This window comes from Humulus lupulus, chromosome 8 (genome assembly GCF_963169125.1).
Source record: "Humulus lupulus chromosome 8, drHumLupu1.1, whole genome shotgun sequence".
Taxonomy (NCBI): Eukaryota; Viridiplantae; Streptophyta; class Magnoliopsida; order Rosales; family Cannabaceae; genus Humulus; species Humulus lupulus.
The window spans coordinates 41,496,832-41,568,920 of NC_084800.1; the positions used below are offsets into that span (position 1 = coordinate 41,496,832).

A 72,089-nucleotide genomic window follows, 5' to 3' on the forward strand; every position below is an offset into this window, starting at 1 on the left:
CAGAATGTGTACCAATCCCTGATCAGTTTACAGGGTACATAATTATATGTATATATATAGGTCATGCAGCCGGAGCATAATCATAACCACCATCATCGTCGTCATCGTCATCTCCATCCATGGAGCCTTCTGGAATGTAGTCATAGTTGACGTTATCGGCAGTAGTAGTGTCAGTAAAGTCACCTATAACATGCTTCTTGCTCCACGATGAGTCAACAACAAGCATCATCATTCTTCGAGAGGAGAATTATAAGAGAAAATTATAGAATAGAGAAGAAGAAGAAGAATAGGATATGTTTTGGTATGGAGTAGTAGTGATATAAGATGATTATAATTGCTTAAATTGTTGAGCAATATATAGGGAAAAGACGGTACAGTTGGCGCGCGCCATTATTATGCGGTGCCTCGTAGTCGTAGAGAGAGTGTGGCTGGCTGTATGTGTTAGTCACTAAAAACATGCTCATAGCAGTACTACTAGAATATTGCTTTACACATGGCATGATCATATCCAATCCAACGGTGGCTCCTTTTGTGTGGTCGATTCTGATGGAGTTATAGTATAGTAAATATTTTGGTCCAAAAAAAGAAGAAACAATATGCGTACGTACACATTAATAACTCTTCAGTGAATGGAATTAGGAGCGTGAAGAGGTGTTGCGCATGCCAGCATGCATAAGGTAAGGGAATGCGTGTGTAGAACATGTGATGAGAAATGAAGACGTGCGTGGACACTTGATAAGCTTATAGTTGGCCACATTTCATCAAACAGTTGGGGACATTATGACTCCATTCTGGCTCTCTCTTGATTTGGCCTTAAAACTTTTTTTGATTGATTGGGTTGTATCACTAGTGGAAAAGCGACTTCTTGTGATATCTTATATTCTGTGGCTGCGATATTATACTGATAAAAAGTTAGCTAGTATTCTCGGAATATATAAGGGTATTATACCATTGTGTTTGTTTCAATATAATACTAAATTCTGTTTTTAGTTTTATAAAATAATACAAAATGAAATTCCCTATTTTAATGTTTACCAAGTGATTAAATTACTTAATAGATTGTGTAATAGTGATTAAATTGTTTTAACAAAATCTAAATCTGATCTAATAATTACAGAAATAAAAAAACGAGTATAAAAAAAAATCAACACCAGAGATTTTTTACGTGATTCAGAAAACTTAGTCCACGGGGTCACGCCCAGAGATGAAACTGATTAGTAAGGTATCACAAAGTACAAAATCACAATTGACTTATACATAGACAAACTGTCTTCATACTTATGCCACAAGTTTTTGTACAACATTCAACAAATCCAATTTCTTGATGAGACGTCAATGCTCTTGAACTCCCTTTAAAGGTTGATGAATGTTTTTTTCCTTCCGAAGAAAGTCTTAGCAAAATCTTCTCCCAAAGTTTGTTGAACTCGTTATCAATGGATGACACATGCTTCTACACGAAATTTATGAATACAAATGGAAGTTACATAGCTCCTAAATATCAGATTAAAGTTTTCACTCTTAATCTCACAAAAAATAACTCTCTCAAATAAACAAATAATATTAAAAAATGAGAAGTGAAAAAGTTAAGGATTTGTATCTGTTTGGTCTTTTATTTATAGCTGAAATGGTCTTTCAAAGTAGTCCACGAAATAAAGAGAGAATTGCACAAATTCTTTATTTAGAAAATTATGCCAATTTGTCTGATTCTGCTATTAAGATTGGGAAACTGATTCAACATATAGTGAATCTGGACAGACTGAAAGTCCAGATTCATTCCAATAAATTTTTGATCAATTAAATTTCTAATCATTTCCTAGTTTAGCCTATTATCTGTAGTAAAATATTAGAATATCATAGAATATTATTTAAATGAAGAAAGTTGAAAAATCTTTTCTTCATTACACAAAGTTTCATTTTCCAAAAAAAGGAAACTACATTTTTCAAATCTTTCTTTTCACTACCACGAATTTTGTCAATAAAAAATATCACAAAATATTCTTTAATCAAATTGAAAAAAAGTCTGAAAGCCTAAAAAATGAAAAGTATATTTTATTTAAAGAAGAATTTTCTTATAAATAAAATAATCTTTTCTCATGAATATCAACATATATGGACGAAATTTCAAGTAAAAAATTGTCATAAACAGATATGATGATTTCTAGATAATTAAGACTTAAGAAAACAAATCTGGTAAAAAAATAAGTTGTCGCGACAAATCATAAACTTGTTGGGACAACTGCTTCTGTAACGCTCTGGATAGCCAAGACTATTACACTATGTATTTTAAATAGTGTTAGACTCTCTAAACGAGTCTCATGTCCATAAACGACTAACTAAACGTGATTAACGGTTTAGGGTTAAAAAAATTCAAAAGGAAAAACAATTTCATTAAAATGTTTACGTTCATAAACGGGATCCCAAAATAACGTTTAAAAGGCTAATTACAATTCAAAAGTTACAACCAGCCGACTTAAGCGGAAAAATAGGGTTTAACCCTAGTTCCTCTGTAATGCCTTGAATTTCCTAATAAGGGTTAGGACCTTGATTAGGAGGCCGGGAGGGCCATAATTAAATTATGATGCTATTTAATGATCATATGCACGTTTATGTGAATTATATTATTATATGATGGTAAATGCATGCATATGGGTGTATTCATGATTATAAGGATATTTTGGTAATTTGGCCGCTATGGGCATAATTGTGTATTTTGGGTGCATGTTTGTGATTAATTAATATATCCACATGGAAAGGTGGATTGGTTCGAGCTAGTCGGCATGAGACGATCATGGAATGCAAGTGCTCGGTCTAGTCATAACGGGTTTAAGTCCGAGGCTCGGGGTGAGTCTCGGGGTGAATTTAATGAGTAGAGTATTACCGGGAATTAAAGGGTAATAGGATATGGATTATTGGTGTTTGAGAATATTGAGAATAGCGGGAATTGGAGAGCGTTAATTATAATTAACGATATAGGTTGAAAAGGACAATTTTTCCCTTGGGAAGGCTTTAGAAACTTTTAATGATCTAGGGGCATTTAGGTCATTTGGTTTGGATTTATATTGACTTTGAAGGCTGTAGAAAATACATAACAAAAACAGAGCCTCACCATCCTTATCTTTCTCCCTCACCCGTGCACCATTTTCCCTCTTTCACTCTTTGGAATTTTGAAGCCAAATTTAAGGGGCAAGCTAGGAGATCAAAGGTGGGAGCTTAGAGACTTAGTTCAGCCATTGGGAAGGATTCAAACCAGCTTAAGGTAAGGAATTGAACCTGAATTTTGAGCCATACCCTGTTTTTCTTTTAATTTTCAGCTTATGATTGTGTTGAGGATAGTTGGGATTAATGGAAGTTTTGATTGATGTTTAGCTTGGGTTTTGATGAGGGTGAGTTGTAGATGAATTTTAGTGGTTAAATTGGGTGTTAGGTTGATGTTTGGGACTGGTTTGAAGGGTTGGTTTCAAGGAAAAACGCAGGGAAGAAAGCTGGTTTTTTCTGGTTTGTGTAAAGGGCCGCGGCATGGCTATGGTGAGTCGCGGCCTATGTTTGTTTCTGGGGAGGAAATGCCTCTGTCAGAGAGGTGAGCCGCGGCATGGCTGTGGTGAGCCGTGGCCCATAGAGGCATTTTTGGCCAGAAATGGGTTTTTGACTTGGGGATGCTAGCCTTAGGCCTCGGGGTCGATCCTACTACTCAGTTTAGTTTGGATTGATGTCCTGAAGGTTAGATATTGGTTTGGGAACCTATGTTAATTATTTTTTATTAATGGTGTCCCATATTTGGTTATGACTAGGTGACCGCTAAAGGACTAAAAGTTGATCGTTCTCAAGGGTCGTTCTTTTAATCATTCTAGCTCGAATCTGAGGTAAGAAAACTACACCCTGTGTATAGGTGACATGCATGGCTATTCTTGATGCATGTTGGTTGACTATTAAATGTGACATGCATGGCTATTATTGGTGCATGTTGGATTGTTAAATATAATGCATATGATGCACGAGAAACATGTGATTAGGACATGTTTTATATACTGAGTATGATATCGTTCGGAGCTTGAGCCTCTGTGTTCGTGCATGGTCCTAATTGTACTAGTATTTGTTAAGTAAGCATGTTGAATACCTTGTATATGGATATTGGACATGTGATATATGTTTGGTGGCATGGCTTACTTGTGTATGGCACTGGCTTATTAGTCAGAATCGTCAATGGTGTTAGATCCATCTGGGAAGCTGTGATTTATTAGTCAAGTTCACAATGAGTTGAACACTCGTCGTGTTTTACTGACCTAAGAGTCAGAAATGGCATAGCGTTATGAACGCCGAGCCAAATGAAGATTAGATCTAATCGATATCAGCGTTGAATGACTCATATGGGGTAATAATGCTGGACCGACCAGAAGGTCGATGAAAATTATAAGCGCTTGGCTAGTCTGAGACTAGTTATTCAGAGCCAGGGCATACAGCCCCGGTGACTGTTTGTCACATGGCTAGGGAACGTTGTTCCACAGTTATGACTCTAGAGTCAGGAGGAAGGTTATGTTGGTGACTAATCACCATGCACCTATCCTGTTAAAGCTAGTGAGATGCTCACTTATTTGTTAAGCCCTGGTGATCCTATCGTCACATGGCTAAAGGGTGTTGTTCCCATATTAGTGACTTTTGATATCTGTTAAGCCCTGGTGATCCTATCATCACATGGCTAAAGGGTGTTGTCCCCATATTTGTGACTTTTTGTGATAGTCACCTATTTGTTTGGACTGTTGGTCTTGGATAATTAATACAATCATTGTTGATATTATATCATGTTATATTGTGTTTTCTTGCTGGGCTTCGGCTCACGGGTGCTATGTGGTGCAGGTAAAGGCAAAAGAAAGTTGGACCATCCTTGAGTTGGAGAGCTTAGGTGATGACGTGTACATATGTAGCTGCTCGTCTGCCACGACCGAGGTTTAAAGGGGAACTAGGGTTAAACCCTGTTTTGCCGCATAGAACGGCCAGTTGTAAATATTTTCTTTTAATAGACTCTGAAATTATAATTTTGGGATCCCAGTATATATATTAAACGTTCTAGTGAAACGTTACATCTTATCCAAAAAATTTAATCCTTAAACCGCTAATCATACTTAGTTACACAATTTTGGCCAAATGACTCGATTAGCGAGTTTAGCACTGTTTACAAGGCACACCGTAACGGTCCCTGGAATTGGGGCGTTACATCCTCTGAGAACCCCGACCATGGGGGTCGATGTAATGCCCAAATTTCCTAATAAGGTTTAGGACCTTGATTAGGAGGCCGGGAGGGCCATAATTGATTTATTATGATATTTAATTATTATATGCATGTTTATGTGAATTATATTATTATATGATGGTAAATGCATGCATATGGGCTTAATTTTAATTATAAAGGCATTTTGGTAATTTGGCTTGTTGAGGGCGTGATTGTGTATTTTCATGCATGTGGGTGAATTATAAGTAATACCACATTATATGTGGATTGGTTCGAGCCATTCGGCATGAGACGATCATGGAATGCAAGTTTTCGGTCTAGTCATAACGGGATTAAGTTCGGGGATCGGAGTGAGTCTCGGGGTAATTTGGTGATTAGAACGTTGCCGGGAATTAAAGGGTAACGGGATATGAATTATTGGTGTATGAGAATATTGAGATTAGCAGAAATTGGAAAGCATTAATTATGATTAACGAGATGGGTGGAAAGTACCGATTTTACCCTTAGGATGACTTTAGAAACCTTAAGTGGCCTAGGGGCATTTAGGTCATTTGGATTGGATTTATATGAGGCTTTAGTTGGCTGTAGAAACCTCCAGACCAAAATAGAGCATCATCATCCTCATCTCTTTCTCTCCCGTACCTCTCATTCTCTTCTTTTCCTTTTTTGATTTTTGACCTCAAATTGAAGAACCAAGCTAGGAGATCAAAGGTGGGAGCTTAGAAACTTAGTTTGTCCATTGAAGAGGACCCAAAACCAGCTTGAGGTAAGATTTCATCCTTGAATAAAGGGTGATGTTCCCATATTAGTGACTTTTGATATCTGTTAAGCCCTGTTGATCCTATCATCACATGGCTAAAGGGTGTTGTCCCCATATTTGTGACTTTTTGTGATAGTCACCTATTTGTTTGGACTGTTGGTCCTGGATAATTAATACAATCATTATTGATATTATATCATGTTATATTGTGTTTTCTTGCTGGGTTTCGGCTCACGGGTGCTATGTGGTGCAGGTAAAGGCAAAAGAAAGTTGGACCATCCTTGAGTTGGAGAGCTTAGGTGATGACGTGTACATATGCAGCTGCTCGTCCGCCACGGCCGAGGTTTAAAAAGGAACTAGGGTTAAACCCTGTTTTGCCGCTTAGAACGGCCTGTTGTAAATATTTTCTTGTAATAGACTCTAAAATTATAATTTTGAGATCCCAGCATATATATTAAACGTTCTAATGAAACATTACATCTTATCCAAAAAAATTAATCCCTAAACCACTAATCATACTTAGTTACACAATTTTGGCCAAATGACTCGATTAGCGAGTTTAACACTGTTTACAAGGCACACCGTAACGGTCCCTGGAGTTGGGGCGTTACAGTCGAGCACTCGCATATGTACACGTCGCTACCGAAACTCTCCAACTCATGGTTGGTCCAGCTTCTCTTTCCCCATACCTGCACCACAAAGCGCCCTTGAGCCAAGGCTTAGCAAGAAAACTTAAACATGCTCATAAGCAGTTAATAACATATTACAAAATCATAATAAGCATGTCTAGCAGTAATAACCCTACTCATGCATTCATTCTATTCAGATAAGTGACTATAGTGTCACACCGGGGCCCGTTGCCCTAAATACGTGACCATAGAGTCCCACGGGGCCGTTGCTCTAAATAAATTACTAATAAGTCATATCAGGGCCTATTGCCCTAGGATATGGGACTATACAGTCACCCCGAGGCCCACTGCCTTATTCTCTATATTACCAGCCTTAGATCTGGCCCAGCGTACCTATCACTTTAATTTTCCAACGACCATAGGGTCGGTCAAGCGTATGTCACACTCCCGATTGGGCTTAACCATATCGACAAGCGCTCAGCACACTATTGCCACCCTTGAAATTCAATGCTTTCAACCAGCGTTTAGCGCGCTATTGTCATCACTACTACAAAAAAGGCTTTTTAGGACTCGCGGTGCATGAGTCCTACATTTGAGAGCCTTAGAAAGTGAGGTATTTTAGGACTCGCAAAGTTTTATTTTTAATTTTTTTAAAATGAATTGGTAGCCAAAGCTCCCGCCGAAGCTCCGGCAACAGCGGCGGCGCCACCACCCTACAACGGTGGTTCGAGAAAACAGTGGTTGGCTTTCGAAGCCTAAGGCTCGGGGAACGTCGTAGTGGTGGTGGTTCTTCGTGGAACAGAATGTGGTGGTCGGATTTGAGGTAAAAAGTTTCGGACTCCATAGATTCCAACAAACACCAAAAATGAAATCCAGCAACTTCTAACCCGATCCTTGGTTGGGTTTTGCTCGCATGAAAGTGTTGAGTACGATGGTGGTGGTGGCTCGACTCACAACGACCCAAGGGGGTCGGAAACTTTGGGAAAACCCAAAACCGAAGGCTCCGTTGTCTGTCTTAGGTGGCGCGTGAAGGCTCGAACTCCCGAGAGTCGAAGCTTCACTGGCCTCCGAAGCTCCCTGGCCAGCGGGTGTTGCTGGTGGCGGCGGTCGGGCTCGGAAAAGTTTCAAGCGAGAGAGGGGAGAGAGAAAGAAAAGGGGGCTGAGTGTGGGTTTTTTTTTTTAATTTAGTTATTTATAAAACTTTAATTTATTTTTAGGACATGCATCAGTTTTTAGTGAGTCCTAAAAGAAATTCTTTAAGGACTCTTAACGCGAGTCCTAAAATGTCCAGGAGATTTGAGGGAATTTGTGATTTTTTTAAATTCAAACTTTTAGGACACACATAAGTTTTTAGTACTCTCAAGGAGTGTCCTAAAAAGATTCTTTGCAAGTCCTAAAAAGTCCAAGAGGTGTTTGTTAAAAAAAAATTCAAACTTTTTTAGGACACACTTAGTTTTTAGGACTCACTCTGTGAGCCCTAAAAGAAATTCTTTAAGGGCTCACAACGCGAGTCCTAAAAAGTTCAAGAGCTGTTTTTAGGACTCGCGTCTAGGTGAGTGTCATAAAAAAGTGTCCTAAAATGGTGTATTTGTAGTAATGCGTCCTTGACTTATAAGTCAAGCCTTTTTCAGTCAGATAATGCAAACAAGCATACATCATTCAATAATTATCCAGATACAGAGCATTCAAGCATACTTAATCAAGCAATCATAAGCATAATCATAATCATGCTCATTCACAGGGGCCCGAGCCCTAATAATATCTACATTTAACAATCAGGCCAAGCCTAATCACATATATAACGTATTGGGTGTAGTTTTATTATCTCTGGTCCAAGCATAAGTTAATTAACAACAACCCCCGAGCACGATCCCATCCTGAGCCCTAGCAGTACCCTAGCCACAACCATAATAAGCGATATCCATCAATATCAAATAAATAAAGACTTCCAGACCGATTCCAATTCTCTGAGACTTAGAATTCTTCTAAACCGGGTAGTAGAATCATTCGCGAGCCCTGAGGTTTGAGTTCCCGCCACCCAAAACCAAGTTTGGCCAATACCATCAATTTGAGCCACGACACCCCTCACTAAGCGCCGCAACTCTCAACAAGTAGAGAGCCCGTGCCCAAAATCACTAGACACACGTCGTGGCGCCAAGGTGGTTTGAGGCACCTCCCCTGCTCTCTGAGATCATTAGGGCCACAACGCCCCAAGAACAAGGCTGCGACACCCCCAAGAACTCAGAAAACTACGATTTTCAGAAATCACAAGTCTCCCAAATCCACCCTAAACACACATATTTAACCTAATTCAACCCCAAAAGTGGACACAGCAGCTCAAACAAACAGTAAACAACCTTAAAAACACATCAAAACTCAATTAAAAACCCATAATTCAACCCTTGAGTTTAAGAACTCAAGCACACCCTAAAGCTCCACAAACTCATAATTTAAAAGGTGAAGAACATTACCTCAATTGATAAGAATGACCCTACGCTGTTGTTAACCAATTCCTAGCACCAAACTTCAAGCTTCCAAGCCTTAAATTCCACTAGCTTCCTCAAAACCACCCAAGGTTCAAGAGAGAATGAGAGAGAACGTGAGGGAGAGAGTGTGAGATGAGTGTTGATTTCTCCTTTGTTTCCTACCTCTGAAGGAACTCAGTGACTAAGTCACTGCTAGAAAGGAAAGGACTAAAATGCCCATTGCCCACTAATGTACTATTCAATGCCCTCAAGGGCAAATTGGTCTTTTTCCACATTTCCCGCAATCTCAATTAACGCCTCATAATTTCCTCGTTAATTCCAATTTCCTCAATAATAAATTATCCTACTAGAAACAAAAGAGTGTGCAGCACCATAATCAATCAAAACAGAATAAGAGGTTCCAACACTAGAAAGCTGACATGTCACTACTGAGGGACTAGCCTCAGCCTCTGCCTGTGTCAATGCGAACACTCGAGCTGGAGTCGAGTTGTCTGCCTTCCTTGGTTCTTCCTTTCTTGCTCTCAGGAAATCTTTCTTCAAATGACCCACTATCACGCACATGAAGCCGACATACGCCCAACACTCTCCTTCATGGCGCCTCCTACATCTGGCGCACTCTGGGTAAGTCCTCCAGCCCTCATTGCTGCCCTAGCAGCCTATCTATATTCCATATGGCCTCTTGTTGGGGCCTAGAGCTGAAAAGGCATCCGGAGCCTTCCTTTTCTGGTCACTAGGGCCTCCGCCCCTACCATCACCCATAAATGGAGGTCTTGTCCTCCTAGTGTCTCTCCTGGTCGCGTTCTCGCACCAGATTTTGTTCTCTGCGCCCTCTGCAGTAAGGGCTTTCTCCACCACCTGTGCATAAGTTGCCACCTTAGGCACGGTGGTAATGCGATCATCCCGAGCTATTATAGGTTGTAGCCCCTAAAGAAACCTTTCCTTTCTTTTCCCATCAGTGGGCACCAAGTCTACAACAAACTTGGCTACTCTGTCAAATCTCAATGCATACTCTGTCACTGACATGTCTCCCTATAGCAGCTTACTAAATTCCTCTACCTTGGCAGCCCTAACTGCATCATTATAGTACTTTTCATTGAATACCGTTCTAAACTCCTCCCAATCCATGGTATTCACGTTCCTGGTCTGGGATATCACTTCCCACCAAATTCGGGCATCCTCCCGAAACATGTATGTGGCACAGGCACCCCTCTCATTAATAACTACCCTCATGAAATCCAGGATAGTAGTAACCATACTCATCTACTGTTTGGCCTTGGCCGGATCTGCACTGCCCTAAAAAACTGGAGGGTGCTGCTTTCTCAACCTTTCATAGAGAGGTTCCCATCTGTTCCCAGTCGCTAACGGTTGTACTACTACCGGCACCAACACAGGTGGCACCTCTGGCTGAATGTTCCTTGTAGGAACTTATTGCTGTCTCAGGAGGCGGATCTCTTCTTCCTGCTTTGTAACTTGGCTGGCATATCAGCAAGCACTTGCTACCAATTCTTAGGAGCTAACGGAGGGGCCTAACCCTGATTATCATTCTTGGCCTATATTCCTTGGCCGACTTGCAGATTTGATTGCCCTGGAAGCATACTTCCAAGCTTATACATTGCTCCAATAATCAATTCGGCCAGTTAGGTAGTAATAACAATACCTCTTGCCGCCCAAAGGTCAAAGACCTAATAAACAAGCATTCACACTCAACAATCATGCTAATAAGCATGTCGATTCATATTCATACCCAAACATGGTGCTAATAAGCACTTCCTAATATGTATAAGCAAATAACGATGCTAATAAGCATTTTTTGGCATTTATAGACAAATAGCGATGCTAATAAGCATTTCTTTAACACTTACCAGTATTAACAGTGTTAATAAGCATTTTCCTGGCCTACATATACATATAACAGCGCTAATAAGCATTTCTTTAACATTCACAAGCAATATTAGTGCTAATAAGCATGTCTTTATCAATCATTAAACAATCAAGGGTCAGGCCCTATCAAAATATCTCATGCTCCCTAATAAGGCAGGAAAATAAGGAATTTATATCCTATTTAAGCAGTTAAACACACAACCACATATATAGTTACAAAACCCTGAGTCACGCTCGTCTTTAGTAGCGAGTGTACATGCCCAGTCAGTCTTCAAGAACTCTTAAACTTGGCATGCTCTAATACTAAGTTATAACGCCCTGGATAGCTAAGAGCGTTACACTAAGTGTTTTAAATAGTGTTAGACTCTCTAAACAACTCTCTTGGCCATAAATGTGTATCTAAACGTGATTAATGGTTTAGGGTTAAAAAATTTGGTCAAAAGGAATAAAAATTTCATCAAAAATTTTACGTTCATACATGGGATCCCAAAATAATGTTTAAGAGGCTAATTACAATTCAAAAGTTACAACCAGCCGACCTAAGCGGAAAAATAGGGTTTGACCCTAGTTCCTTTGAGAAACCCCAGTCGTGGTGGTCGAGCAATTGTATATGTACACGTCGTCACTGAAGCTCTCCAACTCATGGCTGATCCAGCTTCCCTTTCCCCTTACCTGCACCACAAAGCACCCATGAGTCGAGGCTCAACAAGAAAACTTAAACATACTCATAAGCAGTTAATAACAATTACAGAATCATAATAAGCATGCCTAGCAATAATAACCCTACTCATGCATGCATTCTATTCAGATAAGTTACTACAGTGTCACACCAGGGCCCGTTGCCCTAAATACGTGACCATAGAGTCACCTCGGAGCCGCTGCCCTAAATAAATGACTAATAAGTCTTACCGGGGCATGTTTCCCTAGAATATGGGACTATAGAGTCACCCCAAGGCCCACTGCCCCATTCTTTGCATAACCAGCCTTAGAACTGGCCTATAACGCCCGACTAAGTGAGTTTAAAACGTGCATTTAACTCGCTAACTGAGGTTTTAAGACAAAGGTGTAATTAAACCATAAACAGAGTCATAAACTTTGAAAGTAATTCCATTTATTGAACATCATAAAGCGTTCAACATTTGGGATCCCAAAATATTGTTTAGAAATATTTACAACTCAAAAATATAACTAAAGTCGGCTAAATGACAAAATTGGGGTTTAATACAACCATCTCCCATAATACCCCTGGTCATGGCAGCCAGGTAGGCCAAACATGTACGCGCCGCTTCACGCTCCCCGTACTCATGGCTGGTCGACTTTCCCCTTGCCCTTACCTGCACCATAGAGCACCCGTGAGCCGAAGCCCAGCAAGAAAACTCTCACAAGCACATAACATATGCATATTTAACGTTCAACATATAATCAAGCCACCATCAGGCTAAGCACATACGGCCATGCTGTCCCAGGCGCTTTATCAGGCCCTTGGTTCGCGGTCCACACTGTGAGGATATCCCAGGTATCCTTTAGGGTCTCGCCCTGGCAACTCGCACTTTGCGTGCTAAACGCTGCTCCCAGCCCCTTGCTGTTCTCGGCCTTGCCGCTCTCAGCCTTCGCCACTCTCGACCTTCGTCGTTCCCAGCCCTCGCCATTCTCGGCTCTTGCCGTTCATTCACATATAAGCACACATAGCATAATTAAGCAGATACTTAAACATGTATAAACTCAATCAAAGGGATACGCCCTGCAGCACAATCATATAGGGTCGAGCCCTACAACACAATCATATGGGGTCGTGCCCTGCAACACAAGCTCTACGAGAACAGCAGTTTTCTTACCTGTGTCCGAAGCTAACCGAGCACCGCGATCACGAGCACAATCCTCTAACCCGAGCCTTGAAGAGAGATCCTACTCACAACGTAAGAATAATAATCAACCAACACTTTCTAATCCATTAAATAGATTCAAGACATAATTCTAACCTCCGGGACCTTGGTTTCTACTAAACTGGGCAGTAGAAACCTTCCCAAGCCTTAGCGTTCAAGTTCCCGAGCTAAAAACCCTCATTTTGCCAAAAACCCACTTTTGGGCTGCGACCCAACCTCCCTTAAGCGCCACGCCGCACCCCAAAACAGAGGCAAAATTGCCTCACATCTGACAGCCTAGGGCCGCGACGCCCAAACCTTGCACCGCGGCACCTGGGAAATTTCTCGAAGCCCCACTAGCCTATAAACTCAAGCGGGATGCGGCGCTGATGAACAGGGCCGCGGCTCAACCCCGATACCCAGAAATTCCATGCAATTTTACATGCTAACTCCCTTGGAAATCTTCCCAAACGCACCCCAACAACAGATTTGAGTCCCATAGTCATCCTAATACACTTTAAGCAGCACATAAGCCCAGAGAAACCAACCAAAATCCTACTATAACTCAAGTTCAATTATCTAAGCTTTAACCCCTCAAACTTCAGCAAAATAGAGGAAAATTAGATAGAATTCAAGCTTAGATCCTTACCTCAAGAATGGTTTCGACCCTCAGCTATTTATAATCTACTCCAAGCTTTGATTTCCCCAACTCTCATCTTAAATTCAAAGCTTTCTCCTCCAAAAATCCCAAAAACCTTCCAAGCCTCAAGAGAGTGAGAGAGAGAGAGAGTTACACGTGGGAGAGAAGGAGAGTTCCTTCTGATTTTTACTTCTTTCTTTCCCTTCCAGAATATGCCTAGAAACTAAGGATAACCCCAACTGCCTAACATAAGCCTCTCCTTTAACGAAAATGACCAAAATAACCATTTAACTTGTCCTTAATCCTTTAGTGACCCAAGGGTACTTCAGTCATTTTCCATACCCCGCTAAGTCCCCAAGTAGTCTTATAAATCCTTATTAATCCCGACATATCCAAATCATTACTAATTTACTACCCGCTACTCAATAATTCCCGAACACATTTTACATTCCCAAAATACCCATAGGCTCCTCCCGAGCCGGGTATTTGATCCCGTCGTGACTTTCTAGCTAATCGGCTCCCTAGGACCGTCTCGGATCATGCATCTCAAATACATCACCACTTACACGTGGTATAAATCACAATAATCACAAATATTGCATTTATGACCTCAACGGGCTAAAATTCAAACATGCCCCTAATAACCAAATGGGGCCCACATGCATATTTAATTCACCTAAACATGCATTTCTATTCACATATTTATCAAATTCACACTTAAATACAATAAATCACTTATTGCCTTCCAGGCACACTAATCAAAGCCCCAAGCCTTATTAGCGAATTTGGGACGCTACAACTATCCCCTCCTTACAGAAATTTTGTCCTCGAAATTACCTGAACAACTCAGGATACCGCTCCCGCATCTCCGATTCAAGTTCCCATGTCGTCTCCTCAACTTTGTTGTTCCTCCACAACACTTTCACTAAGGAGATGGTCTTGTTCTGCAAGACCTTATCCTTTCGGTCGAGTATCTGAACCGACTTCTCCTCATATGATAAACCCTGGTCCAGCTCCAGATTCCCATAACTCAAAACATGCGTCGAATCTGATATATACTTCCATAGCATAGACACGTGACTCTTGCATCTCAAGTCCGAGTAACTCTTCTGGAGGCGAGCATTCGAGCTCTAATCTTGTCAATCGCCTCATTGGTCCTCTAAACCATCTCAAGGCCCAGATATCTCATCTCACCCGCCTTATCCCAATGGATAGGTGATATGCACTTCCTCCCATAAAGCATCCCAAACGGAGCCACTCTGATAGTCGCCTGATAACTGTTGTTGTACAAGAACTCAATCAAGGGGAGATACTTGCTCCAAGATCCCCTGAAATCTAGCACACAGGCTCATAGCATGTTCTCTAGTATCTGAATCGTCCTCTCAAATTGTCCATCTGTCTGAGGATGATTAGCAGTACTAAACCGTAACTGCATTCCCATAGCCTTTTGCAGACTCTCCCAAAACTTGGAGGTGAAGGTGGGGTCCCTGTAGGATACTATCGACCTCGAAGCCCCATGAAGTCGAACAATTTCTTTCACATATAACTCAGCATACTGCTCCACGGTATAAGTCATCCTAACAGGTAAAAAGTGGGCGGACTTGGTATATCTATCCACAATCACCCACACCGAGTCATGCTGTCCCACGGTCTTCGGCAAGCCAACCACAAAGTCCATGGTGATATCTTCCAACTTCCACTCTGGAATCCCTAAAGGCTACAGCAACCCTGCTGGCCTTTGATGTTCAGTCTTGACCTACTGGCAAGTTAAGCACTTGGCCACATAATCCATCACATCCCTCTTCATGCCCGACCACCAATACAAAGCTCTCAGATCTTGGTACATGTTCGTCGTACCTGGATGCAAGGAATAGGGAGTGGTATGCGATTCATCTAGGATCTCCCGCCAGATATCAAAATCCATCGGAACACAGATCCGACCCTTATACTTCAGTAACCCCATCTCTGAGAAAGAAAAGTCCTTAGCCGCTCTGACTAAGACGTTCTCCATGTGACCTCTCAACTGGGAATCTTTCCCCTGCGCCTTCTTGATTCTCTCAAGGAGTGTAGACTGAAGAGTGATGTTGGCTAGCCGACCAACCACCAACTCTATACCCGCTCTAGTCATCTCCTCCACTAGCTTATCGAATATCTGTCTCGAACTGAACAACTGTCCTGGGCCCTTCTGACTCAATGCATCAGCTAGAGCAGTAAATGTGGGTCGGCCCGGCCCACATTTTCGTGCCTCCGGTAAATTCGTGCCGGGCCGGCCCATTTTTGAAAGAGCAGGCCCAGCACGGCCCATGGGCCCGGCCCATGTCGTGCCGACCCACATTCCTTATTCGGGCCAGCCCACTTTCTATATTTGGGCCCACTTTTAGGCCCACTTTATTTTTGCCAAAAAATATGAGGATGGAGAATTGAACCCTCCACCTCCTCTTTAACCGTCAATAGACTTACCACCAAACCAAATACATTTCTTTGTTTAAATTATAATTTTAGATATTTTTATATACTTTTTAACAATATTTTACACAAAATTATATCAAATATAATTATTAGAATTTTAATACCTACTAATAAATGCTAAAAAATTTAACTCACAAATCTTAAAATAAATTAATATAATTATAAAAATATAAACATTGAGAAAAATAAGACTTCTATTATCATTTTAATTTATTAATAATTGACAAATAAAAATTTATTATGATTATTAATGTCAAAATATCCGGTTTTTTATCGTGCCGTGCTTTCGGGCTAGTTTGTTCGTGCTTTCATGTCGTGCCTTCGGGCTTGTCGTGCCGTGCCGTGCTCAAGCCCATGTCGTGTTGTGCCATGCCGTGCCAATTTTCAATTCGTGTCGTGCCTGGCTCAGGCCCATATTTTTTCGTGTCGTGTCGTGCTCGTGTCTCCCGGGCTCGTGCCGGTTTCGTGTCGTGCTCAAAAGCCCGGCCCGTATTTACAGCTCTATCAGCCACTACATTAACCTTCCCAGGATGGTATAGGATATCACAATCATAATCCTTAACCAACTTCAGCCACCGTCTCCAGCGCATATTCAGATCCTTCTGAGTAAAGAAGTACTTCAAACGCTTATGGTCGGTGTATATCTCGCACTTTTCACCATATAGATAATGTCTCCAAATCTTAAGTGTGAATACCACCGCTGCCAACTCTAGATCATGTGTGGGATATCTCTGCTCATACTCCTTTAACTGTCTCGATGCGTAGGCTATCACCTTACCAGCTTGCATCAGCACACATCCTAAACCATGTCTGGAAGCATCACAATAAACCACAAACTTCTCATTATCTGTCGGCTAACTCAACACTGGCGCGGTGATCAGTCGCCGCTTCAACTCCTTAAAACTGTTCTCACATCTATCTGTCCAAACATACTTTGTCTTCTTCCTTGTCAATTCTGATATCCTGCCAATCCCAGAAAACTCCTCACTTCAGGAACATTGCTCGGTCTAGGCCAATCTCTCACTGCCTCAATCTTACTTGGCTCAACCAAAATCCCCTCCTTACTAACGATATGGCCCAGAAATGTGACTTGCGGTAGCCAGAACTCGCACTTGCTGAACTTAGCATATAACCTATGCTCCCTTAACCGCTGCAAAACCAAACGCAGATGCTGCTCATGCTCTGTCTCTGACTGAGAGTACACCAAAATGTCATCGATGAACACAATCACAAACTTATCCAAATAATCCTTGAAAACCCTATTCATCATATCCTCAAACCCTTTCAATCGCACAGTATTCGCAATAATAGCTTGGATATAGAAAGTGGCTACTACCTCCTCAAATTTCCTAATATGCACATAAGGATTTTCATTTTCTAAACCATGGCAATGTTTAATTTTTTAAAAACTAAATTTAAAATTATTTTTTATTTTTTATTTAAAATAAAAATAATAATTCTAAATTGATTTTTTATTTTGAATTACACAGTTGGCAATGACGTAACAATATCACTTCAGCATTTAAAGTGCTATGTCAGCATTCTGTTGGCCATATTAGACAAAATCTAACATAATACCCATATTGCAGTAACATGCATAGTTCGATGAAAATTTTTAACATCGCGAATCATTTAGGAAGCACGAAATGATAGTAGTTATAATTCGGGGATAAAAATGATATTTATTCAAGATTATATTGAAATAAAACATAAGTATTTTAAAAATTATTTTTTTACTTTTTGAAATAAAATTTTATTTTAAAACTATTTTGAGTCCATACATAATTTAATTAATGAGTTTTTCAACTTTTTTTTTTTCATTTTTCTTTTGTAGCTATTGGAACACGTATTACCCAAAAAAAAAAGACTTCGATATATATTGTAAGTATAAAGCTAAATTTAAGATTTAAGCTAAATCATTCTTAGTATGTCCATACATATAATGACAGTCCATAATAACTTTAGGCATGAAGAATACAAGTGAACAGAATACTGATGTAAATTTAACATAATTTGGTATAACCGGTGAGAATCTGAAATTTTTAGTTTTGTTATCATTACTCACAAGGCCAAATTTTAGTGGTGGAATGTATTTGGGACACGAACATACTTGGCAAATGCTGATTAATTTTAGCGGCATATCCAATTGCAAGTAGTTGAGATGTAACAATGTCGAGCATGATCTTTTGAAGATGGATTATAGTTTACAACAATACATAGATGGTGTCTTAGAAAAGTTATTTTTGCCTAAATTGTCTATTTTGTGTGAAATATTGGAGCATCTTTTATTTTATAATCACCGAATAAGTTATATATAATTTTTTTTTTAAAGAAAAAAAAGTATAATGAAAAGTAACACAACAAAAATAGTATCATCATCTACACATTTCATTTTCATTTGAAGGATATCTAATTCATGTATACGATGATAATCTTATTTTTCATGGCTTTAGTGAGAAGTTCACTATTTCAACTTTGTTACATATAGTTTGACTAATTTAGTTGTGAATCTGTTGAGCTTGTGGGGCCCAACCTTGACCAGACCCAAGATAGGCTTTGTCAGCGGGCATTTTATGGACCAAAGATGGCTGTGGAACTTTGTTATTGGGCTTGTTATCGACCTCTCCAGGATTTGTACCAGGATTAGTAGTGGGCCGATGACCGTCGTCACCAATATCAATCCCCACCTGGGGAGGGATGGGATAGCTGCCACCATTGTAAGGTGGACAATTGTTGTAAGGACATGGAGGCCCATTAAAAGGAACTGTACATGAAGGCCCATTATACACAGGTCGGCAAGGCCCATTACCACAGTTCCAAAACCCACAACCTTCTCCATTAACAGGGTTGCAGTTATAAGGCCCATTACATCCCCCATATCCACAGTTACCACCACCACTGCCTCCCTGGCCCACTCCGATTCCAATTCCAGTTCCTGATCCACCATTGCCTCCTCCGTAACCGTATCCTGTTCCGGTACCAGACCCATACCCGGACCCAGAACCATACCCACTTCCGGTACCTGACCCATCGCCGGACCCAGAACCATACCCACTTCCGGTACCTGACCCATCCCCAGACCCAGAACCATACCCTTTTCCGGTACCTGACCCAGTACCAGAGCCGTATCCGACGCCGGTACCGGAGTTGGCGACCAAACCCGAGTGTGGAACAAGGCCCATCTTCCCCCAGTGAGCAGCGTCGTACACTCCTTCAGTACTGCCCGAGGGAGAAGCCGGTTGTTGTTGTTGTGGAGTGTTAAAGACTGCAGTTGGTGAGACCCTGGCAGCGTGGCTGAAAGTGCTTATGCAGAGGAACGCCATAAGAGCTAACTTGAAAGCGGCCATGTTTGAGTTTGAAGGTTTGTTTTTGTTTATATGGTTAAGGACTTCGGGGGCTTCGTATATATAATAATAAGATGTTGGGAGTGTTTGGGTTTTCTCGTCGAGTACTCGGGATAGTCATGCAGTTTGTGTTGTAACGAAATTTGGGAAGAGAGCTGAACGAAACCATTGGCATAGTTTTCTCGGTTTCTTTGCATTTTCAAGGGATCGTTGCCAACTTTTCTTGCCTGCTCTTTATATGCATGCATATGTTTTTTTTTAAAATAAAAAATAAAGAATATATTTTATTGCACATAACATTTCGGGTTATCGTTAACTATTGTGTTGGAGACTACAGTGCCTGTTCAAATTATTCAATTTTTCGTGAAAGTAATAACTAAACCAGATTTGTTTCAGCGTTAGTTCGGCTCCTCATGGTTAATCACTTTTACTACTTTTAGTATTGCTGTAGGACGCCAATAGTTTATCTCTAAACTAAATATACTCATCTACTTAATGGTTGATTGAGTGATCACTAAGAAGAAATAATATTAACACTTCCTTTCCTGGCAGGCAAGTGATCACTTAAATCTAATATGTTTTATTCAAATAAACATGAGCAATAAGAGTATATATGTTTAAAATATGCCGTAGTTATGCACAACACACCCATTTTTTGTTCAAGGAACCTAACCTAAAAACCACAATTTATTATTCATGATGTTGCATGTTAAAACCAAAATTGTTGAATATTTTATTCAAAATTCATTTACTTTGTGTTGTACCGGAATCATGCAAAAATATATTACTCCTGTTTCATACAAACTAGAAAATTTTGATTTATTTACATCCTTCTAATTTCTCATACTAAACACAATAAACAAAGGAAAAATATATCCTCATTTCCTTCTCTGGTATTCTCCAAATATTTTCAGCACTTTCCTCCTAAACATAGCCAATGTTTGGATCCTGCATATTTGTATATTCTTCCGAGGCTAGTGGATTATTAAGAGTTATATATGCATTATTACTGGTCACCAAAACCTGTCTTTTAAGAGTTTTCAGTCAAAAATGTAATCTCTTTAAAGTTTAAAGTTTATTCTCATACAGAGAAACACTCCACGATGTGGGCTCAAAAACTAATGACAAATACTAGACAAGAACTCTTCTTCTCTCTCGTTATGGTTTTGTAATTTCATCAGAGTCAAACGTCATCGCCATCCCTGGACTCTAATTCCATGGCTTCCAAACTTTCAGCCAGCATTCGCTGTCTGTTCTGCAATTGCCTTTCAGCAGCGACAAAGTACAAGCCTATAATAATCAACCATCACTGTCAGCCAAGTTTGTAAAGGCAAGAAAAGGAGCAAATAGCGTAGACTATGTGATCAAGAAAAAGCATCAATTACAAATACATAAAATTACTGTAATGCAAATTATAACGAAAATAAGTGAAGATGTAATCAAGTACATACTAAATGCACTTCCAATTGCACATGCCCAGAGAACCCTCATGGACCATTTGTCTCCGATTACTCCTCTTCCTCCCATTTTTGCCTGCTGATACAATACAAAGTGTTTACACACACACCTTTCTTCATAGCAATCATAGAAGTTATTCAGCGTAATTTTATTTTATTTTAGCAACAGTCATTCATTGTATTGGCTATGTTATAGGTTGAAGTTTCTCGAGCATAGCAACGTTATACATAGATGCAGCTCTTTTAAATTATCACTAGGCCAACTCAAGTTAAAAATTGGGTTATTTCATTGACCATGGTCCATCAAAGTTTAACAAATTCAACATAACATGATTAAACACCCCATATTACAAGTCATCTAGTGAAAGAGAACATTCAATCACCCAAATTAAAACCCCAAAAATCATGAGCACATGCCTATATATTACTCTATTAAGAAAAATCAAACAAAACTGAACAATAAAGAAGTAAACCTGGTAGACGATGTAAGAAGACGACAAAAATTGGTCCGAAGGAAAAAGGGGAAGAGCAGAGCAGAGATCGTATCTTGTGAGGGTTGCATTTTAAGAGGTATAATTAACAAAAACAGAATAAAATTAAAACCCGAAATTCGAAAAGTACCAACAATTGAAGTTCGAGCTCTGAATATACATATATATCAACTAAAAAAGCCCAAGCTATTATGCCTTTCAAATCAAAATGACAACTTTTGGCCCCCAAGAAGAAAATCCAGAAAATATGATAACAATTAACAAAAAATATGAAAAATAACCCAACAACTAATTTCAAATCATTTAAATAATAAAATTACAGAGACTTACCTATTACATATGCTGAATGAGATTTATTTTTCCTGAGAAGATTGATCTGCTTAAGGAATGAGGTCTCTCCCGGTGCGTGGTACCAATACAACTCTGGAACGAGTATGAATGAACTATAGAAGAAGGAGACGAGAGAGGGAAAGTGGTGGATCTGGACTCTGGAGCCCACTGTACTGCCTGAGAAGGCCCATCTACATCACTAGTAACTGATCATAGGTCTACCAGCCCATGACACAAGTCTCTTCTTTACAAATTTAAACTAATTTTATAAGTTTACTTTTTTTTTGGATGGAATATAATTTTAATTCTAAAAAAAAAGATAAATATGATGCATAGCAGTCAGAACATTTAATTTTAAAAAAATGCGTTCTTAGTGAAATGTTTAATTGACATAGTGTAATATTTTGATGATTATGTAATTTATCATTTTATTTGTATTTTCATTTTATTTTTTAAATAAGTAGGTTTAATAGGGATTCTTCGCCCTCACCCTGTTGGAGAATATGCAAGGACAGATTGGAGCGACGACGAGGACAGGGAAGCACTCCTCACTAATTTTCTATCCCAATTTCAGTCTTACTTGTTAGCCTGCTAATTTTCTATCTCAATTTCAGTCTTACTTGTTAGGCAACTTAGCCAGTATAAATGTATTAAAATGATAAATAGATATTTTATAAAAAAAAAAAGTAAATAAATACATATTTTAAGAACTAAAATATGATTTTTTATTTGTCACGAAAATATGATTAAATTTTAATTAATGCTATAAAGCATTTTAGCAACACACAATAACATTTTGCTTGTGATTGAATTTAAAACACACATAAATTAACAATGGCATTGGCACTTTAAAGTGCCTTGCAACAACACTCTTAAATTTTCATTTTTTTTCCAAAGTAATCTAAAATTGATTACTGATTGCATTCAAGATAAAATTGAATATTTTGAAATTTCATATTGTAGGAATAACTGTGTCATATATTATGTTACCTAGTAACAATTTATGCATGTTCCCACACATATTATATAAAGTTTTTTCAATTCTCCAAATATCTCCAACAGATTAATTCTATGCATATTTAAAAAAAAAAAAAAAAATTCTATGCATATTTTTAGTAACTATTTATATGCATTCTCGGTTACATGACTTCTTCCTCTATTGTCTTGTATTCTCAGTTGAATAGTATAAAATTGTCTCTCAAAGGCTTCCTTTTCCCTCTGGCTTTTACGAAAAGCTTTAAACATTTACAACACATGTTAAATGACACAAAAATTTCAAAGGGTGAAAAGGTAGGAGAGAAAGACCTAATAAAATATAAGGATTCTTGAGTTTAATCAAGCAAATATACGATCAAATTAATTATACATATATGAGCTATTTTCACTGAGGTCCTTGAATAAGTCTCTGCATCTCATTTTGGTCATTGAGAGTTTCAATGAGAAGAGGGGGAGCATATTGTGCGGTCCCTTGATGCTCTTCAGAGTCTTGGCAGAAGGAAAGAATGATGGTGTCGATAGACATCTCCACCACTGCAAAGAAAAGTGTCGCGACAACATAGCCAAGGCCCCAGCAAACCTGCATGAAGTACAACACAAAACAATAATGGTGAATTAGACAAAAGGAAGTTTTCAACATATATCAGATTTTAGTGAACAAGTGGTGTTATATAGTCAATTTAGCTTTTGATCATAACATACCAATACAGGAAATAGCGGAGAAGAGATCTTGTTGTGCGACGATCTGTATTTGTGAGTATCCAGCATGAGGAATGAGAAAAGGGCGCTTGAGAGGCTGACGCATAGTTTTCCAAGGAATAAGATGACATCTCCAATCACATTGACTCTCCCTATTCTAAGTATGTTGTTGATAATCAAATCTGTGGCAATGGAAGATGACTTGCAGAAGCTTTTACCTGTTATTGCAATCTGCAAAGACATTAAAAAGCATAAAGGAATCAGACCAAACATGTATATAACAATTGAGTATTTATGGTTCAGCCTGCACAAGCACATATGATAAGGCTATGAACTTGGACTGGTGGGCATGAAAGTACAATTCTTGTAGAACATATGGGACTCTAGTATATGATGCTACTTGGTTGTAATGTGAGAAAAGTTACTTCTAGCATTCCGATCAAAGGGCAATATTGATAAATCTAAACATCAATGCATGCACTCGACTCCACATGTCACTATGATTACAAGTAAAATTTCAATAATTACCATTATGTAGGCATTGCGGTTCACAGATCTGATGGTCCAATCGATACATCTCAGGCAAAACCTAGAAACGTGGAATGCCACTCTTCCAAACCAATTGTCAGGTGAGGTGCCAGGACCTTTCAGTTTCCGACGAATTGATTCAAGCATAAATCGGATTGATTCCACGAATGACAGAATCAGGGAGCCAAGAGCAACTGACCCAAGGCTGTACCTTATAAGCCGCTTCATGGAGGAAAAGACGGGAAGAAATGGAATTTCTGGCTGCATATAGAATAATTACGTCAAGCAATGATGAGGAAATATTATTTAATATCTCAAGTAACCCATTTAATGGTTGCCAAAAAACAAGCTTCATCTTGCAGAGGCTACAATATCCAAATAATGAGAAGATATAATATCCAAAGAAGCAATTATATTATTTATCATAAAGACATTATATCCACAGAAGGTTTTTCTTACACAAAGCCAATCACATACAACTTTTGAGACCTTAGATGGATCAAGTGAACAAAAATCTAGGACTAACACATATTACAAAGAAGAGGTTAACACATTTAATCTGAACTTATTCCATTACAATTTTACTTGGACTAATTTCCTAATCCAGGTAACTCATTCCAGTTGATTTTAATGTCACCCATAGCACTTGATGAATTCTATAACAAACTACTGGTTGAAAAACAATTGGAAGAATTACATGTCCCCATGCTCTGTTATACTCTTTTTAAATCGGTAAATATGTCATGCAATGAACCAAGTTTTAATTATTCTAACACATGACACCACATTACAGTGACCATCTCTGATCTAAAAAGTTGCATTTTTTTTCAGTTCTTACCATCCAAATAAAAATTAAATAATTATAAACAGACCCACAACACAAGTCATTAAGTTAAATGCAAACGCTTATTTCTGAGAAACTTACTGATGTTTCACCACGAGCCCAATAGTAGGAAGCTACCGAACCCGCAATCACTGTCGAAGAGCATGCTATAAAATACTGTGTAGCCCAATATCCCCCAAATAAGTGGAAGAGAATGGCAACTCCAATATGAGGAGTGTAATGAATGCTGTAACCACAGCAACGATCACAGTTGACTTTTCTTGACACAAGATCATAAGCACAGCAGTTGGAGTTACAGTTATTCTGGAGGACCTCACCCGAACTGAACAGATGGAAAGCAGCCGAAAACCAAAACATGTAAAAAATTGCAAGGATGGCATATGGTATGACTGGAAAAATAATGAGCGCTTGAACTTCTCCAATGACCTTTGCAGCAACCTGTAAGATGAATAATTATGTTATATAAGAATCTAACATAGTGATTACTAAATGAAATGAAAAAAAGCCGGGCCAGTGATCCAGTTTGTTGACATCGATGGAATGTAAAGAACATTCTAGTATCGAGTAAAATTAATTGGAAAAAATGTAAAGAACATGCAGGCATGCCAAGAACCCGATATGCATAATGAAAAGGATTTTTTTTTCTCTTGATAGTGGTATTAGGAGGAAGTTCACGATTTCCTGTGAATGTTAACAATTCAATCAAATTCTTAGTGAGATTTTGCCATCAGTGAAAAGAAAATGCCTCATTATGGGTAAACATCACTTGGTAGTTGACCCTGGCAGATTAGATAGTCCCAATCCTACGCCACACAGGCTTCTAATTGCAATAACAATTTCTCTTTAATTCACAGCTATAAAGAATAAGATATCATTTTATAAATCTAGATATTAGTAGCCTTCTGATAAAAGGCTCTTAAGTATGCATTTTGTGACAAAGCATTAATTTATGGAAAGAAAGGAAGAAAACTACTAACTAATCAAAGTTAACTAGCTACCAAACCTTGATCAAGATTATAACATTACAAAGGGCCATATTTCGACAAGCTAAATCCCATACGAGCAACACATACTGATCCCATACAATTCACATGTATTTAAAGTATATAATACTTGCCTTAAGAACGGATGTTGCCATAAGGATGCGGCGGACTACAGCAATTGATGTAAGAACAGCAACAACCATAATAAAAGTCATAAGAACAGCAACACCACGAAGATGATTAAGCTCCTGAAAGCAGGAAAATGTAAGAAGCAATCAAATGATGTAAAGACAGTTTTCAGGGTTAAGCTAATGATGGTACCTACCCTTGCGGACACATGGACATAAGGATCACGGGGACCGATAATGGGAGTGATGGCATCATTTCCTATCCATCCAGCTAAAAAAAAGCAAGGGAGACCAAATATTCAGCATATATGTTTAAATAAAAACATTCCCACAATAAGCATACATGTAGAGAATAATTATTATTCAAAGCACAATGCTTGACTCTCATGCAAGCATCAGAAAGTACAACAAGACCTGGAAAAGTGCCAGTCACCACATTAACAAGGCCTGAAAAAGCTCCTCACCTTTTAAATAATAAAACATAGTGACTGATATTATGAGAATATTAAAGAGGGCAACTGTTATCCAAGGCATTGCAGCAACAAAATGCCGAATCATCAGTAGCCAAATCACCGACAAAAACAGAGGCAAGATTGCTCCACAAACAATTAGCACTGGCCATGATTTTCCAATATCAGCCATGTACCTCTGCAAATAACACATGAATATATATTTGAATACTAGATACATAACAGGCAAACAAGCTTAAAACATAAGGTGGGCATTGAACAAAAAGTAATACTAACAAATAAAACAAAGTTGCAAGTGGTTTATCAAACGAATAATTGTGTGTCCATCATGCACTTATTCATCAAATTTCCTTTTTCGGGAAAACGGAGAGAAAAGATAAATTTTCTTCTCAATAATATTGTGATGAATATCATTTATGTCTAATTCGTTTAATTGACTTAAAAGTAGGTAGGTGCCACCGACAGGGTCCGTCTTCTAGAGAAAACCCAAAGTATGTTTTTATCAACGATGGTAGTTCATACTCAGAGATAAGTATATGAATTTAATACACTACCATTAACCTAATTGGTCTCAGATCTTGAATCAGTTAGGTTGGTCGACAACATCTATACAAAAGCATAACAATATCAATTGTATTTGGAAAAAGTCCTTGCATGTCAAGTTTTATTCTTATATTTTCCTCTTAATAATAAGTTAGTAACAAGCTAAGCAGAGACCATACTAAAAATTTCATTTATAGAAAGACTAAGACATTTTCCTTAAGAAATGAAAGCATTATAATTCTTTTAACAAAAGAAAGATACTAAATAACCAAAAGGTACTTCACCTTTAGAACAGATGACTGAGAATTGATGGATCTGTGAATGGATTTATCTATAACAATGTCCTCATTGATGCGCACTCCACCCATTTGCTGCCAATGCCTCATAGACATGTTTGATGAACGTGCAATGAATTGGCAGCTCCAGTAAACTGGAAAAGGGGAAGATTTGCTTAGTAATATTTTATAATGCAGACATAAAATATGAATTTACAAACTGAACAGAAAACAGAAGATAACATTTTCTTGCATAAACTTCAAAAGTAATGTCTGTGTAACACACATGTTATACAATGCAAAAATCATCAAATCCACAAACAGGGAACTTCTTACGCATAAAGCAAAATCACAGACTGATGATCCCTTGGCAACAAAACAGTAGTCATAGTCACAATGCCAAACGAAGCACTAGTGAGTCCACTTACCATTGACACTTGGAAATATGATAGGGTAACAAGGACCCTGAAGTTGAAGAGAGCTGTTTCTCATTTCAGGTGTAAGAAACTCAAAATAATCATAGTTTCTATCGATCCAATCATTCATTGAGAGGCGGATATCTCCTTCTGGATAATCGCACACCCAATTTAGTGCATCATCAGAAGGGATAGGACAATCCAATAAGCATATAGTTCGTGCATTGGTTAACTTAAAGTCACTGTCTTTCACACCACTTTGATAGACCTGGTTAGGATTTAACCAATACTTAAGTTCAAGCTGATGAAGACCAGGGTTCGCATGCTTGTCCCCGCAAACATTTCCTCTGTAGTCCAGCCCATAGGTGAGCCTGGTTATTCACAGTACCATAGGTCACAATGTTGATGAAGAAAAAAAATCTTTAACAATCAAGCGGTAAGAGCAATCAGAAAGTGAACATTTAAGATTTCCAAACATTAACAGTCACAGAACAAAGTAGATGTCTTTCCAGAAAATTGTACTGATAGTTGAACAAAATCACACAAACAGCATGCTCTTCGCAACATAAACTAAGTTAAGAACTTAAGGTGAGTTTATCGTCTCTTTTTCCCTTGCGTTACTCCTCACAAGAAAAAAAAAACCGTCTTAAGAAAAAGTAAGGATGCATAATAGAATCCCTTAAGACTTAACGGTGGTGAAACAATAGCCTTTGGCAAGAATATAAACAAGGGCATCGGGCTACAAAATGAAGAAAAAAGTAAAATGAAGCTATTAACCAAGTGCAGGTTAAAGAATCTTAAAACTTTGTAGGTTTTCATGAAGTAAATGAATAAAGCTTCTCATTCTCACTTTCTCAGTACCAGAATTGCATAACACAAAACCCAAATTTTCGTTTCCATTTCTCCAGTGGATCTCTACAGAAACCAAATTATTATAATGTTCAACAGAAATAGGAAAATGAAAGACTCGAAATTGGAGGAGACCACCAACATGGTAAAAATATTAGGATCTTATTGATTAAAAAAAAGGAGGGGAAATCAGGCAAGAGCACTCTTTGTTCTATTTTCCAACAGTTAAGCTAAAGTGATAGATATAAAGAAGTAGGAAAAACAATGATAGACCCAGAACAAGTACTACAGATATATGAGCTAACAAAGAAACTTATTTAGTGATTATTACCATAAAAATCACATAAAAACTAGAGCATAAGAAAAATAAAAGTCGGCATTTGCAGCAAGAAGAAGTTAGATGAAATGGGCTAGTTTCAAGATTCTTACCTTAAAGGGTTTCCTTTGTTGAACCCAAAGCTGGAGTTAACAATCATAGCAACCCAGAAAGCTATAAAGATCACAAGAAAAACAATATCCCTACATTTCCTGTTATGACTAATGATTCCACCCATTTGAGTACCATCACTTGATGGGTATCTTCCAATGACTGCACCCAAAGGACCCCTCATTTTTCTTACACACTGCTAAACTATCAATCGTCTTCTTCAGTAGACTAGAGAGAGAAAAAGATAAATTCCTTAAAGAAACAGAGTGCCTTTTGGGAATGGGAAGAGAAGAAGAGAGAGAGAAAAAAATAAAAAGCAGTAGTAGAGTAGAAGGTATAACAGTGAAAAGTTTGAGTCTTTGAGAGGAGGGTTTTAAGATTTGGAATATTTTCAAGACTTTGGTTTTAGGCTTTCGGTTCTTTTTTATTATTTTTTCTTCAAACAAAGATAGTATTTACTAGTTGCTTGTCTTACAGAATCCATGTCTGGTGGCTTCAGATTTAGATATTTCATTGGCTTGGCTTAGAGGCTCATCACCCCAATTGGCCAAACAATGTAATATCTTATGGGTTTTGCCTTTTTTTTTTTTTAAAAAAAAACTTTACTTTTCATTCACAAGAAAATTGTGATAGATTATACGATATGCCCAATTGCCAATGCATGAAAATTTCAGGCTAAAGTAAAGATTATGCTTTTTTATAATTTCCTTTGGAAAAAAAAATGAACAGTATAAATTTGTTATTATTGAAGTGAAATGTAGCAAATTGAAAAGTGAGCTGTTTTCACTTATAGCCGACAAACAATAAAGCAAGCCGTTATGGTATGGAGGTATCTATTTAATATTTTCTTAAGATATATATTATTAAATGAAACCAAGTCATTAACTCTTAACACGAGTTAGTGTCTCTGTTAGCACAGTAAAACATTCCCATTAGACCAACCGTTTGATGTTTTTTTATGATACGATTTGAGGAATCTCGAGGCCAATCGGACGGTGGAAAAGTTACACAGACTTTTTAAGCCTTGACTAAGCGTAAGCGACCACTTACTACAGCAATGCCCTCCAAGAGCGAATTTTTATCTGGTCTAAGGTCAGAGTAGAGTTCAGACTTAAGAGTACCCCACACCCAAAAAAAATAAAAATAAAAAGAGAGAGAGAGCCAAAAATTATGGCGGCCTTTTGCCTTTTTCTGGGTATTGTATTCTTCTATGTTATCAGTATAGTCTTGCTGAAAAAGATTGGACCAACCAAACAAAGGTCTCTCTTTTGTTTTTGTTCAGATTTTATATCATTTTTATGCCTAAACTCAGCTAAATTAAGATTTCTGTGGGGGAGAGACAATGGTGGTGATGACAATGAATTGAAATTTGAAAAATTGTACCTAAATAATAATAAATAAACAATGCTTTATTAAGGCTGTCTCTTGTTGGTCCCAATTATGGATTTTTGAGGTCAAATTGTGAATGATATGGGCAATGAGAAATGAGTTTACCTTTTTTGATGATAATTACAAAATACAAATACAATAGAAATAAACCAATAAGAGAAGTTCCCTTAATTCTTTAAAAATATCTTTTCGAAGTTAGTTTAGTTCTTGGGTGGTTTTAGATTTTCCTATCACGTTCTAATGTGCTCACCTACTTCTTTCTGCAACAAATTCTTTAGAGTTTTGGCACTATCTACACTAATAATGTATGATTTGAAACCTAATACAACATTGAATATGGAGGCCAAAGAGATTAGATTGGTAACTCGATTTAGTTAAGGCTTCTAGAATATAATTTTCAACTATTGTTTACACCTAATAACACATCAATGTATTTATATGTTTACTGGTAAGACAACTTAATGCTATTTATTCCATCAGTGGCCTCATAGTCTCCATTGAACTTGTGGGCCAAGCGATGGAGTTCAAAGATAGTCTCATTCCCTTCGCAATTGTCTTTAGAGTGATAAGCAAGTTAATGCTATGTTTAAAAAAATGAAGAAAAAAATAAATAGGTATATCATATACCTAAGGATATTATGTTGCGTATGATTTAAATACTATCAGAAAATGTCAAAATCTCTATTATTTAATACGAATATTTTTTATTTTATTTTTGTAAGCTAATACGAGTACATTTTTGTTATAGAATGGCAAAGTAATTTAAATATTTAAAATAAATTATATCTCTTCGATAGACAACTCTCTCTACAAAAGTTTCGTGGGAATAATTAAGAGAAATTTACAAGATACATTATATTAGCTGAAAAAAATTATTTATACGAACTGAATTTTTTTCTTTTATACCATTTTGATTATATTTTTACTTTTTTACGATGTCTTCAGTCTGCTATGTACAGCATGAATGTACATAGTCTCTATCCAGCATGAATGTACAACTACTTAACATATAAACTTAGTCAAATAAATATTGCAATATTTATATATATATACACATTAATTATATTTATACACACACGTGTAAGCTTTAATGGTCCTACTACTTTGATGGTAAGCTTTAATCCTATTTATATATAGAGAAAGAGAGATACAAGCTAAACTCATTAATTACTATGTTTTTTAAAAGTGAAACAGAGTACCCTGATGGTGGTTAATGGCCCTACTACTCAGATGTTAATGGTCAAGATGGTCCTACTACTCAGATGGTAATGGTCAAAAACCTACTCCTAGTATCATGTCAGACATTTTTGACGTTTTTTTCAACAAAGAAATACAGACATAATATATTTTCTTCTTTAACCATTGTGGTCAAGATGGTGGTTAATGATCCTACTACTCAGATGATAAGCTTTAATCTTATTTATTTATATGTATATATATAGAGAGAGAGACAAGCTAAACCCATTAATTACTCTGTTTTTTAAAAGTGAAACTGAGTACCCTAATAGTTGATGCAGGATACCCAAGTTAGGATAAGAAGCTAATTATTCTTTTGTTTGTCTATAATAATTGTGACAACACATTTATAGTTTCTCCATATTCCTCTCGTTTATTTAAATTAGCTTGTTATCGTTTCTTAGCTTTATGTGTTTGTTTAGCTGGGTGAAAACTATATCATTGTGGGTATCATTTATATACATAATTTATCAATGCAAAACCTAGCTAATGTTATATTTATTCTAAACTAGAAATTTAATTTGTGCCACTGGTTTGCTCTTACGTGAGCTTAATCCAAAGACCCACTCCATCAATAACTCATTCACCTTGTACTAGCAATATATAGTATTTTTACTAGCCTATAATTTGGTTTTACACATATCTTTACTGGGACCCACTTTTCACAAGGCAAAATCTCATTTTTCTTCTAGTTCACATTTTATATTGATTATTTAATTTCTTAAGTTAGAAAATTTAAGTTTCATAAGTTTACTTATAATTTTAATTTATATTTAAAATATGTTGAGTTGTTTTGTGTTGTTTAGATTTATGTAGAGTTGTTATCACGTTGTTTTTTAGTTGTTTAGATTTATGTATAGTTATTTTTACTTTGTTTTTCAGTTGGTTATATTTATATATAGTTGTTTTCACATTGATTTTTAGTTATTTTAAGTTTATATATAGTTGTTCAGTTGTTGTGTTAATGCCTAATTGTTGTTTATTTGTTTCAGATATATTTTGATTTTTTTTATATAAAAAAATGTTAATATGCAATGGGTTGACTTCTAGTTGTTCTTCATTTGTTGTTTTTAAACGTGTGTAGTATGCAGTGAATTAATGTTTAGTTGTTGTCTTATTGTTATTTTTGTGCTATTTAGATTTTATGTATAGTTGTTTTCATGTTGGTGTTTAGTTGATTAAGTTTATTTATAGTTGTTCTGTTGTGTTGTTGTCTATTTGTTATTTAATTGTTTGCATATATATTTTTATTTTTAAAAAATAGGGTTAATGTTTCGTTGTTGTCTTATTGTTGTTTTTTAATTGTTTCTTAGTTGTTTCGTTGACACCGTATTTTTGTAAATATAAAACTTTAAAATCGTATTTTCTAAAAATTTAAGGTAATATTTAAAAAAAAAATCAGGGACAAAAAAATATCAATTATTAATTAGAATGAATGTAAATAGACGATTTAAAACAATAGAAGTTTACATAAATATAAATATGGGAAAAAGTAGATGCGTTTATATATTTATGGGCAAAAAATATGCTACAAAATATGATGAATTTTTAAAAAAATAAAATAAATCATGGGAATCTTATCAAATATAAAAAATAAATTACCATATTTTTATACAAAAATGTATCACACTTTCTCATCCTCTCTTTTTTCTCTCATGTTTATCTCTCTTCATTTTCTTCTTTCTCAATCTCTCCTTCCCTACTTGGTTCTTTATTCTCAGCCCCCACCCCCCAACGATGATGCAGTTCCGTCGCCCTTTACTTCTTCTTCTTCTTCTTCTTCTTTTGTTGTTGGTTTTGATGTTATTCTTTTGGTTATTCTTGTTGCTCTTCTTCTTTTTCACATTTGATTTTGCATTTTAAATATGATTTTGCACTTTAGATATGATATTTTTTATTCCAACCCTAACTTTAAGCGGTTACCATCACGAGTTGTTTAGATTTTTTTGTTCAAATCAGATTTTTTTCAGACCTATTTAAGTAGTTAGGTACTATGGCGACTAATTCTTTTTATTCACATTTGATTTTTTTTTCAGACTTAGCTGTAACTAGTTACAATAACGATCAATTTAGATTTTTTGTTGTTAAGATCTGATTTTCTTTCCAGGTCTAGATAAGTAACCAGTTACCACTGTAACTGTTTTTTTTTTTTCAGATCTGATTTTTTTTCAAACCTAGCTGTAACCAGATACGATTATGATCATTTTAGATTTTTTTGTTTTGATCCTATTTGTTTTCAGATCTGACTAGGTAACCAGTTACCATCGCAATTAATTTTTTTTCTCCAAATCTCACTAAGTAACCAGTTACAATTCAGCTGGTATTTTGATAATAGTACATTACTAAAAAATCAAAATTGTTTTTATAGTTGTAACCAATTACTACAACACTACTTAAAAAAATAAAACTGATTTGTATAAATATAAGCAGTTACCACACATTACTAAAAAAATTGGCAGTGACAAATGACCACTACCACAAAAAAAAAATTAAAATTGTTCTGATAGTAGTAACCGATTATAGCGGAGAAATAATCGGAGAAAATGTTGATTGAAGAAGATAAAAAATAGAAAAAAGAATAAAACAAAACGTTTTTTAATGTCTGAACAAAAAAATATAAATTAATACCTACAATTAATGAAATACCCTCACAAAATTCAAAATTAGCCAAAATAATCTTATATAATTAAATATGGTAAAACTAATAAATTATTACACAAATATGGGAAAATAAATCTCATAAAAAAGTAAGAAAATATAAAATACCATATAAAAATGCACACACAAAAAAAGTCATATTTATCAAAGTTTAGAAAATTTTCTCATATCTAATGTAAATTCCTCGTTTGGATTGTATCGTGCCCTAAACGAGTCTACTTGGGTCTTGTTGAAAACTAGCCACTTATATGATTAGTTAACTAAAATTACACTCTAATTATATTTTGTTTAATTCTACCCATTTTTTCCCCCACACTTCCAAAAATGCCCTTGACCATTACCATTTTCTCTAACACCTTGCCAATCAATCCTAGCCTCCATGATCAGCACTGTACCACCACAACTCCACCACGAAACCAGCACAACTCCACCACAACGCCACCACACGTCCACCACAGCTTTGCCATTGTCATCAATAGAGTCACTGACACCATAACCTTCTACGACGTTCTACAACCACGGTTCTGCCACCACAGCTCCACCACGAAGCCACCACACCTCCACCGCGCCTCCACTGCTGGTATAGTTATAGTTTTTACTGAGATATTGACATAAGAGCTGTTTGAAGTTTGATTCGTTAATTTTTCACGTGAACTATGCTTAATATATGTTTATATTTCAGTAATATATAAATTATTATTATAGATTCATAGCCTTTGTTAATGTATGCTTTGTTGCATCTTTATTCGAAATAAATTCTTACCGTATATACTGTGATGTATGCCATGTGTTTGTGAAAATGTCTGTGATATATATCTCTCTTATACATAATGAATACAATTGTCATCATACCATCATCACCATATATTTATAAAATTCAATACAAATGAAACTCAATTATTTGTCTTTGGCCTTGAGTAAGTTTTTCATGTTCGACAGCTACTCCTTGACAAACAAACAAATTTAATTTTTTTTAAAATTTTTTTGAACTGTACAATCATACATATAAATTAGATTTTATTCTGACATTAAAGTTGAAAGTCTGTAGCTTGAACTCAAAGAAAGCTTTCGTTGATTGGCATGATTATGTTAGATATTATACTAAGGTTCTGTTAAATTAATTTAGAGTTTGTTTTTATATAACTGTTTACATAAATGAACAACTGTGTTTGGAAAAAGCTGTTAAAAAATTGTTTTGGTGTATTATTCTGAGTTTGTTCTGCTTACATTTTGCTGGGTTTGGATAAAGATATTATACAAAGCTCAAAAGCTCAATCCATTACTTGATCAGAGCTTTTATCAAACACTTTCTATTCTTTAAAATGCTATGAGCCAAAAACATTAATCCTCTTCTTCAGCTTTCCCTTGATTCTTTTACTTTCTTGATTCTTCAATGCCTTCCGACACTTCTCACAGAAATGCTCCAGTGGTAGAATCTCCCGCCCCTCCAATGAAAACTCCTTTGTCTGGCTTCTTTGCCCTCACTGCTCAGCTATTGTAGAATACAGAAGGATTTGTTTGTCTTTACTAGCTTTGGCATATGTTATTGCACATTGTAGGTGAACAAGCAATCTAACCTTATCACCCAAAGTAAAGGTTTTTGAATTGGCAAGAATTATTTTATCTTCAGTATTTCTCAATTTTTGATTTTAGTATGTTTGTCTATGCAACAAGCAAGTCATTAAATTTTGCATAGCTCCTTTCCAGCTTGCTCAAATAATTTTCTTTAGCTGTAATGACCCACTAATCTAGACTAATTGGACCATTATCGAAACTATACATAAAAACTTACATTTTACGAAAATACCATAATTTATTGAGTAACTTGAAAATAAGAGTTATTTACAAAGAAACAGAATACTAAGAAGGATTTTGGGATCCCATTGTCTTTAAAACAAAATAAGATTTAAAATAAAAGACATTACATAATAATGCGGAAAATACATGTAAAACCATAAAAAAACATAAAAGGAGACTACATCCTCGAATCGATAACGCTCGGCCCCTTGACTCCATTCATCATCGATACACATCCTCCCAAGCATCACGAATCTTACCGCCTCTAAGCTTATTTTCCTGCACATAAACAGAAAGGAGTGAGCCTAATGCCCAGCAAGGAAAAACCTAACACATAGTCATATACACAATTTCATAAGAAAACATAAAGACTTAACATAATACATATAACATACACTTATTATAATGGCCATTATTACTTGGGGTCCCATAGACTAAACAAGCATATGCCCATGGGGTTAATGGGGTCCTACTAGCTAAGTAGGTCATATGCCCATAACCCATTTGGGGTCTTGTTAGTCATATGGGTCATATGCCCAAGCCTACATACACATATACATATCATAACACTTTTAATAACATAAACATATAGATAACATAAGCACATAACATATTAATTCTAGCCTATTTTCCTTACCAAAGTTACCGGGATAAAATGGACTGAGTTAGGACTTTTGGAACACTCCTAAAACCACAATGAACAAGGGTGAGTCTAAAGAAAGGAGATGAAATGAAAGAGAATAGGAAGACTAAACCATTAAACGAAAATATGCTTACCACCACTTAAGTGCTTAAGAACTTGGATTCCCTAACCAAAAATAAGAATAAGGTTAGGGGACTGAGTAGAAGGTTTTGAGAAAAGAAATAACATAGAATACAGAAAGGACTAGAGTTTTGGGTTTACCTCAAAGATTGCAAGATCAATCTAACATCCACCGAAATACTATAGCACTCACTTACTTCCCAAGTGTTTGATAAGCTTATGATGTTTAAGCTTATAGTCTTTCCCCAAACCAAGTGTTTACACTCTCTCACTCACTTAACACTAGCAGCCTCTGAACTTAGAGCAAATGGTGAATAATGGCTGGGTACTAGGTCCTATTTATAGAGTTTGGGAATGAAAATATCTTGATTTTACTTGAATAAAAATAATGGCTTTTTAGGTGAAAATCATTTGAATAATCGTTCAGCAGAGGCTGAAGACTCGTTCAGAAGATGCTGGACTGTTGAAGGAGTTTGAATGGCTGAAGGGAAAAGAATTCAAATGTATTTGAATTCATGCTGGTGGAGGCGATATATCGCCCCCTATAGGCGATATATCGCCTGGACCTTTGTTCCCGAGGCGACCGTGCATCGATTCGTGTTTTCCGTATCTACGTGCTGCGACATATCGCCCCCTATAGCTGCGATATATCGGCATACGCTGAATATTTAAACACGAATTTACACATTTTTAGCTGAGTTTGAATGGAGTAAACAGCCTTGACTAAGCCCTCAACGTGCTCAAAGCTGCTGACTGACCCTATACATTCAAACTTTTACCCTTATTTAATTTAATCCTCAAAAATACTAAATCCTTAATTACCATTCAAAACATGTGCTTAAAATCCTATTGGTTGATGTCTAAACCTTATAATATAATAATATATTCCTTAATATCAGACACATTAATCAAACCTTAGGTTATACTTAATATTCTTAAACTATAGGTTAAACTTAGAAAATCTATAAGTACTACTATGAGTGTCCAAATAACTCCCGGTCTGAACCAAAAAAATCCAAAGTAACAATGATAACACTAAACATACTATAATACTACTAAACAATTAGCTAAGTAAAGTTCTTGGACTCTACATTAGCCTTCAATTCTTTCTTGGAACCTTCAAGCTTTGATTTTAGCCAAGTAGCTGAACTTTTCAAACTTAGCTGGGGTGTCTACAATTTACCAAACAAAATGCCATGAAACATTTGATCTAAGCCATTTAAGGCCTGCGGTTTAAATTTTAAAGCAAGTGGTTTAAATTTTAAGCATTGTGGTTTAAATTTAAAGCTTAATGGATTAAATTTCAAACTTAGGGGTTTAAAGATAGTTGGTTTATAATTTAAGCTTAAATGAATAAAAATTTATAAATTGTAGTTTAAATATGATGTCATTTAAGTCTTGTGGTTTAGATTTATAAATAGTGGTTTAAGTTTTAAGACATTTGGTTTAAAATTATAAAATTTTTATATTAGATTCATACATTACATTATCTAGATTAAAATAGAGTATGTTTATAATTTAAGCCTAAATGAATAAAACTTAAACCTTGTGGATTAAATTTTGATGCCATTTAAGTTTAGTTGTTCATATTTTAAGTTTATTTCCAGCATCCTAAAAAATATGTTTTTGTTGTTCAGCACATTGAATCCTAATTTTAAGAACAATGTTGTAAATTAAGAAAGTATTAGTTTAAATTTTTAGCCATTGAATGTTTGAGGTTTAAATTTTGTTGTAAAATAACATTATTATCTTCATCTTCACGATAAAACATCTTTTGCACTACTTTGATTCTTCTTATTGAGTCACAAATATTATTGACACTTAGTTTTGCAAAAATTGTGTTTGCCTTGAGATGAGTGAAGTTAAGGGAAAAAGTATATTGAATTGATTTTTTATTTTTTTAATTTCTATCCAAGATAAAGCAATAAGCTCTCATGGTTGTGTTATTTTTTATTGCAGGGAATGGATAAGATAATGTTATTTGTAGTTTTTAACGGAAGATGGAATGCAAACAACAAATACATTGATCATGAAGTGAAAATATTGATGGTGGAAAAGGATATCAAGTATGAGGAATTGGTAAACAAGATATACAAAGAGCTCAGATTGAATGAAAGATTGATTTCAACAAACTTGATTTTTGATGCAAATATGGATACAAGCAAAGGAATGAAGATAGAAAGTGATGAGAATTTACAAGTTTATCTAAACTTGAACAAGACTGTGGAAGAGTTGAAAAAATGTCCTCTCATCGTTGAAGTAGAACAGAGAAATCAAACCATTTCTTTGCCAAGAGAAGCTAGCATTCCATCTGCTTTAGCAAGCAATGTAACAAGTCAAAGTTTGACTCTCACAGACCCCAATACAAATACTGCAAGCACTAGCAAAATGAAGAGCGCCTCAACACAAGAATCCAACAAATTTACAGAACACGGGCAAGAAGCTCAATCACCTCTCCATGTGTTGCCGAATATGGAGATTGAAGACATAAGACTCAATTATGTTTTCAAGAATAAGACTGATCTAAAACATACACTTGCGAAAATAGCCATCAAGAAACACTTTCAGTACAGAATTCAAAAATCATGTTCAGAAGCATTTTGGGCAAAATGCATAGATGAGAATTGTGGCTGGTATGTACGTGCAAGAAGCTCAAAAGTATCAGAATACTTTCGAGTTATCAAATACCATAAACACCACACATGCTCGTTAAATCACAGAAATTTTGAAAATAGACAAGCAAGTGCAAAAGTCATCAGTAGTTACTTCAAAGAGAAGTTTCGTGACCCAGGATCAACCTATCGACCAAGGCAAATAATAAGAGACATGAGAGATGAACATGGGGTAGGTGTAACATACAATAAAGCTTGGAGAGCAAAAACACTTGCAGCTGATGATGTTAGAGGGTCAAATGAGGAAAGTTATGCATTGTTGCCTTCATATTTGTATATGCTACAGTTGGCCAACCCAGGAACTATCACACGAGTATGTAAAGATGAAGAAAACAGGTATGAATAATATTAATGATTCGCATTCCTATATTAAAGGCTTTACTGATTACAATCCATATCTTACATCTCTAGGAATTGGTTGTTTTTTTAATTAAATTTTACAGGTTTAAATACATGTTTATTGCTTTTGGGGCTTCATTAGATGGATGGAAGCAATGTAGACCAGTTATAGTGGTAGATGGAACATTTTTAAAGACGAAATGTGGAGGTACACTGTATGCAGCTTGTGTTAAAGATGGAAACAATCAAATTTTTCCTCTCGCCTTTGGAATTGGGGATTCAGAAAATGACAATTCATGGATATGGTTCTTTACAAGACTAAAAGAAGCAATAGGAGAACGAGAAAACTTATGCATAGTATCTGACAGGCATAAAAGCATAAAAAATGCAGTTGAACAAGTGTATCCTGGTGTATATCATGGAGTTTGTATTTATCATTTGAAGCAAAATCTAAGGACTAAGTTTAGGGGATTACATGTGCATGCCATATTTGAAACTGCTTCAAGAGCGTACTCAGGTCAAGAATATTATTCTGCCATGGCTGAATTACAGAAAATTAGCCCTGAAATGACTACTTATCTTTTGGAAGCAAAACCAGAAAAATGGGCTCGGCCATTCTTTCCAACGAAGAGGTATAACATTCTTACAAGTAACATTGCCGAATCTATAAATGCATCAATTGTGCATGCGAGAGAATTGCCTATAACGTCGTTAATAGAAGCTATAAGAGAGATGCTTCAAAGATGGTTTTCAACAAGAAAAGAAGCAGCAATTAACCAATTTGTTGAGGTGACAAAATGGGCAAATGATGAAATGGAAATCAAACTTGATGTGGCATTTCGAATGAAGGTATGTTATTAAAGTTACATTTATTTTCTTTTTGTTAGGATTTTAAATTCAACAGTTAATAATTGTATTGTTTCACAGGTAGATGCAATGAAATCTAGTGTCACATATGGTGATCGAGTGTTTGTTGTCGACTTGGAACAACATATGTGCACATGTAATGAATTTCAACTAGAGGGAATTCCATGTGCACATGCTATTGCAACAATTGAAAGCAAGTACTTGGACAAGTACAAATTTTGCTCAAATTGGTATAAAAATTCTGTTTTGAAAGAGACATATGCAGGATCAATTAATCCTCTTCCAGATAAAGATGATTGGAGTGTCCCAGATGAAATTATAGGAGATAGCATGAAAGCTCCAAAATTCAAAGTAAAACAAGGACGTCCCAAGAAAAAAAGATTTCCATCAACAGGAGAATTTCCCAAGCATGTTCGAACAGTCAAGTGTGGAAATTGCGGAATATTGGGGCATAATAGAAAGAATTGTAAAAGCCAACCAATTCTAAAATAAGGATAACATTGAGTTGTGAATTGCATACATATCATGATCATTGAGATTGATTATTGTCCTTGAGAACAGTGCATTATGCATGAAAGCATAAACTGTTGTTATCTGTTGCAGTCTAAAGACTATAAAGATGCAATGTTATACATATTTGTTGCGTTGTGGACTTGTGGATAAGAATGTTTATACATTTATTAAAGTACATTTGTTTTTTATTATATTATTATCTATTTAATTTATGAAAAAATAAGAATTGATATTAGTGAGAGATGAATTTGATAGAAAAAGGTTATAAAAGATGATAGATTATCATCTTTAAATTATGACAAATTTATCAGTTAATCTTATTTATTTAAGGCTTGCGGTTTAAATTTCTAGGCAAGGTGTTTAAATTTAAAACATAGGGGTTTAAAGGTTTTAAATTTAAAACATAGTTGGTTAAATAAAGTTGGATTATAAATAGAGCTTAATGGATAAAAATTTGATACCATTTAGCCTTGTGGTTCAAAATTTGATTCAATTTAGCCATGTGGTTCAAAATTTGAAGCCATTTGCATTGTGGTTTAAAGTTTTATGAAAGTGGTTTAAATTTAAAGCTTAGTGGTTTAAATTCTTAGGCAAGTAGTTTATATTTAAAGCTTAACAGTTTAAATTTAAAACTTTGTTGTTTAAAGATACTTGGATTATAAAGCGTTTAGGCAACTGCCATTTTACCCGCCGCGGCGCACAGAACTTTCAGATATTAGAGCCGCGGCGCTCAGAATGAAACAAAAAATTTATGGATAAAAATACATAAATTTTGGTTTAAAATTTGATGTCATTTAGCCTAGGGGATCAACATTTTATTCCATTTGGTTTGTGGCTTAAATTCTTAAGCAAGTGGCTTCAATTTAAAGATTAACGGTTTAAGTTTAATAATTAGGGGTTTTAAGAGACTTGGATTATAAATAGAACTTAATGGATTAAAATTTATAAATTTTGGTTTAAATTTGATGCCAATTAGCCTTGTGGATCAAAGTCCGTGATGCCATTTGGCATTAGGGATCAAAATTTGATGCCATTTATAATGTGGTTTAACATTTTAAACAAGTGGCTTAAATTGAAAATATTGTGCCTTTAAGCTTGGTGTTGCGCCGCGGCTCACAGACACTGCGAAACATTAGGGCCGCGGCGCCAAGGGAAAAAGGCAGATTGGAACATGTTTTCTCTGTGCGCCGCGGCACCATTTAAATAGGGCCGCGGCGCACAGAGCATGTAACTTCTATTAATATAATTTTTTTTTTCATTGCCAATCAGAACATGAGCACTAAATTTTGACAAATAATGAAACTTGGATTAAAATTTAAGCCTATTTACTTAAATTTAAAGGCTAAGGATTTAAACTTTGAATGAAATGGTTAATTAGATTATAATTATTATGATTTAAGCCTAAAGGATTAAAACTTAAACCATGTGGATTAAATTTTAATTGCTATTTAAGATTAATGGTTCGTAGTTTAAGTCATTTAAGCCTTGCGGTTTAAAATTTTAAGCATGTGGTTTAAATTTAAAGCTTAGGGGTTTCAATTTAAAGCTTACTGGTTTAAATTTAAGACATTGTGGTTTAAAATAAACTTGAATTATAATTAGAGCTTATTGGATTTTTTTTTTTTTTATAAATTATGGTTCAAAATTTAAAGCCATTTAGCCTTGTGCTTCAACATTTTTAGGCAAAGTGGTTTAAACTTAAAGCTTAGGGGTTTAAATGAAAAACATTGGGGTTAAAAAGATACTTGGATTACAAAAGGAGCTTAATTGATAACAAATTAGAAATCTTGGATTAAATTTGATGTCATTTAGCCTTGAATTTGATGCCATTTAGCTGTGGGGTTCAACCCTTTTTGTCAAGTGGTTTAAACTTAAAGCTTATGGGTTTAAATGTAGAACATTGAGGTTTAAGAAAGACTTGGATTATGAAAAGAGCTTATTTGATAACAATTTATAGATTGTGGTTTAAATTTGATGTCATTTAGCGTTGGGGTTCATTATTTGATTCGATTTGGATTGTAGTTTAAATTTTTAGAAAAGATGTTCAAATTTAAAGCTTAGGGTTTTAAATTAAAAACATTGTTGTTTAAAGAGAATTGGATTATAAATAGAACTTAATGGATTAAAAATTATAAATTTTGGTTTAAATTTGATGCCAATTAGCCTTGTGGATCAAAATCCGTGATGCCATTTGGAATTGTGGTTCAAAATTTTATGCCATTTATATTGTGGTTTAACATTTTAATCAAGTGGTTTAAATTTAAAGCTTAGGGGTTTAAATTTAAAGCTTAGGGGTTTAAATTTAAAATATTGTGGTTTAAAGAGACTTGGATTATAAATAGAGCTGAAGTGATAAAAATTCATAAATTTTGGTTCAAAAGTTTATGGCATTTATGTATGTGGTTGAAAATTTGATGTCATTTAGCCTAGGGGTTCAACATTTTATTCCATTTGGTTTGTGGCTTAAATTCTTAAGCAAGTGGCTTCAATTTAAAGACTAACGGTTTAAGTTTAATAATTAGGGGTTTTAAGGGACTTGGATTATAAATAGAACTTAATGGATTAAAATTTAAAAATTTTGGTTTAAATTTGATGCCAATTAGCCTTGTGGATCAAAGTCCGTGATGCCATTTGGCATTAGGGATCAAAATTTAATGCCATTTATATTGTGGTTTACAATTTTAAAAAGGTGGTTTAAATGTAAAAGTGTGGGGTTTAAATTTAAAACTTAGAGGTTTAAGATGAAAAAATTGTGGCTTAAAGCCTAGGGAATATAAGCGCCGCGGCGCACAGTCACTGCGAAACATAAGAGCCGCGGCGCCCAGGGAAAAAAAGGCAGATTGGAACATGTTTTCTCTGCGCGCCGCGGCACCATTTAAATAGGGCCGCGGCTCACAGAGCATATAACTTCTATTAATACAATTTTTTTTTTTCATTGCCAATCAGAACATGAGCTCTAAATTTTGACAAATAATGAAACTTTGATTAAAATTTAAGCCTATTTACTTAAATTTAAAGGCTAAGGATTTAAACTTTGAGTGAAATTGTTAATTAGATTATAATAATTATGATTTAAGCCTAAAGGATTAAATTTAAAACATAGGGGTTTAAATTTTAAGCTTAGAGGTTTAAATTTAAAACATAGTTTGTTAAATAGAGTTGGATTATAAATAGAGCTTAATGGATAAAAATTTTATACCATTTAGCCTTGTGGTTCAAAATTTAATTCCATTTAGCCATGTGGTTCAAATTTTGAAGACATTTGCATTGTGGTTTAAAGTTTTAGGAAAGTGGTTTACATTTAAAGCTTAGTGGTTTAAATTTAAAACTTAGGGGTTTAAATTCTTAGGTAAGGGGTTTAAATTTAAAGCTTAACGGTTTAAATTTAAAACTTAGTTGTTTAAAGACCTTTGGATTATAAAAATAGCTTAATGGATAAAACTTTTAATTTTGAGATCAAAATTAGATACCATTTACCCTAGTTGTTCAATATTTGATGCCATTTGGTTTGAGGTTTACATTCTTAGGTAAGTGGTTTAAGTTTAAAGCAAAACGGTTGAAAATTAAAGCTTAGTGGTTTAAATAGACTTGGATTATAAATAGAGCTTAATGGATAAATTTTTTAAAATCGTGATTAAAGAGGTTTAATTTTAAAGTTTAGTGTTTTAAATTTAAAGCTTAGTGGTTTAAAGAGTCTTGTAATATAGATATAGCTTAATGGATAAAAATTTATAAATTATGGTTCAAAATTTGATTCCATTTAGCCATGTGTTCAAAATTTGATGCCATATGGTCTGGGGTTTAAAGTTTTAAATAAGAGGTTTAATTTTAAAGTTTAGGGGTTTAAAGTTAAACCTTATTGGATTAAATTTAAATCATTGTGGTTTAAAGATACTTCAATTATAAATATATCTTAATGGATATAACTTTATAAATTATGAATCAAAATTTGAATCCATTTAGCATTGTGGTTCAAAATTTAAAACATTGTGGTTTGAAGAGACTTGATTTATAAGTAGAGCTTAACAGATAACAATTTATATTTTATTTTTCAAAACTTGATGCCAATTAGCATTGTGGTTCAAAATTTGATGCAATTTAGTCTTGTGGTTCAAAGTTTGATGCCATTTAGATTATTGTTTAAAATTATAGGAAAGTGGTTTAAATTTAAAGGTTAGAAGTTTACAATGTTTGTTGTTCAAGAAAAATAATTGCTATTTAAATTTTTAGACAAACGGTTTACATTTAAAGGATAGGGGTTTAAATATAAAACTTAGTAGTTTAAATTTAAAACATTGTGGTTTAAAGAGACTTTAATTATAACTCATATGTTAAAGATTAGTACCACTTGTGAAGTAATTCTCATTGCTAAACTCATATGGTAAGTTTATGATATCAAGTACAAAAACTCAGAGTTCCACAACTCTTGATTTCAAGGGTCAGTGAGCATTAAAAACATTCTTAAAACAAAAAGTATTGAGAATCATATTTTGTTATTGTGTTCATACATGACACAAGTTCTCTGCTGGAGTTTCATGACCGTGCTTCCTCTTGTACCCATGATCCCAAAATTCTAAGGCCATCTTCCTTCTCATATCAACAACATTGTTTGGACCAATTTTGAATGGAGACATCCCCATCATTAACAACTCAGCCATTTTTATCACGTAAATACTACAATCAAACCTGCAAATTGGTAAAAACAAAATTCAACAGAAAAAATTGAGGATAAAAGGAAAACTCAGCATACAAATTAATTGAATCTTAACAAACTCACGTGTTATCCTGAAAAGGAGATTCAACCCATGAGAACCTAAAATCCTCGCACATAGGAGCATAATGTTTACGTTTTTCATGGAAGCCCAAATAATCCAAAATGAATGGAAGAATTCTGCAATATTTCTTCACGTGTGTTTCAACATCTTCGTTATTGGGACTATTAAATGAGTCATATATATAGATAATCTTTTTATCTATATGTAAAACACCTAAGCTCCAATGATCTAAAAAAATCCCCCTTCCTTGTGGAATAAGAAATGGCATGAAAACAAAGTCAACTTCAAACCATGATTTTCCAAATTTCAATATCTTTCCCAGAATGAAATCAATAATAGCCTTCATTTTGGGACATGGATGCTTTATCCTTTTATGTTGATCTTTTTTTTTTACATCTGAAATCATCTTCCTTAAATGAGCTTCATCACAACTAATTAGGGTCATGTAGTGATCAAAAACACAACTTGTTGTAGTACATTTCCGAAATGAAGGATAACAAGTATGAGACAATGCCTTCTTTCGCAAATAGTAAAAAGATATATCAATATGCTGCAAAAAAAAAATATAAAAAAAATATAAAATATATAATCCAATTATAACATAACAAAATTGAAAATGAAAACAATATAAAGTATGAACAATATAATAATAAATGCTAGATAGTATAAAATCTTACATCGTTATTGATGAGACCTTCTGCATCACACAAATCAAAGAACCACTTTTTGTTGTCAATTTCTATTCCTCCCAATGATAAAGGTGATTTTAATTTGGCATGAAATGCAGCATATGGAGATGATTTACTTCTACAAAATCAACAAACATTTATAAAAAGATATATATAAAATAATAAAAAAAAATTGAAAAGAAAACACAAAGACAATTCATTTACCTTTTCTTATTCATACCATGAGTGTACCACTCCAAGAAGAACGAAATTGCTTCTGGAACAGGTATAACTTCATATTCACTCTCAAATGGAAATCTGCCTAAGAAATGACAAGTATTCTTTGCTTCTGAAGAGTTCATGGAAGAACAAAGCAATTCACTTGGTTCCACAATAGTTGTCATGGATGGTGGGGAAGCCATGATTGCACTTGAATCATCATGATCACTTTTCATTTGCTTCACTTCTTTTACTTCTTTTTGTTCTTCTGTTCCTCTAAAGTACTTTGCAATATTTTCTTCCTTTTGATAGAATTTTTCATTGACAACCTACATATCAAAAAAATCAGCTACTACAATTAAAAAAAAAAAAATTAATACATGATTACGCAAGTATCATCAAATTCAAAGTTTATACTTGTGGGGCACTTTTTACAATTGACAAAGAAGGAGGAATGCATTTTGGATTGCTAGGAACAATCTCGCCAGTTGATCTCAACAGTGTAGAAGGTTTTTTTATTTTCTCTAAAATTTTAGAAATATTTGGTGGTTGCTTGCCATGTATGCTCCTCTTATTATAATTTTCTCTTTGTTCAATAGGGGCGTTGCTTGCAAAATTCATGCATTCCTACAAATAATAAAAGATGAAAGTTAAAAACATGATAATTAAATGAAAATTAACACAAAACTTTATTGAAAAATATATAATATTTTAAATTTGTACCTTTGGTTGAGGAACACATTCAGGACTACTTAGAAGAATTTCACCACTTAACAAATCATTTATGCATGCTTGCAAATCCTCTTGAGCAGATAACTTTCTAGTTTTCTCTGAAACTTTGGAATCTTGCACATATTTCAAACGTTTTTTGCTTCTCTCTTTCACTTGTTCTCCTTCGTCATGTATGCATTTCTTTAAATCATTGTGTTTCACAAATTTTTTAATTAGTTGTTCATAATCTTCTATTTGTTTCTTTATGGCATCTGTATCTTTCGTTCTCTCATCAATTTGTGCCATGCATATATTAATCTGACCAATCCCACTTTTAATTTCAACAACATCTTTTTTTATTTCAATGATCTCCTCTTTGAGTTCCTAGGAAAAAAATCATAGGTGATAGAACAAATTAGAAATATATATATATATATACTAAAATATAAACCGCAAGTCCTAAACAAAAAAAAAAAAAAGAACATACATTATAAAATTATGAAAAAATAGTAGATAATATAAATATACCTTCAACATTGAAATAATTTCTTCATCAATTGAGCTACTTTTTGTCTTGTTACTCATCATTGAGGGGTGATTGTTTGCATCCATGTATATTCCTCTTTCAAGAATTACTGTGTCAGTAAACATACCATTAAGGTGTAATGACTCTTTTTCCGCACTAGATGGAGACAAACAAACATAATCAACTTATATACATAAAAATAAGAAAATCAATGAACAAAACAAAATTGTTAACAGTACAACAATTGAAATTAATTGAAGAGCAATACTAAAAATATAAATATATATATATGAATACGTACTTTTGATTTTTGGAAAACTTTAGACCAAATTGATCGGAGATTGTTCACTTTAGTTGACTTCCAATTTAAGATTCTAGGGATTTTTGAACTTACACGAGCGCCAAACAAATATCCCAATGATGGAATAACCTCATAACCCCACACTTGGAAAGCCACAGGGAAGCCGCACAACTCATAATTGTTTTTTTGCAAATCCAAAATACTTGAAATACTCCCAATAGTTTCATTGAAAGAACGACGACCCCATGGATAATTCTCAAACTTTTCTTCATTATCAACCAATTTTAAAACAAAATCATCAACAAACCTGTCACCTCTTTTACTTTCTAAAATATTTTGCACAATATGTACTTTAGCTATCTTAACGGCATCTTCGTCATCTAATTTTGAAGACATGAGAAGGTTTTTCAAGTCATTTCTTGAGATTGATGATTTCCCAGAGAAATACTTTTCTATTAATCTATTGGGTTGAACACTATGATCAACATCAGTAGGAAGTTGGGAACAATTTAGACCAGTTATTAGAGCAAATTCTTCAATTCCAAATTTTGCTCTTTTCCCTCCAAAGTTCATTCGGATGTCTTGTCTACTAGAGCTACCCTCCTCTTGAAGAATTAGAGAATGAACAATCATGGAACAAAGTTTTAGGTTACTATTAATATCTAAGAGAAATCCCAAGCATGAATCCTTTAACTTTTCAAATTGAGCATCAGTTAGAGAATTCTCGATACAACGGAAATTGAGTTGATGATCTTGAAAAATAACTTTCATTTGATTCTTAGCAAAAATCAGCTTATTTGGACTTAAATTCTACACATAAAAATAAAAAAAATAGAAAACAAATAAATAAATCGAAAACATTATCTTCTTTTATTTTTTAAAGCAAAAAAAGAAACATATATAAACAATGTAAAATTACCTTGAAAACATTCAATTTTTTATGATAATAACCTGATTTCCTATTCTTCTTCTTGATACGAGCTTTCTTTGCCATGTCTTACATAAAAAGCAAGCAAAAGACATAAACAACATGTTATTAAAATAACACTTCCAGCTTTAAAATATATATATATATAAAAAGAACAAACAAAACACATAATATTGAAGACATTTTCATACATTTAATCATGGAATTTAATGTCCTATAAATATAATAATATTGAATTAAAATCGCATATTCTCAAGATTATACAAACTGCAATTTAGTTAAGACATTTTGTCAAACACTTACAAGGCATGAAAATCAATTCAACAAAAGAGTAATAAAATCCTTATTCTTAATACTATACAATTGAATTTCAGTTGAAGTATTTCGTCAAACAGATACAATGCATGATAATGAACTAAAATCAAAGCATTAAAATAATCATTATTGGATGCATGGATAAGTTAAGTGAAACAATGAATACATATATATATATACAACGAAAAAAAACAGAATATATTTTACACTTACTTGCATCTATTAACATTGTTAAATTTTAATTTTCAGTTAAGATTCAAAAAAAAGACACAGAATAAATTAGCAAGAAAACATTGAAAATACCTTGTTAGAAGCTCAACTTCAGCTCAAAATTACTCTAATAGCTTCGAATATGGACGATCAAAACAATAATGGTTGTCCTCATAAAGGGAGGGTCAAACCAAAGCTATAAATGAAATGTTGAAAATGGAGAAGAAGATAATGAGTTTAGAGCTAAGAATGATTTGGGAAAACACTGAACTTGGGTTTGTGAAAACACTGAAAATATAATAATAATAATACAAATACAAATACGTAAGGGGGTTATAATACAACACAATCTGGGCATGCGAATAATTTGCCGCGGGTTTTTGATCTAATCATCGCGCCGCGGCGCGCATAAAAAGGAAGGATAGAGCCGCGGCGCTCCGGTGGGTTAAAAATGCTGAAATTTTATGTCGCTGTGCGCCGCGGCTAAAAAATATATGGGCCGCGGCACACAGTGAACACATATAACAAATTTTTTTTTTTTTTTTTTTTTTTTTTTTTTTTTTGCCAATCACAACTTTGGGTCTTAATTTTTAACCAATAAAACAATATTTTTTAAATTCAAAGGGTGTTGGTTTAAATTTTAAACATAATGGTTAAAAAGACAATGTTTATGATATAAGGCTAAATGATTATAACTTAAACTTTGAGAATTAAATTTGGTTGACATTTAAGATTAGGGGTTTAAATTTTAAGGCAAGTGGTTCAAATTTCAAGCCTCATGATTTAAATTTCAAACCTAAGGGTTTAAAGATACAAGGTTTATAATTTAAGCTTAAAAGCATAAAAAAATTGTAAATTGTTGCCTAAATTTTAAACCATTAGGCTCATGTTTTTAGCTATCCAAGACTTTTGGTTTAAAGTTTCAGGCAAGTGGTTTAAATTTTAAGCCTTGTGGTATACATTTAAATCTTAGTGGTTTAAATTAAAAATATTGTGGATTAAGTGGTCTTAATTTATAATTAAGGCTTGATGGATAAAAAATTATCAAATTGTGGTTTAAATGTGATGCCATTTAGCCTTGGGATACAAAATTTGATGCCATTTGGTTTGTGGTTTAAATTTTTACGGGAGTCGTTTAAATTTAAAAAATTAGGGGTTTAAATTTAAAACATTTTGGTTTAAAGAAACTTGGATTATAAATAGAGATTAATGGATAAAAATTTATAAATAATGGTTCAAAAATTGATACTATTTAGCCTTGTAAATCAAAATTTGATGCCTTTAGTCTTGTGGTTCAAATTTTTTAAGCAATTGGTTTAAATCTAAAAATAGGGGTTTAAATTTAAAAGGTTGTGGTTTAAAGAGGCTTGGATTATAAATAGAGCTTAATGGATAAAAATTTATAAATTGTGATTTAAATTTGGTGTCATTTAGCCTTGTGGTTTAAAATTTGATGCCAATTGCTTTCTGGTTTAAATTTCTAGACAAATGGTTTAAATTTAAAGCTTAGGAGTTTAAATTTAAAGCTCACTGGTTTAAACTTAAACTATTGTGGTTTAAAGAAACTTGGATTATTAAGAAAGGTTAATGAATAAAAATTATATACCATTCAGCCTTGTGGATCAAAATTTGATGCCTTTTAGATTGTGGTTTAAAGATTTAGGCAAGCGGTATAAATTTAAACCTTAGGGGTTTAAATTTAAAGCGAAATGGTTTAAAATTAATAACATTGAGGGAAAAAGATGCTTTGATTATGAATAGAGCTGAATAGATAAAAATTCATAAATTATGGATCATAAATTGATGATATTTAGCTTTGTCGATCAAAATTTGATGATATTTAGCTTTGTCGATCAAAATTTGATGATATTTAGCCTTAAGGTTCAAAAATTTTTTACCAATCAGAACTTGGGGTCTAAATTTTTAACCAAGAAAAAAAATATGTTTCAAAATTTAAGGGTAGAAATTTAAATTTAGACGGTGTTGGTTTAAAGTTTAAACATAATGGTTAAAAAGACAATGTTTATGATATAAGGCTAAATGATTATAACTTAAACTTTGAGAATTAAATTTGGATGCCATTTAAGATTAGGGGTTTAAATTTTAAGGCAAGAAGTTCTAATTTCAAGCCTTTTGTTTAAATTTCAAACCTAGGGGTTTAAAGATACAAGGTTTATAATTTAAGCTTAAAAGCATAAAAAAATTGTAAATTGTTGCTTAAATTTTAAACCATTAGGATCATGTTTTGAGCTATCCAAGTCTTGTGGTTTAAAGTTTCAGGCAAGTGGTTTAAATTTTAACCCTTGTGGTATACATTTAAATCTTAGTGGTTTAAATTTAAAATATTGTGGATTAAGTGGAATTAATTTATAATTAAGGCTTAATGGATAAAAATTTATCAAATTGTGGTTTAAATGTGATTCCATTTAGCTTTGGGGTTCAAAATTTGATGCCATTTGGTTTGGGGTTTAAATTTAAAAATTAGGGGTTTAAATTTAAAACATTTTGGTTACAAAGACTTGGATTGTAAATATAGCTTAATGGTTAAAAATTTATAAATTATTGTTCAAAATTTGATTCCATTTAGCCTTGTAATTCAAAATTTGATGCATTTAGCATTGTAGTTCAAAAATTTTAACCAATAGGTTTAAATATAAAGTTAGGGATTTAAATTTAAAGTTTAGGGGTTTAAATTTAAAAGGTTGTGGTTTAAAGAGATTTGGATTATAAATAGAGCTTAATGGATAAAAATTTATTAATTGTGATTTAAATGTGATGCCATTCAGCCTTGTGGTTCAAAATTTGATGCCAATTGGTTTATGGTTTAAATTTTTAGGCAAGTGGTTTAAATTTAAATCTTAGTGGTTTAAATTTAAAGCTCACTGGTTTAAACTTAAATTATTGTGGTTTAAAGAAACTTGGATTATTAAAAGAGATTAATGAATGAAAATTATATACCATTTAGCCTTATGGTTCAAAATTTGATGCCATTTGGTTTGTGCTTTTAGGGTTTAACTGCTTTTTTACCTTTTTGAATCTAAAATCGAAGCATGGTATTGTATGTTGGTAAATAACAAAATAGTTCAAATACACTTCAAATTATTTTTCTTTCTTTCTTTCATTTTTTAGTAATTATCAAGCTTGAATAATTATCAAGCTTTATTCTGAATTGATATAAAGCTGAAGTGAAAGCAGATTCAAAGAGGATGAATAATATCTACATAACATAAATATATAACTCAGTTTCTGGCACAACCACTTGAGCTTTTGGGATGCTAACAGCTAACTTGTTTTAGGAAACTTGAAATCTGGGGTTGCAGGCATGGCATTTTTCAACATACTCCAGCATATCAGACCTAACTTGGAGCAGAATTTAGCTGTTTTGAAAATGAATTGGCCTAACAAGAAAATAAAATAATAACACAACATGTGAATGGGAAAAATCTCAGTGGTCTCTGGGAATTGATCTTCTTGGCAACTGATAAAAATAGAAAGAGAATTTTGGACCAACCGTTACTAGACAGAAAAAAATGATATTTAATAACAAGCATAAATTGTTCATATCATAAATATTAAATTCAGGTCATTACATTAGCTTCTGCCCTCCTAGGCATCTAAAGTGAGAGACCTACATTAGTTATAAAAAGTAAATAAAACAAATCAATGAGCTTATACAAACTAGTATGGGGGCTGCGGGGGATGTTGAGGATATGGTGGCTGGGAATCAAATGGTGGGAAAAGTGGTGGCTGCTGAAAGAGGATAGGATCTTGTTGATTTTGGTCCCAGCGCCCAAGCAAAGAGTTGATATGGGTAGTGTGATCCGCATCATATTGACTACGTTGGGCATAGTACTGCATCAAATGCGAATTTTGCCGATATATAAAATCATTTTGTTGAATGAGATGAGAGTTTTGTTGAGCTAAGAACTGCATATATGGATCTGTAGGGGGAGTGATACGAACATGTGCATCCTCTGCCATAGGTTCAATCTCTTCTTCCTCATTCTCCTCTGGTATGGCACCTGCTAAATTAGCTCTTGCTAAGCGTTTAACAGTTTGTTCACCATATGCATTCACCATAACAGCAGTAATAGTAGGAAGAGCCCTAACAATGAGGTCATCTGTCCATGATGGAGTGTCAGCATTTTGACACAACGTTGTAACAGTGGACGCATGTCCCAAACCTCCTGTGGTGCCTCCCCATCCAAAACGTTTGAGGCTACTATTGATCACTTTGCCAATGTCAATTGTGTACCCCTCCATAATAGCATAAATAAGTAGTACACGCTCAACAGTAATAGAGGATACATGAGAAACTGGAAGAAGATTTGCACACACAAAATAAGTCCAAGCAGTGGCTTCTTTTGTCATATCTGCTTTCATCAAATGTCGAGGTTTCCCATTAGACATAACCCATTGAGAGCCTGGTTTACACAAGCGATTTATCACTGCACCAAAATCAATTTGTCCTTCTATAAATTTTACATACTCATCCTCCTTAGGATCTAAGGTAACCAACTTGAAAATACCATTTATAGTATTAATATCGAAAGGCACCCATTTTCCACGAACAAAACATTTATTTTTGCGGCAGTCCGGAATATTAGCATAAAATTCTATTACCAATTGTTTTATTCCTCCATAAGGTACTTGAACTAAAGTCTTCCACCCCCTCTGCTCAATATTAACAAGAATACTATTGTAAATTGGATCATGTTTTAGCCTAGAATCAAACTCCATGCCTCGTTCACCCAATACTTTCTTTGCTCGCATACTATCAAATCTCTTCTCAGCTTCTTCACTAACAAACTTATCTGAGTTAAACTTTGGATTTTTATCCCTAGAAGTAGAAGCTTCAGTAGATACCTTTGATTTCTTTTTAGGAGCCATTTGCACAAGATAAGACACAAAAATTATTTCTTCAAAATTACCTAAAAAATACAATACCAAAAACAATGATGTCAAAACATTGAATAATCTTCAAATAGACATATATTTATATCTATAATAACTCATATATATATAATATTGAATTGCCTAAAAAAAAATTAGGGGTGATCAAAAAAGCAAGCAATAAGCTCACAACATATAATTCTCCAAGACATAAAAAAGCAAGCAATGGGCTTTAATATGTAATTATAAAGTGGAGACAGATCGTATGCTCAGAACATATAGTTCTCCAATACATATAATTCAACAAGTAATCAATGAGCTCATAACATATAATTGTCCTAAGCATAATTATGTTTAATATAATTTACAGTTATCATCTTCTGCTTAGAAAATATCATAAAATGTAATTTGGAAGTAAAGAAAGTAGATTGCTAGAATAATTCTTGAAAATTTGACCATATATTACGAATTCTTATGTATCATGATTGATCTTTGGATTTCCAAATGAACTAATGGAAATTTTGGATTTCCAAATTCGGATAACATCACAAAAATTCAAACCCACTAAACAGACAACATATGAAGCACTTGCTAAAATCAATCTCAAGCACTTTTGTGTTAAAACACAACAAGTAGGAGATGCAACTCAAAATTCAAAATCTAAAACAAATAAGAAACATACACATGTGCTAATGGTTCTCCAAGGTCACCCCACAACTTGCAGAAGAAAACGAAATAGAGATAACGAGACAGAGATTTTACCTGCACACACCTCCGCATTATCCAGGCCCCGAGCCTCTAAATCGTCTATCCCAACGAGTCAGCGAGCCTCTGAGTCGTCCAGTCCCAATGAGCCCCCAAGCACCTGCGTCGTCCAGCCCCTGAGCCTCCACGTCGTCTAGCCTTTCGCAACCCTCAAGCCTCTGTCAGTCTAGCCCCTCACAACCCCCAAGCCTTCGCGTCGTCCAGCCCCTCGCAACCCCCAAGCCTCTGTCGGTCCAGCCCCTCACAACCCCTAAGCCTCTGCGTCGTCCAGACCCTCGCAGCCACCGAGCCTTTGTCGATCAATGAGAGAGAGTGCGACTGAGGGAGTTCAAAGAAATATGAAGAAAAAGAAATATGGAGATAGGCGGCAGAAAGAAATAAGGAGAGAAAGAGAGTGGGAAAGTAAGTTATAGTTTTAGGGTTTTTAATTTCAAAAATAAAAGTTGTCTTTAAAAAAATTAAAAAAAAAATTAATAAGTAGTTTTTTTACTTGAATAAGTAGTTTTTATTAGTTTAATAAATTTATTATATATTTTTGTTTTGGTTAATAGATTTTTCAGTTAAAAAAATATTTATATATATATAAAAAATATTTAATTAATTATATAATATAATAGATAATTTATTAATAGCTAATTTATTATAATTAGAGCTTAATGGATTTATTTTTTTTTTTTTATAAATTATGGTTCAAAATTTGAAGCCATTTAGCCTTGTGCTTCAACATTTTTAGGCAAAAGTGGTTTAAACTTAAAGCTTAGGGGTTTAAATGAAAAACATTGGGGTTGAAAAGATACTTGGATTACAAAAGGAGCTTAATTGATAACAAATTAGAAATCTTGGATTAAATTTGATGTCATTTAGCCTTGAATTTGATGCCATTTAGCTGTGTGGTTCAACATTTTTTTGTCAAGTGGTTTAAACTTAAAGCTTATGGGTTTAAATGTAGAACATTGAGGTTTAAGAAAGACTTGGATTATGAAAAGAGCTTATTTGATAACAATTTATATATTGAGGTTTAAATTTGATGTCATTTAGTGTTGGGGTCTAATATTTGATTCGATTTGGATTGTAGTTTAAATTTTTAGAAAAGTTGTTCAAACTTAAAGCTTAGGGGTTTACATTAAAAACATTGTTGGATAAAGAGACTTGGATTATAAATATATCTTAATGGATTAAAATTTATAAATTTTGGTTTAAATTTGATGCCAATTAGCCTTATGGATCAAAATCCGTGATGCCATTTGGCATTTTGGTTCAAAATTTGATGCCATTTATATTGGGGTTTAACATTTTAAGCAAGGGTTTTAAATTTAAAACTTAGGGGTTTAAATTTAATGCTTAGGGGTTTAAATTTAAAACTTAGGGGTTTAAATTTAATGCTTAGGGGTTTAAATTTAAAATATTGTGGTTTAAAGAGACTTGGATAATAAATAGAGCTGAAGTGATAAAAATTCATAAATTTTGGTTCAAAAGTTTATGTCATTTATGTATGTGGTTGAAAATTTGATGTCATTTGGCCTAGGGGTTCAACATTTTATTCCATTTGGTATGTGGCTTAAATTCTTAAGCAAGTGGCTTCAATTTAAAGACTAACGGTTTAAGTTTAATAATTAGGGGTTTTGAGAGACTTGGATTATAAATAGAACTTAATGGATTAAAATTTATAAATTTTGGTTTAAATTTGATGCCAATTAGCCTTGTGGATCAAAGTCCGTGATGCCATTTGGCATTAGGGATCAAAATTTGATGCCATTTATATTGTGGTTTAAAATTTTAAAACGGTGGTTTAAATTTAAAAGTTTGGGGTTTAAATTTAAAACTTAGAGGTTTAAGTTGAAAAAATTGTGGCTTAAAGCCTAGGGAATATAAGCGCCGCGGCTCACAGGCACTGCGAAACATAAGCGCCGTAGCGCCCAGGGAAAAAAAGGCAGATTGGAACATGTTTTCTCTGTGCGCCGCGGCACCATTTAAATAGGGCCGCGGCGCACAGAGCATGTAACTTCTATTAATATAATTTTTTTTTTTCATTGCCAATCAGAACATGAGCACTAAATTTTGACAAATAATGAAACTTGTATTAAAATTTAAGCCTAATTACTTAAATTTAAAGGCTAAGGATTTAAACTTTGAGTGAAATGGTTAATTAGATTATAATAATTATGATTTAAGCCTAAAGGATTAAAACTTAAACCCTGTGGATTAAATTTTAATTGCTATTTAAGATTAATGGTTCGTAGTTTAAGTCATTTAAGGCTTGCGGTTTAAAATTTTAAGCATGTGGTTTAAATTTAAAGCTTAGGGGTTTCAATTTAAGGCTTACTGGTTTAAATTTAAGACATTGTGGTTTAAAATAAACTTGAATTATAATTAGAGCTTAATGGATTTATTTATTTTTTTTTTATAAATTATGGTTCAAAATTTGAAGCCATTTAGCCTTGTGCTTCAACATTTTTAGGCAAAAGTGGTTTAAACTTAAAGCTTAGGGGTTTAAATGAAAAACATTGGGGTTGAAAAGATACTTGGATTACAAAAGGAGCTTAATTGATAACAAATTAGAAATCTTGGATTAAATTTGATGTTATTTAGCCTTGTGCTTCAAAATTTGATGTCATTTAGCCGTGGGGTTCAACACTTTTTGTCAAGTGGTTTAAATTTCAAACATTATGCTTTAATTATAATAGATATTTATATTTTTTCAGAAACAATTAATAAACAGCAATTATACTTTTCAATGAAAGATAAATAGGCAAAAATTTCCATTGAATTACTATAAGAATTTTTTGTTTTGTTTATTTACATTTTGAAATTACAAAGCTCTAAGTTTTAGCAAAATGAAAAACTCTAAAGTCTATAATCTTTGAAATTAAAACCAATGGTGCATTTCTATAATTAATGTATGCATACATCATTAGTGGGAGTTTCATATCCTTCATTCATGTGCTTGATGTTACCATGAATCCACAATTCTATTGCCATTTTCTTCCGCATAGAAAATACATTATCTGGTCCAATTTCAAAAACTGATTTCCCTGCCATCAGTAATTCAACGAACTTTATGAGATAAATCCCACAATCAGTCCTGCAAACATAAAAAATAAAATCATATCAGAAGATTTTTAATTATAAATAAAAACCACAAATAATAAAAGTAATTTATAATTTAAAACTTACATATTAACTTGATCTGGACATTGTACCCATGAATACTCGAACTCCTCACAACCTGAAGTATATCCTTTTCTTTTTTCATGGAAACGTAAGAAGTCGAAAATATACGGAAGAAGTTGGCAATATTTCTTTACATGATTTCTTACGCTTTCTTCACCATCTTGGTAGTAAGAATCATAAATACAGATTTTTCTTTTATCAATGTCAAGAACACCTAAGCACCAATGATTTAGGTGACTTCTAACCATGACTTCCCACATGGCATTGATTTGCCAAATATTCTATCTATTATAATCACTTCCTTATTCCAATTATAATTTTCTATTTCTTCTTCACTAACCTTTACTTGCCTAAAAAATGCATCAAAAATATAGTCCGATGTAGTACAGTTTTGAAATGAAGGCAAGCAAGTATGAAAAATAGCCTTCCTTCTCAAATAATAAAGTGATATTGAAATATGCTGCAATAAGAAAAAACAAAGGACAAGAAAAAATCATAAAAAGTATAAAAAAGAATACAAATTTTCATAAAGTATAAAACAGGATAAAAAAAAAAATTAATCTTACACTATCATCAAGGAGGCCATTCTTGTCATATAGATCATAGAACCACTTCTTATAATTAATGTATTGATCGCCATATACAAACCCAGGCATTGTGGCATATAATGGATGGAAGGGTTCTTTTTTAGTCCTAAAAAAAACAAAACAAAAACCAATGGTATTAATATATAAAACAATATAATTAACGTAAATATTCAATAAGTAAACCAATTTACCTATACTTCTTAAGGCCAAGCTTGTACCATGACATGAATCTTTCTTCCAACTCCGTTGAAGGCATATCATCAAATTCGCTCTCGAAAGGAAATCGTCCAACAAAATGTTCTTTCTTTTTTCTTCGTTCATTGGACAATCCAAAAACAATTGCTGACAAATTATGAGTATATGGAGAAGAAACAAATTTACTTGGTTTCCTTTCCCTTTTCTTTCTTGAGTATTTTTTCTTAACCTCATAATTGTCATTTGATGATTGGGATAAAATATTAAAAGTTGGAGTCGTCTCAAAATCTTTGTCATGGCCAATATCAAATTTCTTTGTTGAAAATTCTTCAAGATCATTTTGTATTGGTTCAACATTGGAAACCTAAAAATAAGAATTAGACAGACAACTTAAGAAAAATAAGCAATCATTTTGTAAAAACATAAAACACAAAATAATAAAAGGTTTTTCAATTCAAAGATAGATTAAAAATCATACCGGGATAATTGCTAAAGGAACAACACATTCTACAGTGTTGAAGTCATTCATACTTTCATGCAAATCATCTTCAAATAAGAATTTCTCCTCTTGAGAAGAAGACTTCTGATCTTTGTTCTTCACCTTCTCTTCTTTTCCTTCTCCTTGCCCTTCACCAGGAACTTCCTTTGCATCATGTTTCTTCATAAAAACCTCCATAAAATCAAAGAAACGTTTCATTCCGTCCTCAATGTCATTCATCTTTGTTTTCATATCAGCAATGTCTTTTTTCATTACAATATGATCTTCTTTGATTTCCTGAAAAAAAAAAATTAGAAGGACAAAAAAATATAATGAACAAGACATAAAAAACAAAAATATATAAGGAATTGTAAAGAACATATTTTCAAAATGAAAACTATACAAAAAAAACAAAAACAAAAACATAAGCTGGAAAACAGTAAAAAAACAAACCTTCAACAAAGAAGTATTTTCTTCTTTCATTTCCTGAAAAAAATTAGAAGGGCAAAAATATATAATGAAGAACACAGGAAAAACTAAAATATATAAGAAATTGTAAGCAACATATTTTCAAAATGCAAACTAGACAAAAAACAAAAACAAGGACAAAAGTTGGAAACAATAAAAAACGAACCTTAAACATAGAAATATTATCTTCTTTCATTTCTTGAGAAAGGCAAAAATATATAATAAATAACACAGAAAAAAATAAAAATATATAAGAAATTACAAACAATATATTTTCAAAATGCAAACTAGACAAAAAAAAAAAACGAACCTTCAACAAAGAAATAATTTCTTCATTAGAACTACTTGAGCTATAACTTTTTGTCTTTTTGGTTTTTGAATTATGATAATCTTCTTCTCTCCCTCTTTTAGAAGTTGAAGAGACAAAAAGCATAGCATGATGAAATGAATTTCTTTCATCATTAGAAAAGTTTAAAGGAGCATAAACCTATACATAAAAAAAATAAAAAAATTAATAAAACAATTCTAAAAAATAAGAGAGAAAGTTAAAAACAATAAGAAATAAAAACAAATTTTTTACCTTTGATTTTTTAAAAACTTTATTCCAAATTGTCTTTAAATGACAACTCTTCTTCCCTGTCTTCCAATTCAAAATTCTGGGGAACTTTGAACCAACATGAATTGCAAACGATGAGGCCAACAAAGGAATAACCTCAAAACCCCAAACTTGGAAGGCTATAGGGAAGCCACATAGCTCATATCTTGTCTTTGATGAATCTAGGGCGCTTGTGAGATATTTTATAGTTTCATTAAAAGAACGGCGACCCCAAGGATATGCCTCAAACTTTTGAACATCATCTACTAAACTCAAGACAAAATTGTCTACTAACCTATCTCCTCTTTTACTACCTAATATATTTTCCACAATATATATTTTCACTAATTTCACAGCATCCTCAGCATCAATATCTATCTTTCTAGATTTAATGAAATCTTTCAACTCATTTCTAGATATTGATGATTTTCCACCGAAATATTTAACAAGTAATCTATTATTATCATTGCTAACCCCCATGTCAACATGAATTTCATTGCAATTTAAACTTGTTATAATTCCAAATTCTTCAATGCCAAATTTTGTTTTGTTACCTCCAAAATTTAGATGAAGCTCATTCCCATTAGAGCTTCCATCCTCATGAAGAAGAAGAGAATGCAATATCATATGCGATGGTTCAAGCAATGGATCCAAATCTAGAATGAACCCAAGGCAAGATTCTTTTAGCTGTTGAACTTCTTCATTACTGAGAAAACTTTGTATGCATCAAATATCACTCCAATAGCATTGAGCTCGAATATTGGAATGCACAAAAAGTAAGTTATCTTCATTTAAATACTGCACAAATAAATAAAAATGAAAAACATATGTTAATTATAGAAAGAAGTATTAATAGCAACAATTTTTTTTTAAAAATAGATAAATTTACAGATGATAAAACTTTTAAATACGTAAAAAAACCAAAAAAAAAATACTTACTTGAAACATTTCGTTTGATTTTGGATGAACAATTGATAATGATTTCTTATCTGTGTTAATTGAAGATTTGGAAGACATTTCTGAAATATGCATAAACAAAAAGAAACAATTAATAAAAAAATAACAATAATAATAAATATGTATCTAACATTTCTGAATAAATAATGCTCAATCAAAACGGATGCCATGAAACATAAACAATAATAATAAATTTGCTAGTAGAAAAATATCAAAATTAAAACACATATAGAAGGACATACAATGATTTGAGCTACTCAATTTTTCTTTATTTTGCATAATAAAAGTACTTGAACAAATGAAAAGTAATAAACAAGTATTCATAGACAAAATGTTCATATTTTTCAAGACCTCAACTTGACCATTCAATCTCGAAAGGTAATAAAAAAAAACAACATTTATGGTCAAAGACTTAGAATTAATTTTAGTGTGTATTCAAAAGCAAATAATAGAGTTCAAAAGAAAATGTGTATCCAATACAAAAATTGGAATAACAAAACATCCAAAATGAAGTCTCTATCTCGTCGTGGAGATTAACCACCAAATCATGAGCATGATCACTAACAACTGAACAATCAATTTAAGTACAGTATTAATATTTGTTCTAATAACTTAATATATGCCTCTCCCTTTTCATTTTCTTCTTCTTATTCTGTTGATTTCATTCAAGTATGGCTCCATCTATTAGACAGTATTGAGGGAAGGGTTTTTAGGGGTTTTATTTTATTTTTCATGAGATTGGGAGAGTTTTTTTTGACACTGGCAAAGCAAAATGCAGAAGGAGATAGAGTGTGTGGCTAAGTAGAGATTCCATTCCATAGAGGCATTAACAGTCAAACATGGATGACAATAAATGTCCACTTCTGACATGAGCAAAACAAGGACTGAATAAAATGAGGAGTTGAAAGTGTCATCAGGCATTTTATTATGTTTGTTTCCCACCTAAAGTTGAAAAAAGAAGTTGGAAAATGACTTGTGTAATCTCCACCTCCATATGTCCAATACCTACTAATCTAGTCTAAAAAGCCTCACCCCAAACCCCTCCATCACTACCAAAAAAAAAATTACTAATCTACTAATGTTTGCAAATTTTTAAGGAACCAAAAGACACATCCTTGGTGGGACAAAACTCTGAGTCAAAATCTTCTACTAGAGAGTTGAAAGTAGCATCTGAGGTTGTTAAAGAAGTTAAAAGGCTCAAAAAGAAGCTCGGGCAGTATATGAAGAACTGTAGTTCATGTTCTCTGGTAAACTGCAGCTGCAAGAGTTATTGGGCAAACAGTAGAAGCAGTGCAAGCAACAGAAAAGGATATGTGCACTCAACAGCTTATGGCAGGAACCATAAATATAAAACTGTCCTATGTGTATACGATAGGAGAACAGAAAAAATTAGGAAAGAATTAAAAACTAGCGACTTTAGTTTAATATGATATTTTTTGTATTTAAAACCTTGAATCTAGTTGGCTATATTCTTTATTTTGATTGGCTGACCTATTTTATTCTTTATTCTGTAAATTATGAAGAAGAAAGGATGATCATTCCTTGCTTTTGACCTCACTTCTTCCTGTTTAGAACTTGTTTGTTGAACGCATCATCTCTTGAGACTTAAAGGATTAAAACTTAAACCTTGGGAATTAAATTTTAATGCCATTTAAGTTGAGTGGTTCATATTTTAAGCTATAGTTATATATGTTATAATAGTCTTTTCATAATGTTGTCTCTTGACACTTAACTTTGCCTTGAGATGACAGTTTTTGTTTAGTATTTGTTTATTAATTTATGATTTTGGTTTAGTAACTGTTGATTCCAAGATGTCTTTTGCATATATTAAAAGCTGTGATAGCTTAAATTTCAAACATGGTTCTCTTTAGTTTTCGATTTTGTTCTTTTACTGCAGAGCTTTTTATTAGTAAGACTAGAATAGGTCAATGTAAAGACGAGAACTAGTTTGTGTTTTTCATACTTCAATTTCTTGACAAAGAAAAACTCAAATAGACTGTACAAAATTGCAGAAACAAGAGAAAAATGCAATTCTTTGTTTTCTTTCTTTATTGCTTGAGATATTTGCATAAGCTTTTATTAACTAAGTTCTGCATTAACATGCTAATGCTTTTAAATTTTTTTTTTGGTAGTTAATGATTTTCGAGGCCAAGAAACAAGTACATAAGTACTTTGGACAATCAAAACGTATAAAGTGTTCATAACTGATCAATATTGAATCTAATTATCTTTTCAATTAGCTAGGTTGTATCTCTACTAATTAAACATATTTTGTGTTTGTTAGCTTTATATATTAAATATGGATGAAAGAAAATTTTTATTGGTATACCTACATGCCAGACAAATGCACTTGAGAAGAGTCATCATGTGCATTAGGATCTTAGTAAATGTGTATGTCAGGCTTTATAGGCATTATAAAAGATATGTGCTTAAGGAAAGTGGTTTAAATTTTAAGCCTTGTGGTTTAAATTTAAAGCTTAGTGGTTAAAATTTCAAAACTAGAGGTTTAAATATACTTGATCTATAATTTAGGCCTAAATGGATAAAAATTTATATATTGTAGTTAAAATTTGAAGCCATAAGCCTTATGGTTCAAATTTATAAATTGTGGTTTAAATTTTAAGCCATTTGTTTTAAAATTATAAAGATTTTGTATTAGATACACACATTACAATATATAGATTAAAAGAGTATTTTTATGATGTAAGCCTAAAGGATTAAAACTTAAACCTTGGGGATTAAATTTTGATGCCATTTAAGTTTAGTTGATCACATTTTAAGTCATTTAAGGCTTGCGGTTTAAATTTTAAGGCAAGTGGTTTAAATTTTAAGCCTTATTGTTTAAATTTAAAGTTTAGTGGTTTAAGTTTAAAATAATGCTTAAAATTTAAACTACAAGACTTAAAGTCCAAATCATGTCCCTTTAAAATGTAAACTGCAATGCTTAAAATCTAAACTACAACTCTTCAAAATGTAAACTACAAAACTTAAAATGAAAAACACTTGGCTAAAAATCTAAAACAGAACCTATAAAGGATAAAAGTTTAAAAACTCTATCTCATATTAATCGCTTAACTTTTTAGCCACTCAACTTTGCATGCCCTTTTACAAGTCAATTAGCTTTTCAGAATTTCAATTTCTTTATTTTGAAACTCATTGCCCAATTTAGAAGTTCAATCTTTATTTTACAAGGCTAGCTAATGATGCCATTAGGGAGGCATTGTCTGTGTATGAATCACTAGGAGAATTAGACAAACAACAGGCTGCATATGCTTATATTTAGCTAGCCTGCTACCAAAGGGATTGTAGTTTGAAGTTTATAGAGACAGGTCACATGAAAAGTAACTTTGGTAAATGTGAAGGCAACACTCTCGTATGGGGCAAGTAGTATGCATCTGTTGCTGGAAGGAACTAGCAAAAAGCAATGGACTTTTATGGTCCAAAATCTCATCCCACCATGTATCTGACCATATTGATGGACAGATCAGACCTTCTATAATGCCTTTCAAATCCTTTACTCAAATCTGGTATGATTTTCTACTTGACATTCAATTTGTTTCTCTTCAATTCGATTTGCAAATATTTTTCTTTTAAAAATTGGTATTCATCCTAACGATATTATAGAGAATGCTCGCTCTTTTTCCCCCTCAAACTATTCTTTATTGAAATGCTAACAAACATTTAAAATGTTTATACATTCAACTTTACTCAACTAGGCCTCACCTAAATAAATCTATTTACAGAATCTAAACAGGTAATATGGTCCTTAAAAGATTTCAGAAACAAATTTTTTAATATAACTTGAAAAATACCTACTTGTAGGATAGTTTTTAGAACTAGTTCTTCTACTACTACTACTATTCAAGTAAATGCAAGAGATAGACTAAAGATGAAAGGAGAATCTTCTTCACCATCTCAAAATAGAAAGAAGAAGAAAGCTATTGCTGCTTCTTCTTCTTCTCAACCAATTCAAAATAAGGAGAAAGCTGCTGCTGTTGCTTCCTCTTCACGATCACAAAATAGGAAGAAAGCTAGCTTTGTTGCTTCTTCAACATCTCAGGATAAGAAGAAAACTAGTGCTGCTGTTGCTGCTTCTGATGATGATGGTTTTATTGAAACTATAATTTCTTGGTCTCTTAATGATGTTTCCAATCATAGCCTTCTCACCAACAAGGTTCAGTTTTGATTTTTTTTGTTTTTTTTTCCATTTAGTTCTCTTACCTTTCAATTAGTTATGATGAGAATTGAGATTTTGACAATTTGGTTGAGTGGGTTTTTGACTATTTGACTTCACTGTTCATTTATACTGCTACAATCAGGTAGGTGAGTCTGCCTAAATCTTCAGAAAAGGAGGGAAAAATAAAAAAGCCTTTTAATTTTATTTGTGTGTATGTGTATACAGTGTAAACATCAAATTATGTTTATTATAAGATTTTTCAATGTTTTTCACTATAGTTCAGAATTATATAAATAAAGTTTTCCATTGATGTTTGTTTTTGTTTTCCTTCTTATCGTTCCCTATATAATTTTAAGCTTCCTAGATCTCTTTCCCTACCACATGAGAGACTAATAATTGGGCTTTGGATAACTACGATGTTACATGTTGAGGATGGTACTTCTAAAACAACGAAAAGTGCTGGAACTTATTTCGTTTTGATAGTTACATTTGAAGGTACATAATTCTATAATGCCTATATATTAATAGAACTTAGAGACCTTTGCATTTTCCGTGATGCGTTACTGTTATACTCAGAATCTTTATGACAAAGCTACCTGGTATTTCGCATGCCAAATTTTATTCTACCATAATACTTTTAGGTTGCACCAACTAAAGAAATTCTTCAGGACATCTTATTGTGTGGATTTTCGTTGAAAATAAGGCCATATGTGAAGTAAATTAATGTATCCTGTGCATCACTTCCTTGCAGGTTGTCACTTGTGGCAGCATTCCTCTGGAATCATCCTACCAAAAAGAAACTAGGTGTGTGTATGTTTCCACAGAGTTATATGAATATAAAGGATGGGGTGGAAAGCCTGCTAATCCTAGGCACCGCTGTTTCTCGTGGGGTTCTAGGTACTCAGAGGTTACTTAAACTATTTGCTTCATTCACCAATTTATTGAATGGTTGGAGAGTATCAGGTCAAACTGTAAACGTAGCACTAGAAATGTACACCATCTCAATATGTCACAATCTGGATGGAACTAGATTATAATCTAAGATGGAGTTTATTGGAAAAATATAGCATTGATCAATTACTTGGGAGTTGTTTGGAAATTATGTATAAGATAAACTGATATAGAAAGCAGCAACTATTTCTTCAATGTTGAAAATGATCATTTTCTCTTGTGAACAGAAATATGTCAACCCTATATTGGAAGAAACTCGAGCAAAATTGCACTCAAGAATGGAAATGATAAATCGAGCACCTTTTGCTGAAGTAAAGTCTTTCGAAGAAGCTAAACCAAATGGGAAAAATATATACCAAGTTCGAGTTAATTCTTGGATAAACAACTTTACTAATGGTGGCAAGGAATATTACAAGACTTTTCCTGGTGACATTTTTGTTCTAGCAAATGGTAAACCAGCAAAATGTTAGTGATTTTAAAGAGTAGGCATGTCATGAACTTTTCTATCTCTGGTTGGTACCAATGGCGGTGTAAATACCACTCAGTTCAAAGTCAAGGCATCAAAAGAGTTTAAGGATGAGGCTTTGAAGCAATCATCATCGCTCTATGTCATTTTCTTGGGGAATGTAATCTCTCACATAAGAATATGGGAAGCATTGCATATAACACCCAATCTTAAGATGATTCATAAAGTTTTATGCAATGGTTCTGGGGTAAGCTTTCAAGACTTTGGATGTATTCTTCATTTGTATTATAACATTCCTTTAGTACAGTTCGTTTAAGAAAAGGTGTAATTGGTGCTAAAAACACTCTTTCTAATGCTCACACTTAGCTAATAATTCTAATCATAGTCAACAGTCTCCAAAAGCCAAATTAAAGTTGTTTTGAATAAACAATAGAGCAATATTTTAGCACAAAATCATATTAAAACTTGAGAATCACAGATTATAATGCAGAGCTCCACTTCAGATGAAATTTGAATGAATGTGATCACCATCATCACTACTAACATTTTATTAATAAACCAAGCAAATCAAATCAAATCAAATCAACTCATTCTGTCATTCATTGTCTACTATGGTATTTGGTTCGCTGCAGTAATTTGAATAAAGAAACTGGAAGTTAAATGAGAGTGAAAAAGATTGGAGAATAGAGCCAACCAATATAGGCAAGCAAATTTATCTCTTGAATTTGTTCAGGAATCAGCCATATGCATTGTCTTTCTAATGCTCACACTTAGCTAATAATTCTATTTAGCTCAATATTATTGGGGTTATTAGTCACATTTCTCATTCTACCCTTAAAAACACTACTTAGGAGTTTACGATAGAAACATCAATTTATCTATTGATATTTTGTTTTTTCATCAAAGACACAAATGAGTAGTACTACTCCTATACATTCCCATACACATAAATGTGTATAAATAATACAAAACCAAGAGAAAAATTATTAAAAAAAATGAACATCAATTAGTATTTTCATCAAAATAAACACAAGCAATGAAAACACTAGATAAGAAGGGAAATTTTTCATTTGATGTTTTAATGAGGAAATTCATCAAACAAATGGAGTGCCACATATTAAACAACTTATTTTACATACCTAACTACAAGATAAACTATATAAGAGCATGAAATATACATACAAAACATAATAGAACTTTCATCAAACAGATGGGGTGCAAAGAATTAAACAAAACTCATTTGCATACCTACAGAAAATCAAGCTTCAACAATCAATTGCACAGGGTGAGCGGCTCAGACAATGATGACTTTCATCAAAACACAAAATAAAAACACCATATAAGAACATAAATTATTCATACAAAAATTAATGAAACTTTCATAAAAACCAATGGGGAGAAAGAATCAAACAAACCTCAAGAGAAACAAAATCAAGACAGATGAATGTTGCCGATACGAAGAAGAACGGGTCTGAACTTGGACAACAACTTCAAGCAAGGGAGTCTGGCGTGGCCGTTAGAATAGTGGGTGAGTTTCGACGCTGGAGACAGAGAAATGTTGAAGATGGTGATCGGGGGGGGGGGGGGGCTCGGCAGAGAGAAAGCAAGGGTTGGATAGGCGGCTCGGCAGAGAGAAAGCAAGGGAACGAAGGAGAATGAAAACTTTGAAAACAGAATGAAGGAGAGGGAACGTGGGAAAAAATGGAGAGAACTTCACTTTTATAAAAGGGTATTATGGGAAATCTGATTAAAAAACTGGGTATAAATAAAAAAAAGTAGAAAGATGGGTAAAAATATATAACACACTGAAAAACTGGGCACACAATCTAATTTCCTCTGTTTTGTCTATGTTTGGGTTCATATTGAAGCCCAATTAATTTATTATTATAATTACATGTATAAATAATAAGATTTTGAGTCCTACCTCTTCTTTACGAACATTCTAAATAGATGATGTAAAATAGATATATCTTTAAAATATAAAGACAAATAGTCAAAAAGACAATATAATGGATTCTTTATTTTAGATATAGTTATAGTATCTTCTTTCTTTCCATTTAAAACACTTATAATAGATGAGATAAAATACATATAATAATTAGAGGAATAGTCATGATACACAGCTCCATGATGTTCTATTTTAGCTATTTTCAACTTTAGCTACATTAAGCACTCTACATATAGAGAAATAATGTTCCTGCTTCAAAATATTTTTAATTATTTTATTAATCATTTCATTTTCCTCTCTTTAATGTGTATTTATCTATGAAATTCATCATATTATTTCTTTTGAACTCTTTATTTATTTTATTTTAATTTAATTTGCTTATACTAATTTAAATTTGCGATGGCTAAAATGTTGGTTGTAATAAGAAAGAATTTTATTATAAGAAGACAATCAAATATTATTTTGATTAATTTATATTTTGGTTTATTTTATATGATTGGATTAATTTAAAATAAAATATAATTGTTGACTGTCTTTTTCGCTATCAACCTAATCTAAGAACTTGACAGAAATTAGAAAAAAAATAACACAGAGATTTTACGTGGTTCAGGCTATAAAAGAGTCACAGTCCACGAGTCTTTGTTATTAGTGAGTTTGAAGCTTATTTAAGCAAGTTTTAATAGACTCAATGGAGTGTCATACATTGTATATATTGCTTTAAGTTTACAATTACTTAACTAGCCAAAAAAATTGAACCTTTTACAAGGAGATATCCCAGCCCTATTGTTGACCGCGTTTTTGGCCAACGACGTGAGAACGTCAAAAACGATAAAACCTTCAAGAGAAAATAAACGACACAGACGATTTTATAGTGGTTCAGCCATAATGTGATGGTAATAGCCTAATCCACTTAGAGTTATGATTATATATCTATACTAAAGATCAGATGAACTTGAGTCAACTGAGTTTCTTCAGTGTAGATTATAATTCTCTCAAATACAAGTACTCTCTCTCTCTAGAAAATTCAGATCAAAAGTTCAAAATTCCAAAAGTCCCCATTATGATGCCATAAGCCTTGTATTTATAGGCTTAGGATCGTACAGATGATATCCCCATAATCGGGATATTTTATTAGTCTCATTATATTTAAATTACACTAACATTCAAAATGTAACAATACACAATATTCGGGGGATAAGTTGAGAGATTCCCGTGTATGCTAAGACCGATTCTTGTTGAAGCCGTTTCTGGGAATCTTGACGTAGTCCTGCTCCATCCAGTCGATCCATATCTCATTCAAGCTGGTCGACCACACCTTCACTGGGCAGACACGCACTTGACTGGTCAGACATGGTCATGACCGATCGGCCAAGGTCATGACCGATCGGCCAAGGTCATGCCTGGCCGGACAAGGTCATGCCTAGGCAGACAAGGTCATTCCTGGGCAGACAAGGTCATGCCTGTGCAGACAAGGTCATTCTTGGGCAGACAAGGTCATGCCTGGGCAGATAAGGTCATTCCTGGGCAGACAAGGTCATGCCTGGGCAGACAAACACGTGAGTGGTTGGACAAGGTCATACCTGTTCGGCAATGACACTTCTCTAGCCAGTCAAAATTCTTCATCGGTCTACTGGATTACTCCTAAGCCAGGTCACCCAACCATTCCTTGCCACTTGTCATTTCTATTGCCACATCATCATTTTCAAATTTTGGGGATAACACCTATTTATAGAGGTATGGGTCATTAATGCCCCTAATGAATATTTAATACACATTCCCCCATTATTTTGGGGAGTAAATTGCTAATTAGTTACATGTGGATGCACTAACAGAGACCATGGGCCTAGCCGGATTGCACGGGGCTCATTTGCAGAAAGTTGTCCACCAACTTCATGGGGAGCAGGTATCTGACCATGTCAGGATACGGCGCACGTTCGCCCATGTCAGGTGGCGTTGTGGGAAATGTCGATTGTCGAGGGTACAAACTCAATACCACTAATCGAGGCTCGACAAAAGTTATCAGGTGGTCTGGTGGGCCATAGTTGTGGCAACGGACACCTGGCAACAACTCTAGGTCTGAGGATGAGAGTCCTAGCCCTAGGAGATTGACGAATGAAGTGAGCAATGACCATCCGAATGGTCCTCGGGGCATGGCCTCACTTGGAGACATAAATACTGTGGAGATAGATCACTGGAAGTAGCCTCGATTTGAGACATCTGCGCCTTGAGGACAGACCTCGGGGCGTGGTCACACTTGGAAGCACCCATTCCTTAGGGGTGGGTCACCGGACGTGGCTTCACCTTGAGACATCCGCGTCCGGCCAGGCCAAAGTACGAAACATCATTAGCGCTTGAGGAGCTTAATTACTCCTCTAACGAATGACACATGTCCTCTGGTGAAAATACGGACAACAATAATTATATGACATTATATATAAATAGTTACTGTAAATATTAAATGATATAAATATATTATTAATAGTTAGAGAAAATATTTAAAATGTATAAAAAATATTATATTTAAATGATGTAAAAATAAATATAGAGAAGTCCATTTATGGTGTAATGTAAAAATTATATGTAAAATATAAGAAAAAAAAGTATTTTGGTGAAATATTTTAAAGGACAGAGTACAAAAGACGTTGGAAGTGCTCTTATATATATTTATTCATCTTTCAAACTTTTTTTAATAATATATTTGTTGACCCAAAATTTGGCCAACTGACACGGAGTCAAGATATGCTTGATATGAATGAATGTGTTGAGAGGAACGTAATGACAAAAAGTAATAACAACACGATATTTTTATAGTGGTTCAGC

The 72,089-nt window shown here is 34.0% G+C and overlaps 4 protein-coding genes across 7 annotated transcripts; 1 reads left to right on the forward strand and 3 right to left on the reverse strand.

Annotated features, from left to right (window-relative positions):
• Positions 1-18,449: 18,449 nt before the first annotated feature.
• On the reverse strand, positions 18,450-19,298 carry LOC133795309 (uncharacterized). Its single transcript, XM_062232765.1, has one exon. It carries the CDS (start codon positions 19,296-19,298, stop codon positions 18,450-18,452), a length of 849 nt encoding a protein of 282 aa, XP_062088749.1.
• A 979-nt stretch (positions 19,299-20,277) lies between these two features.
• LOC133796952 (uncharacterized) lies at positions 20,278-21,790 on the reverse strand. Of its 4 annotated transcripts, none has more exons than XM_062234668.1 (4): positions 21,574-21,790; positions 21,226-21,298; positions 20,747-20,828; positions 20,278-20,585 (listed from the first exon to the last, which is right to left on the reverse strand). In XM_062234668.1, the coding sequence occupies exons 3-4, from the start codon at positions 20,820-20,822 to the stop codon at positions 20,479-20,481; spliced, it is 183 nt and encodes a 60-aa protein (XP_062090652.1). In that variant the 5' UTR covers positions 20,823-20,828; positions 21,226-21,298; positions 21,574-21,790; the 3' UTR covers positions 20,278-20,478. The 4 variants fall into 4 exon arrangements, with proteins under 4 accessions (XP_062090652.1, XP_062090653.1, XP_062090651.1 ...); XM_062234669.1 differs by having other exon boundaries at positions 20,747-20,831; XM_062234667.1 differs by lacking the exon at positions 21,226-21,298 and having other exon boundaries at positions 20,747-20,831; positions 21,574-21,789.
• An 881-nt stretch (positions 21,791-22,671) lies between these two features.
• On the reverse strand, positions 22,672-29,250 carry LOC133796953 (choline transporter protein 1). Its single transcript, XM_062234670.1, has 10 exons — positions 28,734-29,250; positions 27,468-27,826; positions 27,049-27,194; positions 26,216-26,399; positions 25,949-26,022; positions 25,758-25,871; positions 24,722-25,078; positions 23,797-24,057; positions 23,272-23,499; positions 22,672-23,149 (listed from the first exon to the last, which is right to left on the reverse strand). The coding sequence occupies exons 1-10, from the start codon at positions 28,913-28,915 to the stop codon at positions 22,955-22,957; spliced, it is 2,100 nt and encodes a 699-aa protein (XP_062090654.1). The 5' UTR covers positions 28,916-29,250; the 3' UTR covers positions 22,672-22,954.
• Positions 29,251-32,975: 3,725 nt separating this feature from the next.
• Positions 32,976-41,115, forward strand: LOC133795310 (uncharacterized). The gene is made up of 5 exons (XM_062232766.1): positions 32,976-33,170; positions 38,534-39,582; positions 39,690-40,434; positions 40,513-40,803; positions 41,056-41,115. The coding sequence occupies exons 1-5, from the start codon at positions 32,976-32,978 to the stop codon at positions 41,113-41,115; spliced, it is 2,340 nt and encodes a 779-aa protein (XP_062088750.1).
• Positions 41,116-72,089: the final 30,974 nt, after the last annotated feature.

What these genes read in the sequence shown, in the direction of transcription:
- LOC133795309 (XM_062232765.1), bottom strand. Translation starts at nt 19,298, where the DNA reads ATGGCCGCTTTCAAGTTAGCTCTTATGGCGTTCCTCTGCATAAGCACT.
- LOC133796952 (XM_062234668.1), bottom strand. Translation starts at nt 20,822, where the DNA reads ATGGGAGGAAGAGGAGTAATCGGAGACAAATGGTCCATGAGGGTTCTC. An exon ending in TGCAATTGGAAGTGCATTTA is followed by an intron (nt 20,586 to 20,746) that starts GTATGTACTTGA and finishes TGATTATTATAG; the next exon opens with GCTTGTACTTTGTCGCTGCT.
- LOC133796953 (XM_062234670.1), bottom strand. Translation starts at nt 28,915, where the DNA reads ATGAGGGGTCCTTTGGGTGCAGTCATTGGAAGATACCCATCAAGTGAT. An exon ending in TATGTTTTATTATTTAAAAG is followed by an intron (nt 26,023 to 26,215) that starts GTGAGGAGCTTT and finishes GCTTTTTTTTAG; the next exon opens with CTGGATGGATAGGAAATGAT. An exon ending in ACCGCAATGCCTACATAATG is followed by an intron (nt 23,500 to 23,796) that starts GTAATTATTGAA and finishes ATGTCTTTGCAG; the next exon opens with ATTGCAATAACAGGTAAAAG.
- LOC133795310 (XM_062232766.1), top strand. Translation starts at nt 32,976, where the DNA reads ATGTATCACACTTTCTCATCCTCTCTTTTTTCTCTCATGTTTATCTCT. An exon ending in TGTAAAGATGAAGAAAACAG is followed by an intron (nt 39,583 to 39,689) that starts GTATGAATAATA and finishes TAAATTTTACAG; the next exon opens with GTTTAAATACATGTTTATTG. An exon ending in TGAAAGCTCCAAAATTCAAA is followed by an intron (nt 40,804 to 41,055) that starts GTAAAACAAGGA and finishes TATCTGTTGCAG; the next exon opens with TCTAAAGACTATAAAGATGC.